The 72,089-nt window shown below is 45.1% G+C and overlaps 1 protein-coding gene and 1 long non-coding RNA gene across 3 annotated transcripts; both read right to left on the bottom strand.

The window, feature by feature from the left end:
• Positions 1-8,031: 8,031 nt before the first annotated feature.
• Positions 8,032-15,317, bottom strand: LOC129388234 (uncharacterized). Its single transcript, XM_055078372.1, has 2 exons — positions 15,241-15,317; positions 8,032-9,701 (listed from the first exon to the last, which is right to left on the bottom strand). The coding sequence occupies exons 1-2, from the start codon at positions 15,277-15,279 to the stop codon at positions 9,399-9,401; spliced, it is 342 nt and encodes a 113-aa protein (XP_054934347.1). The 5' UTR covers positions 15,280-15,317; the 3' UTR covers positions 8,032-9,398.
• Positions 15,318-18,084: 2,767 nt separating this feature from the next.
• On the bottom strand, positions 18,085-30,567 carry LOC126545958 (uncharacterized). Of its 2 annotated transcripts, none has more exons than XR_011893440.1 (3): positions 30,482-30,567; positions 27,840-28,270; positions 18,085-18,286 (listed from the first exon to the last, which is right to left on the bottom strand). It is a non-coding gene; the product is annotated as an uncharacterized lncRNA (long non-coding RNA). The 2 variants fall into 2 exon arrangements; XR_008608766.1 differs by lacking the exon at positions 30,482-30,567 and adding an exon at positions 30,395-30,481.
• Positions 30,568-72,089: the final 41,522 nt, after the last annotated feature.

A 72,089-nucleotide genomic window follows, 5' to 3' on the forward strand; every position in this document is an offset into this window, starting at 1 on the left:
TTGCCACAGAATGTGCAAAGAACGCTTTTTATTCTCACAAGTTGGGTGTATAGGACATACAGAAACTTGAGTAAATTACAGCATGTTCTGCTAAGTAACATAAAAATACAGAATTTTATTTATGCTCGAATTAAGGCGCTTATATCAGCGGCTGTTGGTCAATTATGTCCCAGGGTATAATTGATGAATCACCAAGAAGTAATTGCTTTGTCTCTACTGCATTTTTTAGAAAGGAAATATAAGTTAGAACACGTGGTATGCTATACACTTGCGTGTCTCCCTCAAACAGTTTACCTTGCGCTATTCAAGATGCTTCAATGAAGATAATTACATAAATTTTACATTCTTAGAGAAGGAAGGTGGAAAGACGCAGGTATAGCTGCCTCTTTTCCAATTACTCATGGGAAAAGTGTTGAGGGAGTGACAGAGAGTGCGAAGACCGCAGTTCAGATCAATAAGGCGAACCAGAAAAGGCACAGCCTGTATACAGCCGGGCTCTCGAGTCTGTTGCCGCCAGGTACCTTAGAAGTGCTTGTGACTTTCTGGGCTGATGAGCTGTGAGACCAGGCCCCCAGGACATTTGCTTCGGTCGAACTCCCTTTTAAGTCTTATTACTCTGGGATCCTCGTGTATTCTGGCAACAATCTCATCATCATCATCATCATCATCATCATCATCATCATCATATTGTCTATTTATTTATTTATTTATTTATTTATTTATTTATTTATTCATTGTCATACTCTCAAGCCCCGGGGGCATTACAGAGAGGAGTGGTAATTATAACAAATAAATTCGTTGACAATATTCTTGAAGTTTTTGGCGTCAGAAATGGCGGTGATGGAGCCAGGAAGGTGGTACCAGTCATTCGTCGTTCTTGGCAAAAAAGAATCAAAATAAACGTTGGAGCGACAAGTTGGAACTTCAACCTTAAAACGATTATCCGTGCGTGACGATATGTATGATGGCGGGGAGACTAGTTCACCCTTAAGTGTTTCGTTAGTGTAATAAATCTTATGAAAAAGGCATAGGAGAAAGTATTTACGACGTAACTCTATACGTTAGGCAAGCCAAGGGTTAGTTTCATTGACGAGACACTTGCATGACGAGAATAATTCGAAATAAAGCGATTAGCTGGAATTTCAATGGATTCGATGGTATTTTTTAGCTTTAGAGTAGAAGAGTCGAAAATGGAGCATGCATATTCAAGTTTAGGCCTCACTAAGGATTGGTACAGAAGTAACTTGACGTCTGCAGTTGCCGACGAAAATTACGCCATAGAAACCCAAGCATGCGATTAGCGTTACCGTAACCGTAACCATGGCTGCACAAGAGTCTGCAGCGTGGGGCTCGCTGCAGCGTGAGCAAGCTCTCGTGTTCTCGCACACGGCGCTCACGTGTCCCAGCCTCATACAATTGCGGCATTGCAGTGGCCTTGGGATGAATGGTCGCACAGGGTGTCTAAGGTGGCCCAACCAGATCTCACTGGCCTTGTTACACACAATCCATGTTTAGATGGATGTTTCGGTCTCGGGAAGTTCAACCCTTGTTGTCCTATCTTAGTTGGTTGCAATTAACTTTATTACTTCACATAACACCACTGGGCATCCACGGAATCCGGACTCGCCTCTTGCCTCGTGGATGTGGAATATATCGTAAAATAAACACTTTGCAAATGGGCGATATCGTCTGATCCTAAAGATACGTGTACACTGGTTCATCCGGCTTCTAGAGCGACGCGAAATCTAGTTAGGTGATGGCGATATCCGCCCAAGAGGCTCTAGCCTCGCCGATCGGTTCCAGACCAATTTTTGTTACCACTGCCGCCAAAATTTTCGCCCTCGTACCAATAAGAAAGCGAGTCAGATAGTAGAGCAGACAGAATCCAGCGCCACTGCTGTCGTCGTCTCTTCTTTGGCAAATACCTCTTCTACTCTTAATGCGTCGCAAAAAAAATTTACTTGCCAGGATGCCCAGAAGTATCGCTTCTTCCTAATGACATTTTCTGCGATTAACGCGAAAGAAAAACACGCGAACTCTACGGGCGCGATGAAAGCGTCCTGCTTGCGGGAACACCCCTGTGCGTGAGGGTGGCGCATACTCCGCATATGGCCTACTATCAAAATATAGTGAAGTGTCTTGTTGTTGCTTTGTTTTTGCCGGTATTTCAAGAGTTCCGCGGGCACAGTGGGCAAGTAATGGGAACGACGCGGAATTTCGGCGGCAGGGATTTTCCGGTCGCTGTAGACGCCGAATGACCTAGTGTTAACATGGCAAGGCAGGCGTTCAAAGCCTGTGAAGTTTACGTCACTGTAATTATGGTCATTTGGTGTCCCAAATCGACGAATTTTGCAATTTCACTGCTCATTGAGGACATGATAGGAACTTTTCTTGCCTCTCGGATGATTTGGAATTTTACTGCACCCGGCCGTAGTTTTAGCGGCTCCGGCCACGGTGGCCGCATTTCGATGGGGGTTAAATGCAAAATTCCCGTGCGCCGTGTGTATGGTGCACGCTAAAGAAGTCCAAGTGGTCAAAATTAATCCGGACTCACTCACTATGGCGTGCCTCATAATCAGATTGTGGTTTTTGCACGTAAAACCCCAGAATTTTGTTCTACTGCTCCCGCTGAGTGCGGGTCTCGTCCACTAGCCCGGCCGTGGCTACAAATGGCTGTCCGCGCGGCGGAGCGTCTACGCCGCCCGCACCCTAATTTGGAGGTAATATAGAGTTTTAGAATACGGGCCCCAAACGTTTTGGGGCTCCGAAGAAATAGCGTCGAAGCCACTGCGCATGCGCGAGACGCAACCTGCGTTTGGGTTTTGCGTTGGGCACGCTAATTCACTGATTTACCGGGATCCCCAAAAGTTGCCCCAAAAGGTTGGCGTTAACAAACATGGCGGCAGCCATCGAAGCGACGACTCTAACCTAGCACCAAACTCGGTTCGATTTGAGGTAACCCGGGAAGTTCGCGAGCTAGGAGAAGAGACGGTGGTTATCGCTTTTTCTCAACTAGCGTGTGTTATGAAGATGGAGTCATTTTACTCCGCTGATTCCGAATTCTATTGTGGATTTTATGGCTCGTAGGTCTAACGCGGCTTAGCTTGGCTGGCTAAGGCACCTAAAGTTGGTTACTCAAAACTAAGCGCAACTAATTGTTTGCTGCTTACAGAATAACCTCTAATTGTAATTGAACGCGAATACACGAAAGTCAAAATTAATATTCTTATCATATAATGGTACATATTGTTTAATTATTTCTAATAGGTTTTCTTTGACGCCGAACTGGCGCTGTCAGCGAAAGACGCTATCCGCAAACGCAAAGCCCTATTCTAAAGCTCTTCACTCCTGGATGCCCCAACTCTAACACCCACAAAGCTCTTTGGGGCCCCAAACTATTGGGGCCCCTATTCTAAAACTATCTGATCTCCAGTGGACGCAAAGTTTGAGCGACTCGGTACGGCTGGCGGCTGCGTGTTCGCTGTCTTTCCGCGTGCCTATAGTGCCGGAGGTCGTGTAAATTTTCTCAGATGCGTTTAAGCGAGAGGCAGCAGAAGCGGTTGCTCCTCTACGTTTGCTTTATACATCATGCCAGCTTCCTTTCAGCGAGTATTCCCGGCCATCGAGTGAAATATATTCGTATTTGTTAGTGCGCGTCTGACTCCATGCTTCGTAATTTAATTAGTAAGCGAATGTTTACTGCAATTCTTATACGGCTGATAAAACCGCAAACCCTAATTCGTGTAGTTGTCTAATGCTTGTCATTGCTATCAATGCTTCGTCTTCCGGGCTAAATTGCAACATTTAGAGCGACGCTTTCTTTGCTTCTTCCTTCGATATTTAGGCTACTACTACTACCGTTGCTGCTGCTGCTGCTTCGCGAATGCCGTGTCGGGAAGTGGTTGAGAGCACGTGGCAGGAGCGCAGGAGAAGAGATTAGTGACGTCAAAGTGCAGGCCTCGTTTGCGAAGGAATGTAGCCGCAATGCCCTGTGGAGCTCCTTCGGAGTCGCCACAATGCCTTCTCCCCGCAAAAGCGTTGCAGCAGCTGCAACGCTTGCTTTTGTGCTCATGAGCAACAGTGCAGAAAGGGAGTAGAGAGAGGAGGCAGAGAATGGGCAGAACCGGATGCCCTACCAATTCAGTTACTGACACGGTCACGAAACGAGCGACCTTACCACTCTTCGTTGGTAGGAGCTCGCCTACACGGCGTGGGAGGAGCAATGCGACGTCAAAAAGCTTGGGTCTTTTGAGGTCTCTTTAATAATGGAAGGACTACTACTGCACTTGGCAACAGCTGAAAAAGTGGATAAATGTAAATTCAAGGTACAGTACATTTCCGCTATTTATGAAAACAAATATTCTACAAATTTTTCCTGCGGAGAACTGACGCAGAGCAGGCAGAGGCGAACTCGCAGCACCGCAGCCCCCTGGCGACACTACGCAAGCGGCGGTCAAGCCAACAACGCTTGTTTACCCAGCGTGGCACCTTAGTGGATATGGCGTTGCTTGAAGTCGTGGGTTCAATCCCTACCACGGCGCGCCAATTTCGATGGGGGTGAAATATAAAAATGCATGTGCACTTAGATTCAGGTGCCTGTTAAAGGACTTCAGATGGTCACAATTAATCCGGAGTTCCCCACTATGACATGCCTGATAACCAGGTTATGGTTTTGGCGCATAAAACACCATACTTCAATACAGTTTAACATGTTTACTACGATGTGATGCGCCGTGTGAGACAATGACGGTTCTAACCATCTCGTAGGCTATGAAATTCCCCACAACAACACCTCAAGCAGACACATGTCGGTATGTGTTCTGTGTAATACGTGGGTAAACCGAAGTAATTTACGCAACGGGGAGATCACTTCACCAGTTTAGCATTTCATGTCATATAATTACGGGTAGAAAGCCTTGAGGCATTACGTAAGAGATGGTTTCCTTCCATATGTCAACACCAAAAATTGAAAGAGAGAGAAAGAAAACAATCGAGGGGGGGGGGGGGGGCAAAAGGGGAAACATTGGGTCGGTAAGTTAATGTAGGAGTAGGGGAAGAGTGTGATCCGGTGATTAGGCAAGATGGGGGTCATTTAACATTTCGCGGTATGATTTGCGGTCAGTGGCTGCGACTGTTTTCTGGGAGGCTGTTCCGATGGGTTATTGCATCAGGGAAGACTGGCGTGTATATGGAAGATGTCCGAGTGATAATGTGTGCTATGACACATCTGTGGTTTAAGCAGAAAGATGTACGTAAATTAACTTAACAGGGCATGTCTGAAGTGCGGGTGGTAATAAAATGTGTGAAGCAAGCAGAGACGAGAGATGACCCGGGGTAGGCAAAGCGATGGTAGTTCAATCGTGCGTTTTCGTACGGTTATGGTGATTTCCGAAGCGTATTGAGAAGTTTAAACCCAGCAGGGTGATGTTGTACTGCGTCTATGTCGTCGGTAAGAAATGAATGAGAAGGCTGCCAGACAGATGACGCATATTTTAGCGTCGGACGGATGAATATTACATATGCTAGCTTTTTTTGTTTCAGAATAAGCGGTTTTCAGGTTACGTTACGGATATACAAGAATACGTTACCCACCGTGGTGGTGTAGTGGCTTTGACGTTGCGTACTAAGCCCGAAAGCGCGGGATCGAATCCAGGCCTCGGCGGCTGCATTTCGATGAGGGCGAAATTCAAGAACGTCCGTGTACCGTGCATTGGGCTCACGTTAAGGGACCCCAGGCAGTCAAAATTATTCCGCAATCCAACACTAAGGCGTGTCTCATAATTATATCATAGGGTTGGCACGTAAAACGCCAGATTTTAATTATTTCTTCATCCAAGGGTAGATGAAGCATTAGAGCAGATGGTGTCAATATGTGTTGACAATGATAGTGTCGATTTCATGGGAACGCCCAGGTAATTGAGCGACAAGACATGATTGATAGGATCCTTGCGCCATAAAACCCCATATATCATCATCATCGTAATAGTGATTGATAGGAGCAGAATTAATTGCACAGCTGTGGTTTGTTAAGCAGAGGTTGAGTGTGAATGACAGAACTTTGCCCTCAATCAGGTTTAGCGGCATGAACCATTTTTCAGACCATACTTCCATCGATTCAAGATCCCGTCGGAGGGCGGTGATGTCGTTACAGCCTTTAATAGACAAATATACGAAGCAGTCATCCGCGAAAAGACTTAATTTATTGTTTATGTCAGCAGGTAAGCGATTGATGTAGATGAGAAAAAGTAGTTGCGATAATCCAGCACGTTGTCGCACACCCGATGATACGCTGCAAAGGGATCGATTATAGTTTTTGCAGAGGTGAACTGGTGTACGCCTCTTAAGAAGTGTACAATCAGGCAAGAAAACTATGTAGGATGCCGATATATGCAAGTTTATAAAGTAGGTGATTATGGGAAACGCGTTTAAATGTTTTTGAGCCATCCAAAAAATGGCATCAATCTGCAGACGAAGATTCAGGAGTTGTAAAGTGTCATGAGTGAACTCAGCGAGTTGGGTCTCGCATGAAACGATGTATGAAGCTGTGTTGATGACGGTAAAATGAGCTGATAGATTCCAGGGGAATCACTAGGTTGTTTGAGTTTATACAAGGTGTTTCATTTAAGCCAAACTTGAAGAGAGAGAGAAAAAAATACAGAGAAAGGGGCAGGTAGGTTAACCAGAGGTAGTTCCGGTTGGCTACCCTGCACGGGGGGAAGGGTACGGGGGATAAAAAGAGAAAGAGAGTGGAAGGAGGAGAAAGAGAGAAAGAGAGACTATGCGAATGCTACGTAGCTGAACAGAACCAAAGTAATGTTGATTGTCGTCGCTTGGAGATACTCAGATTCTTTTTTTGCATTCCCCCTAATTGCATAATTAGTTTTAATTAATTAATCAACTTCTCCAATGTTAAACTTAGACTGAAAGTGGAAATGAGAATGTTGTAGAGCGACACGAAAAACTCCAGATACTGCTTTCTGTAGCTACAAATTCCTGCCATTTCCTCCTTGACCCGCTTCACCGAATTATAACAATCGAGAAGTCGAATAATTAATTAACACTCATTATATAATTAGGAAGAATGAAACAAATAATCTGAGTATCTCCAAGCGACAGCAAACACCCTTACCTTGGTTTGGTCCAGCTACGTGGCATTTGTACATTTTTAAAATTTGGCTTAAGTTACATGGGGCACTCTGTGCGTTCTCGTAGTTTGGAAGGAAAGCTAGTCATAGAAATTGGGCGCTAGTTTGTAGCCCCATAATGATCAGCAGTCTTAAAAATTGACGCGACATTGGCCTTTTCCCAGAAGTTGGGTGAGTGCCCTGCGTCTAAAGATTGCGTAAATATTAGGTGCAGTGCCTGGCTAGAAATACTACACGTGTTATGAAGTACTTTAGCGTCAATGTAATCACAGAGAGCAGAGGCGGTTAGTTTTTTAAGTGAATTGACGCTACAATATGCCATCAGTCTTAATCTTGATGGTTAATCGGTTTTATGGCACAAGGGCCAGGGAAGGCCAAAGAGCATCAGAGTGTTAATCTTGTTATCGTACATTGATTTCACGAATAGTTATGCTATTGGTTCAATGGAAAAGTCATTGGTGCCAGAATAAACCGAGGTGAAGTTGAACCAAGCTCTCAACAACTTAAACATCCGACGTCAACAACACCGCCAATTTACCGTCAATTTTAATTAACTTAAACTCTACATTGGCTTACACCTATTCCCACAGTGCGTGGGACGTTCACAACTTTTTTTTCTGCCACGTTGCCACGTTGCGCGGTAAGCTTTACTGAAAAACGACGAATATGTCAAGTGTACCCACCTTCAGGTTTTGCTCAGCTGGCTCGGTAGCGAAGCGAACGCAGCGTTCTGTTTTTGATTGCTGGCATGAGCATTATGCGCAAGCGCAGTGTAATAGTTCCCGCTGAACAGGACCCTGTTAGGATACGCGTAGCCAAATATAAACGCTCAGCTAAAGCTGTCTACAGTTACGCCGCCTAGGTGTGGAGCGCGCTACAGTACACATTATGCGCTTCATAATCAAATTTATTTGCAAAAGCTGAGGCAATACATCAAAACACACACAAAAAAATTTATTGCACATTTTTCACTAACAGCAATTGAGACTCTGCCTGGCTATTATGTTCTATCAAAGAACTCCCTTTGGCTTGTTCATACGCCTTTCTTGCGCTAAACAGGGCATGTAGTTTATCGTCTTGCTACCATGAACGACAGCATTACGATTACTACTAGCAGGAGCGCGGAGGAAGTTTCCATGCGAACAGCAGCCACTGGGACAATTCTAATTTTGGATCGTGTTAAATAAAGCTCTAACTCACCTTTTGATTTTATCTGGGTCGGAGCATATTTGTGCCCGAATTAGCAGAATTCACGACGAGAGCTCTTCCCCCCCCCAAAAAAAAAAAAAAAAATATGTGACAACGGAGTACATGGAGAATCCTTTGCTTATCCAAAAAGAATAAAAAAAGAAACAAGGAAAAGAGAGGAATATGGCACGGCACGATTGTGTTATTCTGACCAAGTAAAGTAGGCGCGGAATGTGATGCTCCAGATCCGATCAAACGCTATTAGAACTGCGATAAGAAAGGCACAACGAAAAAACGCAAATATTTCAGTCAGCGACAGTTGTTGCCAATCGCCTTTATTGAGTGCTCATATATCACGCTCACTCGTTACTTGGCTTTCAGTGACCGGCCCCAAGAGCATGAACTTACTAGTGCACTGAGATCGCCAGCTTTGGAAGGTGGACACACTAGAAAGCAAATTTTGTCGTTCTGGCGTCAGTTTCCACAAGTACATTCAAATATATTTCAGAACTCTTATTTGTTTTCATTTTGCATTGATTAGAACAGATATGCACAACAACATATGAAGTGGTATTGTAAACCTATAGCCGGCTCGATTTGAAATGTGGCGGAAGAGCGACCGTCCGCGTGCTGTAGATAAGTATGAGAAAAGGTGTAATGGAAAATCTATTTGCAAAGTATTAGGAATGGGGGCACGGCAGTGCAGTTGAATATGTGTGATGCGTAGCGACTGAGTGACGTGCCGAAATAACACTGACTGAATGCTAAATGCTAAATGGAGACGCGAGTGTTTACTGCATGTGGGTAAATGGCATATCTGGTGAGGTTGACTGCCTGAATAATTTATCTTACTTGCAATTTTTGAATCTTAGAGAACAAAGAAAATTCGCAACAAACGTCACTGCATGAAGAGGCACACAAGCGGAGATCGCACGTGGTTACTTCTTCTTGTAGGTGCACATGAATGTTGACAAGTGTTCTTTCACTCTTCCATTCACGACGACAAATGTGACCAGCAGGAACGCATGTGGTGCTGGCAGCTGCTTTCTGCGGATCGAAGTAGAACTACCACCAGGGCTTCCAGGGTCCAACTTGACCCAGGACGTGTCCGCCATGGCCAACCTTGCTCACGCGATGTATTGTATTGACTACGTAGGAAGGACCCGACACATATGTGTCTCCGTGGCCACCACCGAAGCCACCGCCGAAGCCACCGCCGAAACCGCCGCCGAAGCCGCCACCGAAGCCACCACCAAAGCCGCCTCCATGGCCACCTCCCGTGGTCAGGATAATGAGGCCACCACCTCCGCCACCATGGAAGCCGCCCCGGCAGGAGTGGAGCAGCGTGAAGATCAGAGCAAGGGTTGCCTGCACGCAAACTGCGGCATCCTTATGCGACACACACACATGCCGCCACTTAAAGTGTACGTGGCAACGCTCAAGAGCTAAACACGCAAACTCTATCGAGAGACACTAGCATAGCAGGTTTCCATCAAGCAATATTAGGTTACTTGCAACATCATAAGCCTTAGCGAAATTGGAACCTTTGGGTTATAATGCGTATGTATTCTGTTAGAAAGACTATTCTAATATTGAGCGAATACGCAGTAGGATTTTTAATACATAATTACGTCGCAGCAAACGTATCTGAATTCTATAGCCTTAATATATGAAGTTGTAGTTATGTAGGGTCTTATGACGCAAAATCACATTAACAGATGAGTAGCATTCATTTTAATAAAACTAAATAACGGGTACAAATTAAAGGTAGTACACGTCTGTCTGTCAATGTCGAGTCATGAAGATGACTAAAGTAGATACAAATTCTCTGAGGACGTTGAATTGGCAACGAGAAAGGTAAGACATAGTATACAGTAGACATGGGCGGCCATGATGCGTATATGAGAAAAACGCATATTGCAGAACAGATATCTGGTAGGAAGGTAGGGTTAATTGGGGGATCAGATTTTGACGGAGTAGCAGAAGTGTAGTAGCAGACGCACTTCCTCCCTGCTACGGCATTCTGCATTTATAGGGATGAATGGGCTTAGAGTAGGGAAGGTTGTTTCAAACTATAACATAAAATTGAAAAAGAACGAAGGTACTTGAGGAGAAGGGAAAACAATAAAACAGGAACAAATAGTGCAGGAGCCAAAGTCACACTTAAGCACGAGGAAAAGAAATAGTTAAAGTCATATAGGCATGCACTAGGGGAACTATAGCACTGATACTAGAAATAGTAGAGCAAATTTGTTGGTAGAGTTCCGAAAAAGGAATAGATTGCGGATAATAAATGTCATTTCTGACAGCACAGTATAAGAAACTGGACATAGAAATACTCAAACGGCGAAGCAAGAAATTACAACTTCATTCTTCGTACCGATCCCAGCAATGTTGAGGATTCTGTATCAGGAGCGATTTCAACGGCTGACTTTGGCACAGTGGGCCAGTTGGAGACAATCGAGCACTATGTGCAGAATAATCGCGGTACCCCGCATTGTTCTGATACCAACCATTCGCAAATTTCGCAGCGACAACAAGCATGCGAGCTAAAAAAGCTACTTGTTCTCGCTGCAAAGAAAATTTTTACGTGACTCACGAATAAATAATAAGCTTGAGCCCATGCCTCCTTTCGAATTCACCATCACAACGAACAAATCAACCAAATTGCGACTCAGCGATACAGCAGATATCCCCGCTGAGCGAATCATCGTCGACGCACAATAGGCTGATACCTGCCTCCTCTATACACATGCTGTTGCCCCACGAGATGGCGGGAAGAAATCATTTCTTAGCCCTACACATAACTTTATCAGTGGTCACCAGCGTTACATATCTACTGTAGCCAGTGCTCTAATAATGGAAATTCGAGCCATGCACGAAGCTTTGCTCTACGCTATACATTTAAGCTGCCTGCTCTCAAGCACTTGGAGAAATCCACTCATTCCCTAGTGGCTGTTCAAGAACTGAAGAATGTTCACAAGGCAACGGAAATCTGTCAGACGATACACTTCCTGAGTCACAATACAGGTACCTGCGTCAGTGTACGCTGGGTTCAAGATCATGCTGCGAACCCTCCCAACATTGCTCTGACCAGCAGGCACACAGCCCTGCTAATCAAGACCTTCCGTCAATTACCCTGCCCTCACAACCCCTCACGTCACTCCGCGTCCGCAAGGATTCCTCTCCGGTGGTACACTCGCCCCCTTTTCCTACCGTGTCTGCGGAGGATGTTTCGGACCAGGGTGGCCCTTACACCGGCTGTCACATCTACGTGGAATTGGCCGCACTTTCCGCTGGACGCAAGGTGTCGATACAGTCCCCTTCCAGTGACGGAAGCAAATGTCTACGAGCCACTGCGCACTTGTTCCGGCTTTCAAGTGTAAGGCTCGCGTCCCCTACTGCAAGCTGCCCTACGCTACAATGCCACGACCAACTATGATCGCTGGATACACGACTACAGGTGCCACAAAATACTGCTTGAGTTCATATGCAACACAGGTCTCACAGCGCATATATAGTACCCACAATGCATTACGCCTTAAGCGAATTGTCTTAATCGCAATAACAAAAAGCATGATTCCGTGTTGTGAATGGGTAAAGGGCGGTGATTGTAAGCAAGCAAAGTCCTATTTTGTCCTCGATCGAAAGAGAGAAATAGAAAACTATTCAAGAACAGCAGAGCAACGCAGCGGCCACAGTCTAGGCAGAGCACGGACTCAGAGTGCGAGCGGCATTCACGAGCAAAACTGCTGAAGAAGACGACCTACTAGAAACCGCTGGAGAGGACGGCCCACTATATTGTTGCAACCCTTCTCTACACAGAGAACAATCTGGCTCTACAAAACGATACTAGAAGTCTATCCCATCCACGCTACTGATAATTGAACATTTTGTGAAGTATAAGCATCCTCTCTGTATGATCTTCATACATAACAGAAAGGAGTTCTATTGAGTAGAAATACAAGCCGTCATAGTGAAATTGTGCAGTCAAAAAGTAGAAGAATAGGTGTATAATATAGAAAATATCTGCAGCAATTCCTCAGCTGGCACACTTCTTCCCCAAAAATGCGAAGATTTTTCTGGCTGAGAAGTGTATCAGTGAAGGAATCACTGCATACTTGCAAGAAATATTCAAGGTGGTAGATCAGAAAGCATAGCTCGACGGACATTATATCAGCAACGTGCGATTTGCAGTTGACGTTGGGCTGTTCAGCTGCGCTAGAGATAACTTACAACAAAAGATTGGGAACATAAACCGGCGAATGCTAAATGCTAACTAAAACGGCGCCATGACACTCTTGTATTGTCAAAATTGTAATAAACTTCAAACTTCAAACTTCAAATGCTACACGAAGACTTGTCGTGTTCTGTAAACTGTCAAGGAAAGAGTTATGAATTCATAATTCGTAGTAAGCTCATTGAAGCAGCGCGGGAATGTATTTTTCTTTTTTCAGGCTAATTAGTCACAGGGGACAGAGATCATCAGAAGGAAAGCTGCAGTGGAAAAAAAAGCGTTGAAGAAAATAAAGCAAGTGCTCTGAAATCATGAACGATAAACTACTGATAATCTTGAAAAGAAAATTTAGTGATTGTATTCGGCCAGTCTTCATCTATGGGGTCGACACTTAAAGGCCATCGAAGAAACTGGAGTAGCTAAGGAATGTGCAAGGACCGGGGAAAGGGGGTCAGGTTGGGACTGATAATGTTGGTGTAACGCTAAAACATAAATAAGAGGTTAATCTGTATTATGTAACAAACGCGGGTGACTGATAAAGTTGAAGGAATGGAGTTAGTCAGATGACGTAATACGTAGAGCAAACTGGTAGTCTATCAGAGCAGCAGAGTTGGCGCTCTTTGGACATACCTGGCCCTTTGAATGAATGAATGTTTGATTAAACATCAAAAATTCCTTCATTCAAAGCAGCATAGGGCGAAAGGGGCGGGGGGGCAAGAAAGAACGCCGTTGGGGAGGACAAATTATTTGAAGATGTGATGCTATTTAAAATGTTGGAAGTGTAGGAAAAAATAGATAAACACAACGCAGAGGTAACTGAAGATCACTGAGGGAATCCTTTGTCTCGCAGTGCCCGTAACTGATGATAATAATGGTGATGACAGAGGCTCCCTGATAAATATAATATGACACAAAAGAAACGTCGATTACTATTCTTTTCCCTAGTATGCCAAAGTCAAACTTTGGATGGCGCAGTCGTTTGTTCTCCGGCTATTTTCTGCGTAACTTAATGCAAATACTCTAATTACCGCAGTAAGAAACGAACTGTACCACTGACTATGAAGAGCTGTTGGTTCACAAAAAAACCCGGCCAGAGATAAACTAGACACGTTACACCTAGCACAGCAAGTGATGTTGATGATGCTGAAAAGGGCAAAACGATAGCACTACGGTCACTCTTCTTGGTAGTACTTGTCTTTGAAATCGTGCTGTAAAGTTTTTGTGTTATGTATTGCAGGAATGATTGCTGCCTTTGGTAGCATGATTGCATTTTTCTAATATTTTGTTATTATATCGGAAGCGTGCACTGTTCATCTATTGCTAGAAGTGGTGATCCTGCGTTTTTCTTGTTCATTTCGTTTCGGGCGGCGATTGTAGTACTTCTGTATAATATGAGCCGGTAAATTGTTAAATTTTGGCAATTTCAATCAGAGAGCCTCTGGTGTGGGCAGAAATAAGGGATGACAAACAAAGTGCACTGCAAAACCATCGTGATGAAGTTAATAGAAGCAACAACAAATCATTGAATTTTATATGTCAATACAACGCTGAAGTGTGGGACTATAGAATAATCTTGATGACCTGAGGTTGTTTAACGTGCACTTAAATTGAAGTAAACAGGCGTTTCAGCACTTGGCCTAATCTAAATGCGGCCACCGCAGCGGGGAATGGAACACAAGCGAACGTTTGCGGTGGTGAGTTTTGAACTTACGGCCCCAGGCTCAGAAGCAGAGTGCCTTACCCACTGGGCTAAACCGGCGCCTCCTAGGTAACAGGACTCTGCAATCTGCTTTATGACATCATGCTACTTCGACCGAAATTTACATTGCCAAACACGGCGTGATGAAAGCGGTGACGTCAAAATCACGGCACCGCGGCTTACTCTGGAGCGTCCCCATTGGTTTCTATGGCAGTCGGGCAAGCTAGCATACGTCACGGATCGAAGTGCACCGGCCTTGCGCTATATAGGAGGCGTTGGTCAAGCGTCTCAATGCGCTCTTTTGCTTGCGAGAAGTTCATAACTAGAAGGATCCCTCACCGGTGTTTAATTGGACATTATATGCTTCCGAATTCCCAACCCATAAGAAGTGCTTAGATATCCTCAGATTTTTTTTTTTCGGCAGGACTTACAAAGCAAAAATTCAATAATGTGGTGGATTGTTCGATATGACGCTGTATTTTGATCGTCATTCAGCGCAGCATACAGAAAGGACAGAGACAGCGCTTGTCTTTCTCTCTTCTTGTGTGCCGCACTAATTTGTACCTTTAATGGAGAGATGTGCTTCTCGGGTACTTTTTATTTCGGTATACTTTGTAAGTAAGAAATATGAAAAGAAAGTGTTTGATTACGGAGAAGTAGAAAAGCTGGCTACCTGACGTCAACCTAACGTCAGAAAAACGGAACCATTACTGAATTTAAAAGGCGCATTCGAGCTATGCATGCGCACACTTGTCCATGGATCATCTTCATAGTCGTGCGTGTATATGTGTGCGGGGTTCAAAGCTACACGCATGCTACGCCAGGGCACGCACGTAAGTTTCCAGGTACCGAATGTGAACCGTGTCGTAACTTGAATAATGGCAGGCAAGGCCCATGAAGCCAATTAATGCACTTTAGGTCCGAGATGTCTTCAGTCGGGACTCACGCTAGCGACAGCGATCAGTACTTACCCAGAACAACGTTTTTCCTTGCCTGTCTACGATGGGCATCGCTGGTCGCGTATCCAGGGGATCCACTGAACCTCCATTTAAGCTCCCCGTCGTCTTTTATACGGCGCCCTTGCGATGCGCGCTCTCATTTCTTACTTGGCCTGTGCAGGAAGTGCACTTTCACACGCTCTCACTAGCTCCCTCTCATGTCCAGCCAGAGATCAGAAAAAGTGAAACGTTGCACAGCAGTACAACCAACGTAATGATATGCGTGATCGCCTTTCACTCCTCGCTATGGCTTACCACGTGCACCACTTCCGGCTCAACAAGTGATGTATTGCGTGCACTTCCTGCTTCCGCCGGTCGTCGAACCACGAACGCCTTGAGCGCGACGCTGTTTGTGCGCTTCTGCAAAACTCTTCAGCGATTGTTCCTTGCGATGAAGATGACGGGCCGGAGAGTTTTCTCCGCCGTGACTCTCTCAAAGTCACCCAAGCATCACGCTTATCGAACCGGGCGGCCCGTGGTCGCAATACGACACCGCTGAACGGGGAGCTTATCTTGTTAATTTTGTGCGCATCACTTAACAAGAAAGCAGAACTTACCTGTCGTCACGGGGCGCTGCTTTAACAAAGGTGCTCGCTGGACGCGCAATGAGGCCGTTCCGAAAAGAGGACAGCTGCGACGCGCATAACCTATGAACTTGCGCTAAACTGGCTGGACGACTGAAGCCAACTGAGAGCGCTAGGTTTCCAAGGACCGTAAATAGTTTCAGAGACACGAAAGCGGTGCAGAGATAGCACTGGATAACAATACAGGACACACTCACAGCTTTCGCTTCCAGGTCTTCTTATTTGTATTGATTCTTTTTCTTAGCAACTACCATGTGTCGTGGTGTCGTGCTTGTATTTTTCTTTATTTTCTTTTTGTCTTCTTCTATTTATTTTTTTGGGCTCTCACTCTTTGCTGTAGTTACTATTATAAGTTAGGTTCACACGAGGGACGGTGTATATGGAGTAGGCCATGGCTCAGACACATCTAACTATACCGTGCGTAGAGCTGGTGCTATTCAACAGCGATTCGCGACCTCTCGTCGAGCCACATAACGTTACTGAGTCCATAGTCTGAACCTACCCGCCAGAGTAGGAAAGCTAGAAGTTGCGGTCACTGTAGTGTGAACCCCGCATAGTCTTTCGACCACAACAGTCCGTGCGCAAGAATATAGCCAATTTCTCCTTTCTGACTACACCTATCTACCAATAAAAAACAAGGAGTTCAAGCTACAATGCCATGCTGGCTCGCAAATGTGCAATAGTGCTCTACTCTTTTATTTGTTTTCTTTTTTTAAACTGACTTAAGAAGCTGGTTTTGTTAAAGTGCTACGAGAATGACAGAAACCACATTTTCCAGATAATTTACCTGCTGAGGAGGATAACGATATTAAAGTGAATACCGGAAATCATTTCATTAATCACCGAACGTCCGGCCATTTTTGCAATATAGCACATATACCGCTGGAACGAAAGCAGTCAAATCTTTCAAAGGGAGCTCGCAAATCTATCCGGTACACTACTGTCAAAAAAAAAATATAAACATCAGCGCTTAACTTTTGTTTGCTTGCACCTGGTCAGAAAAGAGCTAATCATATCCCCCGCCAAAAATGCTTCTTTTCAAAAGTCGCTTTTTGTTATTTTCAATAAATATTCTATTACCACTACAAGTTTAATTTTAGCATGTTTTTTATTTATTTTGGTATTTTATATAAGAACACGGCAAGACGTTTATTCCTGTGATTGCTTTCATTCCCCTTTGGCACTAGTTGCTCCTAACAGGAGACATATTGATATAACTCAGTTTCATTTATCTCCTCCAAACGTCCTTTCAAACTTCTTTTCAATTATCGCTCGCTTATCAACTTTCTAAAGCCCGTCTCTTCTCATTTCTTGTTTATTAGGAAAGTTCAGATTGACAATGGCTGCAATTGCACACGAAGATTCTCTTCCATTTTGTCCGTCCTACTTCTTCGAAGAACCAACAACCATCCCTCCCTCCCCCAATTAGTTTAGCACCCCTTATTCTCCTCCCCCTATGTAACTTGGAAAGAGTAAGCCGTGAAACGCGGCCAATAAGAAAAGCAGTTATTGCCCAGACGTAAACAAATCCCCTCGTCGAAACGTTGTTTCTGGCAGCATCCCTTGTTCGACCACAGTTGATCATTTAAAGTCGCCAGTTGCCGGTGATTTTCTGTCTTAGCACACATATTACGTATACACACAAAAGAAAAGTGAATACCCTCAATAATATTTTATTCGCAAAATGGTGCCGAAGAAACACTGAACACTGTCTTCAAATAAACGCTAAAAAAACGTGCTGTATTTCTAAAAAAAAAAAAAAAAAACGTTATACCAGCATGAGGGCGTACGTGGCTCGAAAGAAGGTTATATTCCGACACGCAATCACATCGAGGACGGAACTGCATATTTATTGTATAATGAGACCATATTGATTTGAGAAGCATTCCAGCTTTCATTATGAATTAGCCGCTTTGTAGCCTCCTGTTTTTACCCTTTATTTTTCATCCACTGCAACCAACTAGAACAAATTGACTTCCCCAGGCAAACCTGCCAATTCACCAGGTGAGCTGCTATTTACCCATAAGAAAGTTAAGTAGAATGGCTGCGCTAAGAAAGCAGATTCTTGACATTGATGGTTATTCCGCCCAGCCTATAATAAAGGCACGATAGGAATTACTATTTTACTGTGGTGGCATGCGTTACACTTGTCGTACATTAACGCGGTGTAAAAGCTAGACTCAGGTATAACTAAATCTTTTCTAAATATTACAAGAAAAGTCAGGCAAGAATATCGCATATACTTGAACTTTTATTTACATAATATGTACAAGCACAAGAGCCGAGCTCCCGCTCAGCACTGGGAAGGAACATTAGTGGCACGCCAACATTTCAAGCAGGCCTCAATATTTCCACACTAATTCATCTTTAAGTACAGAAACTTCAGCAGCATAATGACAGCATCCCCATTTCTAGCGCAGCTTGCTAAAAGGCATCTGAAAGAATGAAAACAAGAAAGGTAATAAATAGGTGCTTGTAAGTTGCCTCGCATACATTCATTGGCGTAAACCTAAACGTATAATGACATTCTAGCTACTAGTCATTGGTAAAACTAAATGCTTATTAAAGGAAAGTTATTGGGACACTCTGGCGTCAAAATAATCAAACCGCCATTGCATCGCTGCGTCGAATCATGACGAATAAGACTGTAGTTCATGGGCCGTCAAGTCCTCCTACATTCCCTAGAAGGGAAGAACACAAGCTCGTTACGTCCAACGTAAGAAAAATTTTGTTAGAACTGCCCACCTGATCCATTACTATGCTAAAATAACAGAACGCATGATAGGCTCTTTGTGGATCCATAATACATCATACGCTAGGATATCTGGCAACGCTACAGAAAATTTGCAGTTTATTAAGGGTCAGGATATACCAAGAATAAATATTTTGTTACAGCAATAAGACATGCTAATACAGTAACATCTACATATCAACACATCTCATAGCATAACGGATCAGTGCGCATCTCGCCATTGAACGCTTTTTTGCTACAAAAGAAGCACAAGCAATAAGCAGCATACTCCTTAATACAGTAGAAAGGAAAAAACAAAATCACTTAATACTTTGCTCACGAAAAAGTTATAGATATGGCTTGCGAATCAATTTCAGGTAAAAAGCTTCGCTTCTTGATTTCTACAGTTTTCCGTATGGCTGCATAGTTCCTAGTGAGATTTCCTGCCAAATTGTTGCTTCTGTATCTCTTGGTCCCTGCTAGCTGTGTTTTTAAAAACAATTATAAACCTTCCCTGCTAACAACAGAAAATAATTTCTAACATTGAAATACGATCAACTCGCTAGAGTGACGGGTGAGCATTATTACAAGAGTCAGTTTTTCGGAGTGTTTCCATGTCCTGGTATAAACAATGTCAAGTAACCACTTGTGCGCCCTTTCCGTGAGAGTCATTAACAGTCATTGTTTTCTACTTCAGAGTGTGCTTGTATGATATTAGCAATATATGCTTATTTAAAAGGAAGGTGGGAGGCTTATTCAGCCTTTAATGATCATCTGAACAAAGGTGGCATACTCTACCCTTTTTTCTACATCTGCAATATTCAACTTTCTTCCTATTGTACTAGACTCACGTTGGTAAAGTATTTAGACTGTTTACGCATTCTCCTAATGTCTGACTCCAGACTATTTGCAATATGTATCGCGTACGGAATTGTGGATGTATTTGTCAGCTTCCACACTCACTCTTTTGCACATGTGCTGAGAATTAATGGCGTATAGAGGGACTAATAGCTGATTAAATAGCCTTGCAGCATCGCTACTACGGCAATAAATGCGCAAATAAGACATCGGGGGAAGCCTGAAATTCCTAGAAAAACGTGTGCCTGGACACATGGTCCAACGAAGAAATAAAGACGCCGGCAGTCCTGTACTGGAAGAGCCAAAGACAACATGCAAGTCCTTTCGGAGACTGCTCAGAGCATACGGCTGCGAAATCAGCTGGAATTAAAAGCGAATTTTTTCACGATTGACCCATGCTACTAACAGTAATAGTGGTAACCTCAATTTTTGTGTTCGCCCAAAGAGAAATATGCAGCGTCAATTGGCTGACTGAGTTTTTATGTACACTATACCTCGGAGCGGAGATGCCATGCAGAGGCACCTCACAATCGAGTATCGTAAAAGAGACGCAAATGTGTCATCTTCATCATTGACCATCATCATGCGACATCCCCATCTCTGATTTTATCACGTCGCTCGGGTCGTGCGGCATGTGCGAACAGAAGAGGTCTTCATCCTCCACCGGAATGGATGCCGTATAGCCGCTGATGGGTTTGCTTTCAATAAATGCAAGTGATCACGGTGTGCTGCGTCGGCCACCGTCTCATCATTACGACGGATATACTACGTCTTTATGCAACGTGGAATCAGGCTATTAAAATCGCGTAAATTGTTTTAGCTTCCCACGGCGTCCAACTGCAATGTTAACATTGCTTTAAGCATACTCTTACCTAAAGTGTTATTCAACCAAATTTAGTTATTTAATAAACAGACTGTGACGCCTAGACGCCCATCGAGCGTCCACCGCATTGAAGAGACGAATGTAGTGAAGAAACAATTGTTGTAGGCGGTCTAATGATTACCTAAACACTTCTTACTGTTAAAATATTACACTATATCAGCTTTCTTATTATTGCAAATTGAAGTTATGGTAGCTACAGTGTTACATGTCAGTTCGCATCAGACCAGAAGATATTGAGATGCCTTCGTTCTTTTGGCAGCTTAAAGAATGCTTCGCAATAACGTTCTCCTTTAACGCATTACTATTTAGTACAGCATTTTACTCACTGTTGGTTAGCGAATATAAGGTCCAGATGTTGAATTTTGCTTGCTTATTAATTATTCTTTTCATTTGTGTAAATAAGCAACACATCAAAGGCCTTGCAAATGTTATTCTGAACGAGCTGTGGCATTCACTAAGTGGCAAGACCTTTCAGCTGTGGCCTCCGAAGCGCCTGTAAATATAGGCACAGCAGTCTAAATGAGTGGTTTCATCGATCTCACTGACGCTACGAAAGTAAATTATAGTACTCATCTGAAGGCTCAAGGACAAAAATACAATCTTGAACTTTATGCATTCGCATTTATAGTTTGTTACTTGAATCTCCTGCTAAGCGTATATCAGAGCCACTTTGAGGCTTTTTGAAAAATTAGTGCAGACTTCTATTTGGCTGAAAATTGCCAAATTTGGGGGAAATGCATCTGCTGAGTCAGGTTAAAGGGTCGCGCATCGTCCACTTGGCCAAATTTGGGCACATTGGGCCTGCCAAAATTAGGCCAAGTGGACGATGCGCGACCCTTTAACCTGACTCAGCAGATGCATTTCCCCCTTGCACGGGCCCTACGCTAAAGAACAGTGACCTTAATTTTTCTCGCAAATGTGCCACAATGCCAGAGCTTCCATGAACACTTTGACAGCGAGGTCGCAGGTGCGATTCCAATTACAGCTATCAACACTCTTCCTCCGTAGTTCTCGATGTAAGTTTACCAGTACTATTTAGTCCCTGTGTACCATATGTATGGCAAACTGGTGAATAAAGCGAATAGATTCACAACGCTTGCTTCGCACTACTTCATTTAAATTGGCGCAAAAGTCCGACGGCTGACCGGAAGGAACACATGCTACTCATCGGAAGCATGCGTGCGAAAGCGCCGCGAGTGATGAAAAATATCACGAAAAAGATTAGGTTCGCCCATAAAGCGAAGCAGTGACGCAAAACCTGGCGAAGCACGTATGATGCGCACTAAGGTTTATCATGTTTCGTACGGTGTTTGTTGGGGTTAACATTTGCAGGCGGGAGCGAGCGATCTTTTTTCGGAAAGCAGGAGATGTGTGAGCTGTATTTGTTTGCGGAAGTTGTGCACCCCGGAGATGAAGTGTAAAGAGCCGGTTTGTCTTCCTCCTATGACCTATCTAGTTAGCCATTGGTCTCGAGTAAAACAACTGTTTGGCTTCGTAGTGCTGGATTTATTGAGGTTTTCTCAAAGTTATATTTGGCCTACCCCATTATTACGCTTCACGCTATCCTTAAAGAAAGCGGGGCGATGTCAGCGAGCGAGGCCAACCAGTGAACGTGAGAAGCCTAAGGCTAGAAAAAAATACTAAGGAAGGCAAAGGAGACGCGCTCAATCATCGTCATTACACGTAAAGGAAAAAAAAATTAGGACCGCCTACGCAAGTGCGAGAAACATGCACTCATAGATAGCGCTAACGTCAGCTCTATCCAGCACACAGATGTTGAGCAAGCGTTAGGCAATCATGGCAGCTGCTTGCGCGATGGTTCTCTCCAGGATCAGTATTCTCCATTTCTGTACCATCGGCAAAGTGCTTGAGAAGTAGAATCCGGCACTGCCAATCTGTTGGGCGTAAGGTCGAATCCAGGGGTTTTGTGACAGTTTCTTTTTCATTGTAATTTACTGTAAAAAATTCTGGGGTTGCAGCAATGGCTCCAGCGGTCATCAGAACGATCAGAGCCCAAACATCTATGACTCTAAAAGCCTAACATTCATGGGCACACACACTGTTTGTGAAGGCGAAACGAATGCACAAAGCTAGAGAGGCTGATATGCTAAAAAGAAGTAACTGTATGGGGGTTTCGTTCTTAGTATGAGACTTTCTCTGCGGGAAGCTTTTTATTAACTGACGGTGTTATATCATGAAGTTTTGAACTGGCCGTAGTTAATAAATAATTGCTTAGCGTTCTTCTACTCAGCCCAAGTTCGCACGCTTGATTTCCGGTCGTGGCGACTGTAATTTCTGAACACGTTTAAAGGCCCTGATTGTTAAATTTTATGCTGAGTCGTTCATTGCAGCACCTTTCATCCTCCGGGTCGCCACCCGAGACGCCCCACCACTCGTAAATAGTGCTTCTTGGAAAGGAGGAGGAGGAGGAGGAGGAGGAGGAGGAGTCTGAAACACTTCGCAGTACAACCAACAACACCAAGTTCTAAAAACAAGTAGCGCTTTGCGCACCAGACCATCAGCAGCTCCGTCGCCTGCTACGCCGATATTCTAGGGCAGCCACTGGAACAAGATGGTAAATCGGACTTTAATTTTTTCACAGCATGTAGTGCACGCTGAATCCACTTGTCGATGGGAAACCCGCGCAGTAATAGTTGCGGCGCATCCTTGCTGCCTGAAAAGAGACCTACAGGCTGAGGCTGATAGGCATTCAGTTTCTGTAAGGCTGCTACAATGGCGAAACTTTCACAAGCCGTAGAAGACACGATATGGTCAAGCCTGGAGGCCCATGTGACATTGAGTGCTGCTATCACGTACACCGCTCCACCAGCTCCATTTTCTTTATCAACTCAGCCGTTGGTGTAGAGCTGCAGGTAACTCTCATACATTCTGTGTAGGTGTTCTACCACCAAAAATTCTGCCTCTGCTATAGGTGCAGGGAGAGAGAGAGCAAATGACAAATGAAAGGCAAGGAGGTTAACCAGGACTGAGCCCGTTTTGCTACCCTACACTGGGGAAAGGTATAGGTGTAAGTCGCTTGGTAGAATATGGGAAATCGTAAGTTGACATTCCACACTCTCATATGGCCGCCATGGTTGCTGATGGTCTAATTTTTTTAGTAAATTGTAGGCCAAGTACACGAAGTGTGTTGAGGGGCACAAAGACGAGCGATTCCTTCCGCCTCTTAAGTCTCTGGAGAAACACTCTTCCTGCCTTAGTCTCATTGAGGCGGCACACTCGCAAATGCAGACGTTGAGACGCAAAGAGAGGGAGAGAGGGTGACTGCGACATGTGCAAAACCTTGTTGCTAGTATCTGTCTTTCGCGCACCAAGAACAGTCCTGAGATATTCCCGAAGTAGAGACTCTAATCGATCGTACTGCAACTTTGATGGTAATATTAATAGCAACTGGAAGAGCACGTGATTCACCACCAGTGCCGAGTGTAATTTCAACATCGAAGAAGGATAATTGCCCCAGTGTGCACCGGCCATCCTTCACACCACATTCAAGAGCGGTTCAAGGCAAGAAACGATGGTGTCTGCAGTGTGTCTCCATTATATCTTAGAATCAAGTACTACGCAAGAAATCGTACGCAATTTGCTTCATGAATTGACGTGCTTCCGAGGCTAATCTTTATCCGCGTTATACTTCGCCGCACACCTTGTTCTTGGAAAAGAAACGATTGAATTACGGTACTTAACCTTCAGTACTCAAATCGTTATCGCATTACGTCATGCGTATTGCTTAGTGTAAAACAGCGCCAAACGCTATCACCGCACTGTTGTCCTGAGGAGAATCTAATATTGTTGTGTACAGTGGGGTACCACCTTGGGAGTCTGACGTAAAGGTAAATTGCCCCACTCCTGAAACACTTCGTGCAAGGGGCTATTTCTGACTCTGCGTATTCGGACAGTGTGTGTTGGTTTCGACAGTTCACTATGTGTATGTGAGTTGTTACAGCACTAATAGCACACTCCCGTTCATTTATGACATCTGCTATTGCAGCCTCAAGAAAAGTAATCTTTTCACCTCGTGCGTCAGTAAACATTTCCAGACACCTAAATTGAGGTGCCCTGCAAGGTAAGGTTTTCCGAAGTATTTCCAGGACGATATACTGGTTGTCCCAACTGAATGTCGCCAAGAATTAAAAAAATAATGGAGGGCATTACGCGAGCGGCGATCACTGCATGTTGATGTGTGTTGTTCATGCTAGTCTTGAGCATGAGCGCTATAAGGTAAAGCTATTCCAAATTTTCCTATTCCAATACTACAATCAGCGCTCCGCGACTGGTCAAAAAATTTTTGGACAGCCCCCACGTCGCCTGTCTGTCATGTGACGTCACGAAAACCGCGATAGCTCCCCATTTGATAGGATATGTATACACTGATTATGCATGATTTTACCGATCGAAAGAAAAATAGCTATATCAGATTCGACGCCTTTTCGCCATTAGCCCTCGGATATTGGTCAAGAGTTTTCGGGCTGCACTCACTTCACCTGCCTGTCACGTGACGTCACGAAACTGCAAAAACTCATCGCGTCAAAGTGATGTGTACGGGTTAAAGATGCATTAATATGCCGAATTAAACTGAATTTTCTTCTGAATAGCCGCAGGCTGCCCCTTCCGAAAGGAATAAAAGATGGCTGGCGCCGATTGCTCAGGTATTGGGTACTCGCACCTGCCGGAGAGCGTGGGTTTATTTGCGTATATTAAACCTTCTTGCGTGGTCGTGTGACGTTATCGAGCACTTTCGGCACGTTTACGACCTCGGTCTGCCAATTATTGTTAGCTGAGGATCCGTTTTAGCGTCATTGTTAAGCTTCATTTGCATGCCGCCGCGATTTTCGATCAGCCACCGCAAGCTAAGCAAAATAAATGGGACCAATCGCTGACGCTGGCCCCACCCTCTTTATCGGTTTATCGATTTTCAGTGCAGTGGCTCGGCCCCATCGAATTCCTCTCCACTTGAGCGTGCTCCTCGCCTCTTGTCAGCCAATTAGATAGAACAAGCCGCTCAGTGTAGGCAAGGTTATTCGTTTTTCAAGGAAACAAAAATGACCTCCTATGAACGAGTTGAACGTCTGATTGGTCTGTTGAGAAAACCCTGTGGGTGACTGCCCGATGCTTGCGCCGGTGGTTGCGCAAATTTGACGTCAGGAGATCGGAATAAAAACACATTGTAATAGTTTTACGTTGTAGGGCCCCATGTTTGTTTTTCTGATTTGGAACACATGATTATTTAATTAAGTTCAATTGGCACCATTTAATTTATCTAATCAATAAGCGTCAATGCAGATGTGGTTGATTTAGAATAATGACCAACAACTGTAGTCAAAGCAACGTATGTTTGGTTTGTGCCCACGACATTATAGAAATTCCCGTGCCGGCTCGTCCGCGAGGCGGGGAGCGTCAAAATGGATCAAACTTGTCGCACTGGGAACACGCAGCCGCCCTCTTTGCCCGGCACATCAGCAGGTTTTGTCTTGCATATTCGGTCCTTATTAAACGCGAAAGCCTGGCTTTGAACGTGGTAAGATTCACAGCGTATTGTGCGCCTTAATTACGTACCTCTACAACATTGAACACTTGCGGAGGGTGTCTAGAATGCAATTGAAGGTTAGGTCATTAAACTTAACTGAACAGTTATTTCGCAAAATGAAAAAAAAAGAAAAGAATGATAATAACGACTAGCGTGAATCACGCCAATCAGTACACCGCGGGCTCCATTCACGTCATTCCACTCCGTTCGCTCGATACCAGAGCCGTTCAAGCGACGATGCCCTCCTCCTTGTTTTTCTATTTTCTCCTCCTTCTTTATTTTGCTGCGCGGTCCATTACCAGTAGTGGCATTGCACGTTCCGCATTGGATAAATAACCGAAGTGACGTGCCACGGTCGGTGACGTTGTAAGCAGTGCGTCTTGCGTAGAGGCACTCGGGCCTGTGGCATTGACCCTTTCGCTCGGAGTGTGGCTCCCTCAAAAGGGAGGGCGCGCGGCCTGCTGTTTGAGACTTCAAGCGCTTTCGTGCCACGCAACCATTTCATAACCTGCAGATACAAACGCCACCGCGAGATCTGCGCGTCGCACTTGTTTGTTTGCAATGACCGTACCTGATAAGGCACCCTTTATGAGGAAGCTTTAGCTCCAGGCCAACCCCGATTTCCCCATTCAAATACAGGTAAAACGCAGAAATTAATTATGGGCACATTTTATAAGTCACTATTGCGCAATCGATATGAAACGGGCCTGCATGCTTATATTTAGTTTCGTACTGACGTTATGCCGCGTGGCAACCGAAGCAAAAAAATAATTTAAAACGCCGAAATGCTCTTATGAGAAAACAGCTTGAGCGACATGAATGCAATTTGTTGCATTTGAGCGAGACAGTTAAATTCTAGTGACACAAGAATGCATAATTTTGATTTGTGGCTCGAACTTTTTTTAAAAACGTTGCCGAAAATCGCTAAGGTTCAAAAAACAGACGCACAAAGATTACAGATCCGTAACTCAGCCCCAAAAACAGATATGGCAGTTTTATAAGCTCTATCCAGCAGAGCATCTATTAGCGGAAAAATTTTATGTGTGAATTCACAGCTTACGTGAATTTGTTACAATGTTTAAAAGTGCTTTCCATAAGTACTACTCAAATATTAGTGATACACTTAAGAGTTGTGTGCAATACAATAATTTTTCCTACTTTGAAACTATTATTAATTGCAATTTACATAAAGGTGATGTGCTTTTTATTGCCCAGTTGCAGAGCTGTAGAAATGATAGTTTCTTTTTTTAATGTTTTGATTTTCAACAATCTTTTTTGGGACATCCACAGCTTCAATTAAAAATTCGCTTTTACATTCACTGGACTTGAGTTTTTTTTTTTTTTTATATGTAACAAACCTCGTCCAATTCGGTGCAGTAGTTTCCAGGAAGGACAATTTCTCTGTTTTAGTGTACTTAGAAATAGTTCCCGATTTTCCGATTAAAGGGTGCTTATTCTCTAATTGTCTCATCTTCAATGCTGCTAACAGTTTTTTTTTTTCATTTTCTCATTGGCTTGAAGCCTGGTTTAGCTACGCTGGGTCCGTATTTGGTAGCAATGCCTTCTGGTTGATTCTATGCGTCTTATAATCCAGAGCTCAGGGACAGTTGCCGCTGGTAAGTCCCGAATAGTGCATAAATACATTATCATCGGAAAGACACCGCTACAAAATCGCGGCCCTGGTGCCACAATAAAAAAAAAAAAAATGAGCAAACTCTACGTCATGTACAATGCAAGCCATCTGCAACGAGCGTCTCGTAACCATCTCACATTTTAGTTTTGTTCTTAATATTACTAGGCTTGTGAGTGTGCTGTGCATTTATTTCTAAGATAACCTGCCTATGGTCACTGATTAAATTTTTTGCAACCAGGGCAAGTGCGTTCCCAAATAATTACGATGGTCTGAAATGGAGCACATAGCGAGCAGAGGTTTCGCGGGGTCTCTTTAAGAGTCTCCAGAGGAAAAGTGCGTACCTTTGGTATACGAGAGGCGCTTTGACAAAGTGGTATGGGCGTCACCACCAGCTGTCGTAGCCGCCATGGCCCCCGCCAAGTCTGTGGCTGTAACCATGTCCGTGGCCATGATCAAGGCCGTGTCCGCTCTTGATGATGAGAACTTTGCCGTATCCTCCGTGCCCTCCGCCATGTCCATGGCCATGTTTACCGTAGCTGTAGTGACCCAGGTAGCCGCCTCCAGGATGAATTTTTTTGATATGGTGAACAGTCTTCACGACGAACGTAGGGCCCTTGATCGCATGGATCTTGTAGTCGTGACCATGGTCGTGCCCATAACCACCATGGATTGTCTTGTACGCAACAACTTCATCGCCTCCGTGTCCTCCGTGACCGTAGTGGCCATATCCAGCCGCCGAGAGCCCCAACGTGCGTGAGAACGCAACGATGACCTACGTAGAAGTGATTGCAGGGCACGCGATAAAATTGGTAGCCGTACACAGAAATCGAAGGAATGAGACTTGGCATCAGCTGGACCCTTCTACTTCTATATGAAACCTTCCGAAGTGTAAGAACTTCTTGCCAGAAAGATAGCTGGGTAGCTTTTACGAAAACATGCACCTTTTGGCCTCTATATATAGACGACTCTTACGCCTCTGATGACTGTGTACGCGAGGTAATTAGCAACAGTACTTATCGCCACTACACACGCTGTATCGTACATAATATCATCCAAGATCGTAAATTCAACCCGTCGTGGTTGCTTAGTGGCTTTGGCGTAGCGCTGCTAAACACGAGGTCGCGGGATCAAGTTGTAGCTGCCGCATTTCGATGGGGACGAAATGCAAGACATGCACGTGAATTGGGTGCACGTTAAAGAACCCCAGGTGGTAGAAATTCATCTGGAGTCCGCCACGGGACTCCGGAGATCGGGATTTCGGCACGTAGAACCGCAGAATTAAATTAATTTTAATCGTGAATTCAGCCAACTGTACAACTCTTGCATCAGAATATTGCAATGTAGGTGCCTCGCGAGCTGTTGTGCCAGAAGCCAACGAAGGTAATGCTGTCGTTTTTTTTTTTAAATCTAACCTGGCCTATGCAGACCCGCATACTGAGTTCACTCTATGCGTGCGTGGGTGCGTGCATAAGTTTCTGCTTCTTACTTCTTTTTCCCTACCTTACCCCATAGAGCTAACTGGACATTTAATACTGTCTACCTCGCCATCCTTCTCTGATAATATAACAGTCTTACACTTGTAGAGTCAGTTACGGTAGGAGCGAGGTTCTTTAGTTAGAAACAAGTGTACCTCTGATAATGTGTGCATATTTTTCGTTCTTTTTCTTCTTCCTTTTTTTCTTTTTTGTTGCGAGGTGCGATAGATGGTGGAGAGATAGAGCAGAACGCCAGAGCCACTGAGCCACCGCAGCAGGCAGAACGTTCACGCGATGGGCAGTCCGCTGCGCTTCCGCAATGCGCGACCACAAGGGCCACGTGCGCATGGCAGATCCACTGCATGCGCACATGGCACGTTGCAGGCGCAGATCGGGGTAGCATATACCCCGCATTCGTGCTAAATAGAGGGAACTGCGCAGACTTTTGTCTGTTTCGCTTTACAATAAAGCGACACAATGCAGCTACGGCTTTGCGGACCGCGCTATTTCCCAGCCCTGACACTGTCTTCAAACAATGATAACAGGATATATGGTGGCCATTGATAATTGCTATCGGACAAATCAGGGTAGCATTCCAATATGAAGGACACACATCTGTCGTAAAATGTTATTAGGTAAACAAGATCTATAGCACTTGTGCTGACATTCCTAGAAGTAATTTACTTGGATATTGTGTATACCAGTATTTAAAGCTCTTCTCAGACACATAAATAGTAGCACATGAGTTTTTTTCTAATTACCACTACGTGGTAAATACAGTTGATAAGAAGCCAAAAATGACACAGTGCTATTCCAATAGAAGATTACTATGCGGTTTAAGCTGAACAAGATAGCTTGGACATTTCTACGCCTAACTAGACCTGTATGTACCATTTTCATTCCAGAACACAGAAATAACGTAAAGAGGGCATGACGTTATAAGATCAGATTCTATTAAAGAAATAGGTTAAGGCTTGCTGCGACCCGCCGTGGTTGCTCAGTGGCTATGGTGTTGGGCTGCTGAGCACGAAGTCGCGGGATCGAATCCCGGCCACGGCGGCCGCGTTTCGATGGGGGCGAAATGCGAAAACACCCGTGTACTTAGATTTAGGTGCATGGTAAAGATCCCTAGGTAGTCGAAATTTCCGGAGTCCTCCACTACGGCGTGCCTCATAATCAGAAAGTTGTTTTGGCACGTTATACCCCATAATTTTTTAAGGCTTGGTGCGGCCACTCCTCTTCATCATATAAGTATCTCGCGTGTGAAAATCGTCTCCTAGTACTTTCATATTGGGTAAAATAATGTCTCGTAAGCGTCTTCTGTGGGGACGCCATATGAGTACTGAGCGTATGCTTCCAACGACGACACAACTGAGTACGTTCACAACGCAAGTGAACAATAAGCAGTAAAGCACCTTTACCTTAGTGTTCACTTGACGCACTGTCTGGTAAAAACTGCATTAAAAGCGTTATAAACGAACAGGCAAACTTATTTTATAACACCTTACCAGAATACAGCCTGACGTAGACATTCCGTTGTCTCCGCTCAGCCGCTGGCCTTGAACAACCTGCGCAGTCGGCTTATATACCAAAGCCAAAGGCTGCAGGTTTATCTCAGCGGTGAGGGGAACTCTTTTTACATGTTCAAAGAGGGAGAGTGCGCGTACTACTCGTACGTCGACGGGTAACATCGGCGACTGGTATAAGAGCCGCCGAACTCTCCGAAGCCGTGCCCGGAAAACAACAATATGAAGAGCGTGCTCTTTTCTTTTGCACGTGCCTTTTCGGTGCCAGCTAGCGGTTGAGAACGGTAGATAAAAAAAGATGCCGAAGGCGGCTTCTCTCACGGTTTTCCGTCCGTTAAAGAAAAAAAAGCAGCGGTCCCTTTGGACCATGCAGCAGCGACGTGCCGCGCCAGTGACTGCTCCACTTTTCCCGCCGGTGGCACGGGTGCCGCGGGCAGACTTCGACGAAAGCGAGTGTGTGGCAGGGGGAGGCTGGAATGAGTCAAGAGTCTGAGAGCGCGCAGCCAGGATGAGACACTAGCAAATCTGGCGCGTAATTATTGAAACCAAGCGCACCCTCGCTGATGGCTGTATAGCGAGGTACTCCTCCCCCCCCCCATACTTCGCTTGCATTTATGGACCCTTTCTGCTTGAGCGAGCCTCCATCACAGGCTACGCGCTCTTCGCAAGTGCTTCCATTTGTGTTGAGCTAAAAATAAAAAAATAGAGCGAAAATACGGGCCCCCCTGATTCACGCTATCGCGACGCTTGCAGCTCTGGCACGATAAGAGGACGTTGGCAGTGATGTCAGGGGCACTCATCTTTTCCTTAAAAACTAAAAAAAAATCAGACAGTACGCCAATGTATTATCGCACAGAATCGCGCTGCGTCCATCGTTGTGTATCACGAGGCCACTTATTACGCGCTCCACCCACGAAATAATTTAAAATGAAAACTATGCGGTGCCCAGCGGCGTATCTCGCAGATAGTGCTCCGCCTCTAGGGTTCATCGCGAGAGATTTATGTGGCTTCATCTGGTAAGATAAGCGCCTGACAAGAATTTGTTATTTTCCTTTTTTTCTTCGTAGTTTCGAGTCTTTCATTCAGGCATCAGTTCTATGTGTGCTGCAATATAAGTGCACCACGACTGTATTTAGTTAGCTGCAGTTCATCTCCCCAAGCAAAGTCTTATACTTAGGAATTTGACCGCAACTTGCCCAAATAACCTCCAAGTGCACAATGATGGGTTCGTGAAAGCAAACGCGGACCGTAGAGGAGCTGCGTTCTTTGTACCCTCTCAGAGTTACTTAGGCTGGCCGGCTAGAGTATCTGGTCACGTCGATGGCTGTCGACGGAGGAGCGAAAACGGCTCTCTCCACACAAACTAAACGCTCCGCCTGTACTGGGCGCCCCTTGCGGGCTCGACGCCTGCGTTGCAAAAAAAATGGTCGTGGTGTACTGCCCAGTAAGTTTCCGCACAAGTCGCTAACATTGATTATAGGTTTCAATAAAGAAGGCTTCACACGGAACATTCACTGGATTCCCTCTTACATTCGTATTCATGAAAATCACAAAGCTGATGCTCTTTCATACGCAGCACTTTTGCATCCTGGAAATGCAAACGTCTCAAAGAGTAATCAGGTTACGAAGCCAGGTGTCCTTGCTCACTTTCGGCGACTTTGAATTCTGATATATGCGGTCTGCATAACCAAGTGGTTTCGTCGAGAGGAATGCATCGGCTAATACTGACCGAATCAGCCTAAAATACATTTCAAGGTGGGGCGTGCCTGTGCTCTGCTCTGTCATACAACGAGACAAGACATGGAACACTTTCTGTGGCAGTATCCAAGCTACCTTGATAAAAGGGAGGCTTTGTTCAAAAATCTACAGAAGAAAAGTGTTCCGCATGCGTGCCTGCTGCTCTATGCGCTCTCAGAAGTGTCCGTTATAGACCGCAAGAAAGTTTCACATCTGCTTGCATTAGGAACACTGATCGGCTGGACGTGTACTAACATATCGCAATGGCAACGCAATTGACCCGCAGGCGAAGAAATTGCGTGCTTCGATCCCCAGGATCTACCATTATGTAGCAACACTCGGCCAACCACCCATTGGACCACCAAAGTCCTGTAGATGCCCAACAGATGACATTTAAACGTCCCTAGTACATACGTTAAAATCCTGTGGAACATTTTTCGATTTCCATGAGATCGTCCTACGAACGCGAGTTGAAGTTCGTAGAAACGTCCCACGAACTTCACAATGGGATATTGGGACGTCCAAGATATGTTTAAATAGGGATTATTCTTATTGCGTCATCCAGAGTACGCCCTAAGGACATTTTTGTCAAGGATGTAGGAGGCTTCTGGGACATTTTGTGTTACCAATCGTCCATGTTGTTGGGCATTTAGTTGTGGATTTAGGATATCCCCAAGGCATCCATATTGATTATAAATTAATAGGGACCTTCCTCAGAATGTGCCCTAGGAGTGGAGCAGGCCTGTTGCATTTCACATACAATTAAAAAGGTAAGCGTGGCCTGGTTTTGTATTGGCTTGTAAGGCAATGATTAAAAAGGAATGGTGTGGTGGCTCTTGAAGGTCCATCCCAGCAGTCCAATAAGGCGACGAAACATTTTTGTCATGTAAAGGATGAAGTACCAGGAGACAGGCCAGGAATACAGCCCATCGCATTTCAAAGCATGCTAAAGAAGGCTGCAATGCAGCCTTATTTAGCCTGCCTTCTGTAATGCAGCTAAGCAGTGCACATAATCCCCTGCTACGGTAATACACTACATGAAACTTCATGAAGATGCATTAAATCAAAACATATAGCTAAACTTCAATCAGTCAGGAGATGCGAACTATACTTTTTTGTGCTAACAAGGAACGAAGCTACAGAACTGTGTTCTGCATGCTTCTGAATCATTTCACAATCTCATTAAATATACAGCATTTATTTCAATAAAACAGTTGCAGGAAGATGACAAGTTCAACTCTCAAATGCACTCAGTAGTTTTCAGTAAAGCCCATCAATGCAAACAAACAAGACTCAATAATTTCATCATACAAGCTCGGCCATTAGAGGTTATGACGCACCATGACCAGTAAAAGTGTGCAGTAATTAAACTGTTTACAAGTGCACTTTGGGCAGTAAGAAAATTTGACTCGCAGTAGGGCCGCTACGGAAGTTATGAGGCTTCCTGGGGGCTTACTTCCGCGGTCGCAAGCACATCAAGGAAAAATTTGCTGGAAAGTTCAGACGTGTCAGCCACTATATGGAACTTACAAGAGCATTTCTGCTGGCTGTCTTCAGTAGAGACATACACTAACACAAGTTATGCCTAAAATGTCACAACTACATTAGGCATTAACGAAGTTACTTGATACTAATGCAGCAGTCGTAGACACAGACAGCTGCTTGCTCTATGGTCACCCATTTATAGTGCAAATGCACTCGGCACCCATGGCACATTTTGGTTAAGGTCACCAAAGCAGTCATTTTCGAGTAATGATGTGACCATTTCAGCTGAGATAATGTTTTGCAGGTGCACCTCCCCCAATAACAAAATGTAATATCCTTTTGTAAAGGTGGCGCACAAAGTACGTTGGTAGGAGACCTACTGCGGGCTGGCTCACTTCAGCAGTTGCAAGCACATAAACGCAAATTTAGCTAAAAATCATTCTTCGAGCGCGTCACAGAAAGAGTCAACTCAAACTTTCTTAATAAAAAGTAAGACAACGACCGAGATAATCAATGCAAACGTTTCGAGCGTTACAGAGCTGAGACGTGAAGTTGACCTTGATTCCATTCAAGCATGCACCCGTTCGTGTGTAAGCAGAAGTCTAACAAGCCGCCCAAAGGTTTCTTTATTCCGACAAAGTGCACGGTACTGCTTGACAAAAACAAATACAAGCCCTTAAGACACGCGGGGGGTAAATTCAGCAGCGCGACCGGCCATCACGTGCAGCAAGTTCTCCGATTGCGATATAAACGCCATCAAAAGTTCTGTTGCTCCAAACGTATGCAGTTTTACGATTACATTCGTAAACGCGGTTACCCAAACAAAGCGCGAACAGCATAGGTACGAAGTTTAGGCGACACGGCTACCATTACGGGCATGTGACAGAAACATTCAACTGAGAAAAACTTTCAATGTTACGTACTAAAAAGATACGACCACGTGCGAACGAGCGATTGAGTCAGCGCCAACGTTTCTAAACTCAGGTACAGATGAGGAGTAAACTTCACTTGATGTCCCGTCCATACTAGCATCCGATCATGTGTAAGGAAGCAGAAGTCTGGCAAGTCGCCCAGAAGTTTCGTTATTCCAAGAACCGGGCACAGCACTGTTTGGCAAGAGCAATATACGAGCTGTAAAGCCACACGTGGTAAAATTCAGCAGCGCGGCAGGCCATAATGTTCAGCAAGTGCTCCGACCGTGATACAAACGCATACAAAAGTTCAGTTATTTCAACCTTACGCAGTTATACAATTGCTATCGCAATCGCGGTTGCGCAAACATAATGCGAACGAAGCTCAAACGAGGCTATACCGGAAAGTGCGTTTCGCGAATTATTATTATTTTATTATTACTCGCCACTGTTCACTATAGACACAACGAGAACTCTCGCGGACCCATCCTGGGGGCTACATGGTAGTTAGCGATTCTAAAATTCCGTATTCGGAATGTATTTTTTCGGTGCATCTCAGCGCTGCACAGAAACAATATAGCACGGAGTAAGCTGGCAAGTTTGCAGAAAAGCTGCAAGATTCGACCGAACTCAGTATTGCGGGAGCACGACGGATGGTCAATCGCCAATTAATGTTACCGCGGCCGCAAACCATAGGGACGTACAGTGGCCGGCACTCGATTACGCGCAGACACGATGACACGCTAGTCGAAAAGGTGTCAGGGCTGCTAATAGAAAAACACTAACTTCAGGAACTATCAATTACCTCATGATAAGCGCAAGACGTACAGGCACCGCGGAAATGCAGCTCGAAAGCGCACGACGAAAACGTTTCCCGGAAGAGACAAACGTTCACGCTGCAACTGATGAGCACATGACACAACCACCACGTTCAGAGAAAACGCGCACACTGAACGCGGAACGCACCAAACATGACACATGACCACAAGAAGGGAGAAGAGATCAAATAAAATGGCGGCCGTCATGGACGTCAAGTCATGTGACCGACTACGCGCAAATCAGCGCAAAGCGTGCATGCAACACAGAGTGCCGATTCGACTGGGTAAAGGTAGTCACTGCTGTCTTCTAGGCAGGGGTTGCAGCCGTTGCAGTATACTCGTTTCTCGACATGTTCGGAGACCGTAAGACACGATTGATTACGCTACGCCTTGCGGTAAGTGGTAATGCGCAGATGCTCCGGTGCTCAGCCTACCGCTTTCTGACATTGCCTCCCGATATGCTTGTGCAGTTTCGGCCGTTCATTGCAACTTCTCCATTTATCGTCTTCATTGGAAGATTAATCCTGAGTGTGGCAGCTTCATGTTGCTGGCTGACATATTGTCTTTTTGGAAAAGTGCACGCTGAAGGCAGCCGTGGAAGAAATTTAACATGCCGCGATATGATCATATAGTACGTGTTGGCTTGTTTGTGTTGGTCCCACATATGTCCGCTATGGGACATCCCCTTGAAAACGTCCTTCAGACATTTATAGGACTACAGTTTTAGAATTTCTTTAGACCCCAGAAGTTCAATGCTGTGTATGTCCGAAGGATGTCTAAAATAGCACGTCCTGAAATTAATTTTCTCATATTATCCACTGGATGTACTAACCGTGACTTGGACGTTCGGATCTAATCGGGATGTCCAAAGGATATTCGTGGTCCAATGGGCACCACTACAAGCCTATTTTCTTAGCAGCAACTGCTTCCACTCGAGCGTCGAAAGTCTCGCTCAAAACAGTCTGGTTTTCTTTGCTTTTTTATCTAGGCTAGAAGGTAAGACATTATGAGAACAAAGAAAAACTGCGCAAAAAAGAACAAGACAGAGAAAGAACCACACGACACGGGCGCAGTGTTAGCTTGGGCATCAAAACTAGACTGAACCTTATGAGGGCAGGACTTCACTAACGAAGCCCTGAGGCACGTTGACGCAATCCCCCTCTTGACCAGCTTCGAATGGCTCGAGTTGAAGGGTAGAAGTGATTTTTTCGACCTAGGCATGTCTCTGTCTTGTTCTTTTTTGCGCAGTTTTTCTTTGTTCTCATAATGTCATACCAACTAGCCCCTCACCGTACGCTTCTAGAAGGTAAGCGCAGTTATTAGAAGCGAATACCTCTCTATAATTGACTACTTCGCCATAGTGGTTTCTCATTGTACTCGGCATTGCTTCCTTTTTTTAAAGTTCGCACCCGTAGTATTCTGCCTTAGGTGACTGGGGAACCACATCCTAGCGTAGTATTCAGGGAAGTTAATGACCCGATAAGAGCACGCTGAGTCAAACGTTCTCTTTTTCTCTCTCTCTCTCTCTTTCTCATTTTGTCTTGGCCCCATTCTCCCGGGTCTGTCTGTGAAAATGAGAAAAAGTGCAATGCATGATAATTGAGCGAAACTGCCAGTTTGCATGCCGTTTATTTTTGCATAATAAAAGGGAGATGCAGCATGAATTCGTAATTGGTACTGGGACCGCACAATTAGGGCGAATATGTGAATGACGACGTCTATTAAAGAATGAACAGTATGAATGTGATATTATGGGTGATGTTAGTTACTCTTGGTGCAGATCAGCGGAGATAGATCAATATGTATTGTCTTTTCTTCTTTATAGTACTACATATAATAGTAATAAATGATTATAGTTACCGACGTAGCAGGTAACACCCTGTGACAAATATTGAATTCAACATCAGTGTGTTCCTACAGTGGTGTTTATGTTGTTTAATGTGGCAAATTTTGTCCATTTGATAGTACCCATTACATCTGAGTAGGGATGTTATGACACTTATAGATTATTTCAATTGCGCGAATAAAGAGGCTTTTCATTAAAAATATTCACATAAGATTATTTTACATACATTTTATATCACCGAAATAAAATGTTCCTCGAACTTTTTCTTTTCACTTCGTTTATTCTAGGACACTTCACGCACTGCTGGATTGCGGCATTCAAAGGTGACAAACAACTGAGAGTGGGTGAAATACAAACCCCTCTTATTAGACTGTACGAAATTTTACCATATTCCCAGTTTTACTCATTCCGAGACACCTGGTATGCGACACGGGTCCTGAGGCGCCGCGTTGCATGTTCCTGTTTCATGCAGGTAGTTTTTCATCCGGCTGTCCACGAGAGCATTATCTGGCAAATATCGAATTTTTTGCTTCATCATTATCATCGCAAAAATCATCAGCCTAACTAAGCCTCCTGCAGGTTGTTCGGTGAGGTGTCCGGAATGACCTCCAATTACCCTGCTCAGCGCCAGCTATCTCCGAACACCCTAATCTAACCACGCCATGTGTTCCTTCGCCATCCTTTACCGTGTATCTCTTCCTTCGGTAAGCATTTTGTTACTCTAATAGACCCATAGTTTTCTGCACTACCCATTACACGAGTTGCCCAACTGCCTTTTTGCCTGTTAATCTCAATTACAATATCCCAGCTCCCATTTGATCTCAAATCTAAACCGCAGTCTTTGTATCTCTTTAACGCTAAACGCCTATCAATTTTCAATTTCATTCCTCGTAGCGCGGTATTTATCTTCTCCAGTTTCTCCGTTGACTTATAAGTTTCATCCCAGGTTGCTAGTGGATGGATGGATGCAAAACTTTAATAAGGTCCTGAGGTACGCGACTCGGCGCGCTGCGGGCCGCTCCCACGTTGGGACATTCAGGCCTTGCCCGACCGCCGCATCGTGGGCTAGTAGCAAAATTATTTTAACATATGGTTGTTTTCCAGGATATCGGTATGCTGCCATTGGTTACTTCCGGAATGCCCGCTGTACGCATTCCAACCAATTTTTATTCAACTGGAGTTTTTTTTTTTTTTTTTTCTAGTGATCCTAATCCATCCGGGCCTCTTTGGCCTAGATTACTGCATATTTGCGCAAATTCAAGTGGTTGACTACCTGCTGTTTCCTGTTTAGGCCATTAAACATTAGCTTTATGTTTTGTATGCCCTTCGAATATGCGATTTAAGGTACTCAGTCGTTTGTTGTGAGCCACCTCAAGCGTCTCTGAACATGTCAGTATCGTCTACAAATGGCAGGTTTCTGAGGTATTCACGTTTTGTTCTTAAACCGGATCATTCCTATATAGTTCTAACCTTTTAATGCTTCTTCCAAGTAATAGCGTTGAAGAGATTGTTTTCTTGCCCGGCACCCTTCCTAACTGATTTTTTTTTCTTTTTTGCGGAAGAATTATTCGGTAATGTCTGTTGACCTTGAAATAAATAAGCGTATAAATAAATAAATAAATAAATAAATAAATAATAGTAGTTCTGTTAAATACTGTAGATGGTTTCAAAGATTATCGCGCGTGCTTAACTCTACTTTGTGTCGTGCCTTTTGGGTATGTATGAAAGGCATTTATGGTTGGTTGGCTATAGAAGCTATGATTGGTTGTATTCCGCACACTTCCAAGTTACCAGATAGATCGAATAGATGTCATCTATGTTTCAATATTTCTTTCTACAGTCAGCCTGTTCTTTCAGTTTACTGAAATGTACTGTTGCCCTGATTGTATTCAAATTTGTACACTATACAGAAAGCAAGCTAATTGAACGATAATTATTCTTTGATTTTTCCTTTCTTACATAATAATATGGTATTGGTATTTTTTCGAGTCTCTAGTACACCTGAAGTAATGAAGAATTACGGAACCAAGATCGAATGCTTTTCGAATACGATCCCCCCCCCCAACACTTCTTTCTTTTTTTTTTTTTTGAAAGACTGCAATTCCTTCTGCTGCTTTTCCTTTACTTTGGAAATTTTAACCCCGGTTACACAGGGAAGCTCTATTTGTTCTCTCAAAGAGAGAGAGAGAGAGAGAGAGAGATAAAATGAAGGCAGGGATGTTAACTAGTCGAGAGGCCGGGGTTCTCTCCAAATACTGTAATTGTGGCTACGAGGCTATCCTCTCCGAAATGCCGAAATCTTCTCCTGACCTTACTATACGATACAATTTGCTGATGGCATTGTCTTACTTATCTTTGACTGTATACACCTTACTTTTGCATGTGCCAGTCCTCCTGTGAATTTAATGCTTCACCCATTTTTAATGCTTTCTCAAAAAATGTTTTCGGTACTGTAATTTTGTTTGTGACATATTTTCCTCTTGCTGATCAGTTTTGTCTGTTTCACAGTGAGATACAACCTATAATGATAACTTTCGGAGTGAGACAGTTTCTCATACTATTGAAAATGTTTTCACGGGGCCTCTTTAATATTCATGCCTATAACTGTCGCTTAAGCAGATGCCCAGAGCGAAACTTTGAAACAGTTAAAGTGAATTCTTCGTAAAGGCACAACATCTTTCGTGTCCCCACGCTCTATTGAGAGCATACAAAGTAGCAATAAATCTTACTCAAATAAAGCTTAGCATTATGGTTTCAAGGCGCTTTGCACATCTGAGGCTATTTCTTTTTATTGCAGCTCATAAGTTATGTAGTTCAAGTAAATTACCAATATAATTTCTTCAGTTTTCGGCTATATCTAAACAAGAACAACATATAGATCGTCGATAACGCCCACTTTATTTGTTTGTACCGCGTAACGCTTCCCGTAGTGATTTTCTGTGCTAAATAGAAAGCACCGGAAAAGAACATCCGCCCTAAAACAAATGAACGAACTCTGCTCTCTTTTTGATCCGGCGTTAATGCGCTATAGTTGCGCTCTAGAGGGGCGCATGCTACCTCGCAAGGTATACTATAGAAAAATCTATGGCACCTGCAGTCGTTGGACCGGCATGGGAATTATGGGCAACATACGAATTTTTCGAAGATTTGACGTTTATTTGTTGAAGAAGCATAATGTAGGTTCCTTTATTGTATCGTACGATTCAGCTGTGTCTCGTGCCAACCGCACAACGTTTCTTCAGCTTGTTTAGTGCTTCGCTTTTATAATCAAAGAGTTGAGGTATGTCCTCACTTGCGGAAATTAGCGCGCCGCGAACGGCGCTTTCGCGGCAAGAATTCTCTGCCACGTGAGAACGGGTCCCGAGCCCATTTTTTCGCGGCGCCGCGTTTGCGCAAACCGGAGCGAGCCAATCACGGCGTTGAAGTCGTCACGTAGGCGGTGAGGTCAATGCTCTCGCCAACGAGCCCGACCGGCGCGCGTGCCGTATTTTCTCGGTGGGAAGGAACGACTGAAACGTACGGGAATTCTCGCTGGCTCCCGAGGCATCTCGAGAGAGGGCGAGAACTCTCGCCAGCCCGCCGCTCTCCGCGAACGCGCAGTAGTGTGGCTACGTGGCCTTCGGAACGCGGCGCGCGTTTTTAAGCGTACCGCCTGGCGCGCGCCTATTTCCGCAAGTGAGGACGTACCATTACGTAACTCATTGGATTGGAAAAACTTTAATAAATCTCCTGCAAGACGCACGTCAGCGCGCAGTGGTCGTCTCCCACGCAGGGACCGACAGGGAGTACCTGGCGGCCGCTGCGCGAGCCTGCTGGACGGCCCAGAAGCAGGCTTCGTATAGTCTTCTCCCACTTGTGGGAGGTCGAGTCGGGCGGAGCGTTTCTGCAGTCCCAGAGCACATGTGCGAGTGTCGCAGTGACCCCGCACGAGGGGCACGCATCGTCGGGGTAAACGTCCGGGTAGATGATGTGGCTCATTCTACCGCGTAATTTTCAGCGGCCCATAAATATCTTGCGACACTTTCCATTCTTCGTGTTGCTATACGCGTATCTAGATGGCATTTACGAAGTAGCACAGACCTAGCGCTGTAGAAGGTTGCCGTTTTTTTTTTTCGTGCATTTATATGCTGTAACAGTTGCGGCAGAATGACGACACTCATAGAAAGCAGAATAGCATTAAAGAAGCCGCGGTAATGCGCACTGTGTGAAGGAGAAAGCAAGGAAGGCGCAAAGGCTCGTGAGACTGCAGTATCAGGAGCAAAAATTACGGAGGCGCCCGATGCACAGGCGCAGCCTCTCCGCCGCTTACCCGGACAAGCCTGGCCTTCACCGTCGGTGCACCATCGGAGGAAAGTATTGTCTACAGTCTGTCTTAGCCGAAAAAGTGCAGGACTTAGCGGCCAACTGGGTGTAGCCAAGTAGCGAAATCACTGAACTTCGGTATTCTTCCCGAGAAAGACCCTTCAGCCTCTCCCCTTTTACCCTATTTTTTGCTCAATGAGCTCAGCTTTCGGAGACACTGTCGCTGTTTGTATGCGTGTAACAGTGCGTGTTGGGCACTACCGGGCAGTATCGGGCACGTAGCCACCGCCATTTTCTGCTCCCGTGATGTATCCAGTGTTCTGCTTCGCGACCGAGCCCGTGCTACACTCAGTATGCTTTCTACATTGGTTGCCTGAAAAGGTTATGTAATGAATTATCCGTGGCGTTCTCATGTAATTGAGGCTACATATCGTGAACCTTCGGCTGAAAGCCATAGCCAATAAAGAAAAAGAAAGAAACGAGACAAATGTTGCATCAGTACGCCTTTAAGGTTTCTTTTTCTGTGTTGTCAGTTTAGAACTGCCTTTCATCATATCTTTACCATATATGTCTGGCAGCATATGAGTGATAGGTAGGTTCAGAGATTACAGTACGTGCAAATTAAAAATAAATTAAGAGTTACGAAGGACGAGGTAACTAACGCAGACAACATTACTAAAGCGTGCTGTGAGCGCACGCATTACACCCGTTCCGGAGTAGTCTGCTTGTGGTGGTTAGAGGCCCCGCCCTTCACCCTCAAGCTTTTACCACAATCAACTAGAAAAAGGTAACACAACCAGGAAGCAGGGACTTTAACAACCAGCTTCTGTTTTTCTTTTTCAATCCCATTCTTCGCGCTGTTTGCTTTCGAAGTCATCTACCAACTAGTTCACCAAGGCGCCTTATTTCAACCAGTGTTCCTAGCGGCCGCGCGCTGAATCATGCGAGGTGTCTGTGGGAAAGCGCTATTTCTCGAGAATAACTTGTCCCATAGGTTACTGTTCAAGAATGTCGAGAAAGAACAGACACTACGCACCTAGCAGCGCATTCCACAGGAGCGGTACTATTTCTCGCAAACGGAACCAAATTGTAGGTGAGGTTTCTAGTATGGAAGCCCATGAAAACCGTCGGAACTAGGGGGCGTTTACCTGCAGTGAAACAAAAATGCGATTTTCCAAGCAACTACCATGTTCATTAAATTATTCCAAAAAATTTACCGACTGCACAGACCCTGCTACCAGCTCGTCATAACAGCGCGTTGTAAGACAATCAAAAGGTTATATTCGTGTGTATGTGTCACTATAGCACAGCGAAATTATATAATCCAGCTGGTGAGATTTCGTGAGCGTGGAATGCAAACATGATAAGATTACCTTGAGGCCTCTGGTTCTATTCTGGCTCGCGGTAAATGCTTCTTCAATTTATTTATAAGCCGCACGTGGTGCTATATGTGGCTTCTTGCGTATTCACGTGAATTTCTAGTATTACAGCTCACTGGTGGAGCGGCCGAGTTTAAACTCCTATCTCCATGATTTCTGATTTATGTGCACTGCCAGAATTGGTGTTAGGTAGTTAACAAATTCGTTCCGTGATATCTATAAGCTGGATTGTTCCTGCTTTATTATACGGGATGATAATTTTTAAGTTCTGTGGAATTTCTTAAAACCCCCTATAGTAGATAACACAACTCTAGTCCTTGAGTTGGATTGTTCGGAGAGGTGAACGTTACATATGCGAGAAATCAAAACACACAAATAACTCATTAACCAAAATTCCCTACTTACCTTAGTTAATTACTGTATGGCAAATATCGCAATTTACGAATTGCAGCCGGTGAGTTAGCAAATGTATCCGATTGGAGTGATTTTCCTGATTTATATATATATATATATATATATATATCTATATATATATATATATACATTACTGCTTCAATGCCTAAACCTGCGGCTTAATTAATTGTTACAGCGTCAATAGAACGCCAATGCATTTCGTCGGGCACATTGAAATTTAATATCTTGGAACTAGGGCTGTCCATAGGATTTGTTCCAAGCGAATACGCCTTGCGAACTCACCGGCTATAATTCGCAGATTGAAATATGTGGCGTAAAGTCATTAATAAAAATTTAATTAGCGTAATTACGTTCATTATTCAATTAAACATTTTGGTTTCTCGTAGAAGTAAGGGCCGCCTCATCGAGTAATTTACATCAAGGGTTAGATTTGTGCTATCTGCCATAGGCAATCTTAAAAATTTGGTGCACCTAAATACAAACACCCTCTATATGACTTCAAGGTAGAGGTATCCATGGTTGCCGCAAGGTTATAATTAAACAGTTTATGCACTTTTTGAAAAACAACAGTTTATTGTGAGAACGTTTCGGCCGGAGACTGACCTTTCTCAAGACACAGTTCCGTCTCAGCCGAAACGTCAAAGCAGTAAACAGTTGCTCTTTTTTAAGAAGTGCATTAACTTTTCAATTATAACCTTGCGGAAACCATAGATACGTCTACCTTGAAGACAACCCTAACCTAAAGCACAAAAAAAAAAGCAAATGCACAAAACAGGCTGACCACTAATGCTAATAAACACATGCAAGCTCACAAAACCTGCTGTGCATATTTGTGAATGATCGCATTGGAGAACAGCTATTTAATTTTGCATAGCGAAGCCGTTTACCTTTAGCCCCCGTATGCAGCTATGCACGCGTTCCCAAGGGGGTACCCTGCATGGTCGGCTTACATCCGTTCACGGCGCGTGGGCAGGAATGCTTGGACCGATCGCGGAGATAGTGCAATACCGGGCCGACAACGGCTGAGGTGTAGCAGGCTTCAAGCACTCCGCCAACTTCCAGAAATAAGTTTAATTTCTTCTGTCCAAATAGAACCGCATAAATTCGGCATGGTAAGATAAACATTATATATTATATAAGAAAGTGCTCTAAGTGTAGCAAGTTGGTCATCATGCGCTTTATTCGTTTTAAATCCGGTTTGACGAAGAATGAGAGGAGAAAAGAGTGTGGCGACGGCGCCTGTGTACGTGGCTGGCGTACACACGCGCGTCGGAGGTGATGGGGTGGCTGCAGCAGCGATTGCGCCAGATGCATGGGAAGTGTGGTGACCGCAGCGGTGCTTGTGTTGGCGTAGTTTGGTGCCGTATGAAAAAAAAAATGTATGATTTCATAATGTATGCAGCCCATGTCTGTAGCCTAAACAGCTTCGCTGGTGATCCGTTCCCACGTGAATATTGCGGCCCCACGAATTTTAGGCAAGAAATCAACATGGAACTTATACATTCAAAGTGTGCGCGTTGAACATTGGCCGCTTCAGCAACTTACTGTATTGATAATCGCTTTCACTAACTAAATCTACAGTTATCGAAATGTGGGCTACACACACTTTCCTTGCAGTAACTGGAAATTTGCCTTTGGCTCCCCTTAAATGCTACAGAACATTTACGCCGATTTTCGTGGAGGCATCACTTTCTTTGCCCTATACTGACACGCTGCCGCACGAGAAGAGCACTGTACGAACAGCGCCCTCAGCACACTCGGCTAATCTTAAACTGTAGAATGCCTGTGACGGCTAAACTTAAATATAACAGCGAAGCTGTTAGCTTCTAGTTGGCCGGCATTTTTGGTGTCGGTGTCCGCCAGCTAATATGTGAGCCGATCCCGGCGTTGTGCAGGGCCAGGGGCAGTGGCTCGTAACCCCTTAAGAGGGAGCTTTAGCTCGGGTGCTCCTATCCAAATACATGAAAAAGGAGAATTCGTTTTTCTCGGCAACCAATGCGTGAAATTCGGCGAAGTATGTTGCATTTAAAACGAAGCCTTAAAATCTAGTGACTGTTTGTTTCAAATTTTTGATTGAGGCCGTCAATTTTTTAATAAAAAATGGCGAAAATCAAAAATTTTCAGAAAACGAAATTGTCAAGTTTACAACCCTGTAACTCGGCAATGGAAAATGATATACCAATTCCGTGAATTGCATCTAATAGTACATCTAAAGCGAACAAAAGTGATATGTCACACATGGGTGTCAAAAAATTTATTAATGTGGCAATACAGCTTTTCCAGAACCCTTGTACACGACGTAACAAATTCACGTAAGATATAAAATTACACATCCAATTTGTACGCTTTTAATTATCTAATGGGTGCCGTTTACAGAACCGCGATATCTGTTCTTGATGCAGAGCTATTAATTTGTAAACTTCATGCTTCTATGATTCTCAAGCTTGCGAATTTTTGAAAATCTTTTTAACAAAATTCAGGCCCTAAATCGAAATTCTGCTTCCAAGAGTCACTAGAATTTAAGTTTTTCTCTCAAATGCAACAAACTTCATTAAAATCAGTCCAGGGGTTATCTAAAAAAAACGTTTTTGCATTTTACATGTATTTGAATAGGCCGCGTCGGAGTTGGGCCCAAGCTAAAGCTTCCTTTTAAGGCAGTGGTTTTAAGCACTCAGCAAAATGAAGTGAACAGTAGATACATTTTTTCGGAATCACGCATACAACATACAGAACAGCATGTGTTTATAAAGAAAAAGCACAAAACAAGCATCGAAAGCACATAATGGATTATGAGGCACTCCTCATAACAATGAAAAGCTTGTAGCGCTCTCCGCATACGTTTCCCAGTAAAGGGAGGAAGGAAGGAAGCAAAACAAGCGGTGAAAGGCATGATTCTGGTTCCTAATCGGGTTAAGCAGATTAAGTATCCGGTTGGCTACTCTGCACAGGGGTATGGGGTACGGGGAAAAATGAAAGGAAAACAAGATGAGATTCAAATAAAGGAAAGCCTCTGTTTGCACATTCTTCAGTTTTTCAATGAGTCCTGTTTCCTTTAAAAAACATACCAGCGCGCTTAAAGCAGTTGGTGCCGACGACGGCTGGGACCAGGGCCCAAGAATTCTAGGAATGCAGATTTTTGGGCTAGTTGTTCGTTGCATCAATTGAAGTCATAGCACTGGATTGACAGAGACATGAAAGACGACAAAACGTGCGCTATTGACGTGCGTTAGCGCACGCCCTGTCGTCTTTCATGTCCCTGTCAATCCATCTTTATGACTTCAATTGATCCAAAAATTCTGTCTTCCATAAGGGGATGGTTGTCAATCCTGTCGAGCGTGGTGCTGACGACTTGTCTTTGTGCACTGAAACGACGAAAATCACCCAGATAATGCGCTATCGTCTCTTTGCACTTGCAAAGTTCACAATTTGGACTTGCGGCCATTCCGATGAGGTAAGAGTGCTCACTGGTAAAAGCTACTCCAAGCTATATGCGACAGATGAGAGTTACCTCCCGTCGTGGTAAGCCATCTGGAAGGCGGAGCTTCAGGTCATAATCCAGGCAACAAAGGCGCTGGTTTTTAAAGTCTGCCGAATTCCATTTGTCCAAGGTAAACTCGCGAGCCAGCGCACGGAGCTATCCCGCTGTGACTGCTCTTGACAGTGCGATTGTAGAGCACTCGACACTGTTATATGAAGATCGAGCGGCTTCCTAGCTCGTTCCTAAGAATGCCACAATGACTTGACAACCATTGAAATGCAATGTCATGTCCTGTCTCAACTGTCCGATGGTAAATTTCGATTGTGTCTGCAACAAGTCGCTCGTGGGGTCCACCGTGTAATGCAGAGAGCAAACTTTGGAGGGCGACCTTGTAATCAGAGAAGATGGACAATTTCTGGGGCGTTTCCTGTTGGATCAAGTGAATTACTGCACGCAGAGCTGCAAGTTCGACAGCTATCGTTGATGTCAAGTGCGATGTTCTGAATTTTGTCACTGAAGATTTTGCTGAAAGAAATACTGCAGCTGCTGAACTGGAGTGCATGACCAACGCATAGGTGTAAACATGTAAGCGGTCACTGTGAACCTCATGTAATAGCAATAATTCTGCCTGCTTCGATGTTGATGACGCCACTTGTGCCTTCTTCTTGGTGCCTGCAATGGTACGGCATACTCTAGGTGAATGCGGAGACCACAGTAGCAGTGAAGGCCATGCTGCTGGGGCGTAATTCGATGGTAGGGATGCTCCGTGAGCAGTGACAAGACGGCTGAAACTCGTATGCTGCCTAGTTGTTCGCAGGTAAGCAAGATGGTGAAATGGCGCCCTTGTAACATGTCCAATGTGCACTCTTAGAGCGTCGACTGCCATGTATGTTATGGGGTGGTCACGCGCTATGGCAATTGTGGCTGCTGTGGATGCACACTTTAGGAGGCCGAGGGCTGTCCGTAGAACTTGGGTTTGCATACTCTGGAGTGTGCGCAGGTTCCTTTTACTGGTTTGCTTCAGCATGGGCAGGCTGTATCTTAGGAAGCCCATAAAGAATGCATGGTACAGCTGCAGCATCGATTGCACAAATGCGCCCCAAGATTTTCGGTGACAAATTTGAATACATGGGCTATAGCAGTCAATCTGTTTTTCTTTTATGTGACGTCGAAAACAAATGGCGGTTGATGATTACGCCATGAAAACGGTGCTTTTTTTTATAAGCAATTACTCGTCCATTTACGCGTATAACATCTGGAGTCATTGTTTTGCGTGTAAGTGCGACTAATCGGCACTTTTCTGAGGAGAGTTCTATGCCTTTCGTATGTAGGTAAGAAGATGTCTGTGTGAGCGCCTTCTGCAGCCTCGCTGGTATCTGCATAGGTGTCACGCCGCGCGCCCAGATGCAGATATCTGCGTACATGGACACTGCACCGTCCTTGGCACTGATCCAACAAGGCCCAAAAGTGTTACTTTGAAAAGCGTGAGGCTTTACATTCCGCCTTGCGGACCACACTTGCTGGTTAGATGGTTAGATGTCATGCCATCCTCTGTAAGCACGGAGGTCCAAATAGCTGTCAATCCAGCGAAGTGCACGACCACTAATGCCCACATCATTCAAAGCATCGATGATTGCTTGGTGTGCTACATTATCATATGTGCCTTTGAAATCAAGAAACATCGCCACCGTTAATCGTTTCATGCTGTTTTGATGTTGAATGAATGTTACTAAATCAAGCACGTTATCGATGGATGACCCCGCCGGAAGCCGGCCATTGCATTCGCATATACCTCATTATGCTCTAAGTACCATTCAAGGCGTGTCAAGACTATCCTTTCCATTAGTTTCCGAACGCAACAGGCAAGAGCGATGGGATGGTACGATGCCAAGTCTAATGGAGATTTAGAACTTCTAAGTAAAGGTAATAGGTGGCTCACCCTCTACTGAGAAGGAATCAATCCTTCACGCCAGGATTCGTTTTATCTCTTCGAGAGTACACTGAGGGCTTTTTGGCCAAGGTTTCCATGTGCTTTGTATGTGATCCCGTCGGGCCCAGGCGATGATGACTTCCTACAAGTCGCCAGCCAAGCTTCTAGCTCCTTTATAGAGAACATGAAGTCCATGCGGGAGTCAGATGCCGAAGGACTGCGTGATGTTGATACAGGCAGCGACGGCAAGCCAGCAATTCATACGCAGTAGTCCTCAGCCACATTTATCTCACGTCGTCCTTGATGCAGGAAAAGACTTAAAATGGCGGCGCTGTAGCGGAGACTATCGTAGGCCACGCAGAGTTCTTCCTATGTGGGACAGAGGCTTACGAGGATCCAGACTCGCAAAAGGATTTCCATTTTTGAGATTGCAACGTATCGATGCGGCGCTGGATTTTCTTTTGGATACGCCTCGTCTCCCTAAGATTGTGAATACATTTGGTGCGCCTGTATCTTGTTTCTGCTCGATGGCGAATCGCTCGAAACCTTTCCAATTCCCCTTCGTATTCTGTATACATTCGAGAAGGCCTAAAAGTCAATATAGTCTCTTGCAGTGCCTTTCGAATCTGATTCTCAAGGAATGACGGGTGGCCTTCTTGACATTTATAGTCTATAAGCGACCTGAACTTCATCCAATCTGTTCTACGGAGGGCAGTACATAGAGACTTGGCTACTCCCTTGATATCCATATAGGTAAGAGTGTGATCACCTCCATGAGTTTGTATGTCTGAGAACCACTTTACACTGCTTCGAAGACACCGAGAGACCGAAGCCAAGTCCAGACAGCTGCTGTAGGTAAGTCCCCATAAATACGTTGGGCTGCCGTCATTGAGACATCAAAGCTCTTGGTCCGAGGCAAATGCTACTAGTTTTCTTCCCTTGGAGTCCATCTTCAAACTCACCCAGAGCGGATGGTGTGCGTTAAGACCTCCACTAAGATTCCTAGGGCCAGGTGTTGCGGATAACAAAACACCCAGTCGTTGCTTGTCAAAATGACTGGTTGGAGAAATATATGCAGCGACAAGAGTGAATGTAAGTTTCTTTGTATTCACTGTTAAACACACGTATTGGTCGTCGTCCTAAGGCAAAATTCAATGTAGCACGTAAGTGAGTTTACACCGAACATAAATGACGACCTTGCTGAGGACACTACAAGTTGTGGATAAGAAAGCCTCATATTCCGACAGCCAGATTGTAGTTTGAAGGTTTGGTTCGCAGACGACGATGACAGGAAATTTCTTCGAAAAAATGAAAGCGCGAAAATCCGAAATTCTTGATCTGAGGCCTCGAGCATTCCACTGACAAAGAGATGCTTCCTTGACAACTTTACGGCGCGACAGCGGTGAATGAGCCATGTCGCTATTCAATACTGGCAAGTACAGGATTCATCACGTCTAGTACCTATAGTGTGCTGCGAGCATTCGGGGCGCTGAAGTTCTTTAGTAATGTACGCGTAACACTCATGACTTAGGTCAGCATGGGGAGCACTTGCAAGTTCTGGCCTTCTGCGCGGGCTGCTACAGGGCCTGCTGTAATGCCATTCGTATTTGGTGGACGAGTCGTGTCTCGTAGTTCTGCAAGTTGGCATGGCTTCGGTAGAGGTGGCTATGCTTCACTTGAAACAGCGATGGTGGGTGTCCTTCTCTCATCTGCGCTGGTAATGCATGACGTCAGTGATTGACAACCAGTGTTTGCCGGATCAGGCACTTCCTTATAACTATCAGTGTGTTTTATTGACTTGCGGGGCCAGGAACGTTGGCGTCTCACTTTATTTGCGGCTTCTTTCTTTGTCGAACGGTCTCTTACCAATTGCCTCAAGATCCTCTGTTGATTTTTCGGGAACAGGTAATCTTTCTAACTCGCATCGGGTGCAACCTTGCAGTTGGTGCACTTGAAGTCGGCTGCTGTGCGACAAGTGTCATATCTATGCGACTCAGAACAACGTGATCATATGCCTGGTTTCCTACCGACAGCACACACATGTCCAATTCTCTGACATTTGCGGCACTGTAGGGGTTTGGGCAAGAAAGGCTGCACAGTATGACGAAAATGGCTGACCTTCACGTGCGACGGTAGGCAATTACCTCTGAAGAGGTCCTTCACGCAGGTTGATTGGCCAATACGACGAGCTTGTATTATGGTAATGCTGTCTGTCGTTGTTTTGATCGAAATTGGCAGAACACTGCCACTGATGCAGGCATCGATGTTGTAAACCACACCAGCAGTAGTTTCCAAGCTCTGTGGAATGTGGCAGCGCACTTTGATGTCATCTAGCTGCGTAATTTTCATCAACGGATTTAAGGCACTTCGGTTAGTAACATCGATAGCGAGGACATTCATGCGGTTATTAATTTTGACGTCTTTTATGTCGCCTGGAGCGAGAGCCTCCAGATAAACAGAGATGGCCTGTCTATTCAGTCGGTAGAGAGTGTCCGTAACCGTCTCTGGAACAAAGAAAATGGTATGCTCCGGAACTCTTGCTGTAGGAGTCACAGTCGACTTAGTTGATGCGGAGCACCCGCTGACATTTCGTCCCTTCGCTTTTCGGCGTGTGCAGACCTCGAATCCTTCATCGTCCCAAGTGCCGTCGCTCAAGGGAGAGTACAGCTCCTCTTCCCTGAGGCAGTCCCTCTTCCTTGGAGTAGCTCCCGCGGACGCTGGCTGGTCTGCACGGTTCACGACCCGATTCCACTTCCATCGCCGAAAAAGGCAGCGGCGTCTTCCAGCAGAAACCAGTGAAAATCTATAATATTCCAGAGAGACCAAAACAGTGATCTGTACAACAACCACTTCTTCGTCTTCCTACTGTTGGGCAAGCTGCCGCGCCGACGGCAGATTTCGACGTGGGGAGGGACGACCTTAGCCTTTCGTGTATAAAAGAACCAGCCTAGCAACTCATTTCGACGTTGTTTCAGCAACGCTAAGGGCGGCGGAGTGGTGTCAAGATTACTTGTACTCCCATTACTACCATTACTCTAAAGCAGTAAAGCACTACATACCGCCCTCAGCAATTATAGTGGTCGTTTTGATTACCTTCGCCGGATATACACTTTTGCAGGACCGGGATGGCGAGTGAATTTATTTTTTCACCGATCGACAACATAACTTTCTCACCAGCTCTTTTGTCAAGCTCTTTTTGTAAGATTAAGCGAAGCTCCATGCAGATACGGAAAGACCGCCAACTTTACTTGAACCAATGCTGCTTGATGTTCTTGCCCACAATCCTTTTCATGCTCCTTCGTCTTGTTCTGAAGTGCTTTGCGCACTGCATTTAGCTCATCGTAAAGATGCCTATATATATAGCGGCTTCACAGCCACCGTAGTCCTCCATAAAGAAAGCAACAAAATCCCAATAAAGAAAGGCGTCAGGCAGGGAGATACAATCTCTCCAATGCTATTCACAGCGTGTTTACAGGAGGTATTCAGAGACCTGGATTGGGAAGAATTGGGGATAAGAGTTAATGAAGAATACCTTAGTAACTTGCAATTCACTGATGATATTGCCTTGCTTAGTAACTCAGGGCACCAACTGCAATGCATGCTCACTGACCTGGAGAGGCAAAGCCGAAGGGTGAGTCTAAAAATTAATCTGCAGAAAACTAAAGTAATGTTTAACAGTCTCGTAAGAGAACAGCAGTTTACGATCGGTAGTGAGGCACTGGAAGTGGTAAGGCAATACATCTGCTTAGGACAAGTAGTGACTGCGGATCCGGATCATGAGACTGAAATAATCAGAAGAATAAGAATGGGCTGGGGTGCGTTTGGCAGGCATTCTCAGATCATGAACAGCAGGTTGCCATTATCCCTCAAGAGGAAAGTATATAACAGCTGTGTCTTACCAGTACTCACGTACGGGGCAGACACCTGGAGGCTTACGAAAAGGGTTCTACTTAAATTGAGGACGACGCAACGAGCTATGGAAAGAAGAATGATAGGTGTAACGTTATGGGATAAGAAAAGAGCAGATAGGGTGAGGGAACAAACACGAGTTAATGATATCTTAGTTGAAATCAAGAAAAAGAAATAGCCATGGGCAGGGCATGTAATGAGGAGGGAAGATAACCGATGGACATTAGGGTTACGGACTGGATTCCAAGGGAAGGGAAGCGTAGCAGAGGGCGGCAGAAAGTTAGTTGGGCGGATGAGATTAAGAAGTTTGCAGAGACAACATGGCCACAATTAGTACATGACCAGGGTTGTTGGAGAAGTATGGGAGAGGCCTTTGCCTTGCAGTGGGCGTAACCAGGCTGATGATGATGATGATGATGATGATGATGATGATGATGATGATGATGATGAAAGGTGCCCTGCCAAGAACAACTGCTACACGTGTCTATTAATGTTCGCTATCTTGAAATGCTTAGATGATATTTTCAAATTTATACAGGCGCATAGTTGCAATTTCTTAGATTGCAGCTCGTAGGCGCCCTTTCCTGCGGTGAGCGTCGGCGTCGGCCTCGGTTTCGGCGTAACCGAGCGAAATAGCATAGCGAAAGATGAAAGGGAACGCGGAGCGCAGCGGGGGGATGAAAGATGCGAGGAGAAAAGCTCAGAGAAGGGTGCAGCGCAACCAGGAAGCGTAAAGCTGATGAGGGTATGGAGAAAAGGGCGAGGTGGAAAGCGGAGTGCCGGCCCCTACGCACCCTCTGCCCTTGGGACCCTGTGCGCATTCGCAACTTCGTCGGCCACACTTTCTTTCTGAATAATGATGCTTCATCTGCCTCTGCTGCTAAACGAGCTGCCCGAGCAGAGGCTCACCGTCACCGCCGAGAGCACGTTGTTAATCAGAATCGAATTCTTTGCCATAATGTATCGCGAATTCAAAACACCTGAACAGCTGCGCTCGCAATTAGCATTAAGGAGCATCGTAATCGTCGCTGAATTTTTTTTCTCAACTAAATGAATGGCTGCCGAACGGAAGGAAACGAGCGGGTTAATGCTGCGGTCACCCGTAAATATTACGGTGACTCATAAATCTACAGATTGAGCTTCAGGTCAAGAAATATAATAAGGTTGTTTTCAATATGTCTTCATGCATGTTGCTGAATAGCGGGGTGTGTTTACTGGCAGAGAACTTCATAACGTAATGTAAAAAACGACTGCAAGCACAGAAATAGGATACCTTTGGTGACTCGAAAGCAGTGTCATTACGTCTCTATGCTTTCGTTGGCCCTTCTTTAGCTGCGCTGCATCTCTCCTTCAGCAATGTTGCATTAGTTTGTCCAAGGGAGTATTATACATGACGAATTGTCGAAGCGATCCTGTTCCTTCTAGGAATTTGAATGTAAGCTTGACACGGCTTTTCTTGTTCGTCGCCTCTGTAGAAGGGGATCGGGGCGATAATGAACACTAGGATTTGTCTGTACTTGCATTAGATTTAAACTTGTATCAGCGTAATTTTAGTAGATGGTTTATTCTATGCATTTGTTTTTGTGCTTTTGAGCGCGTGTGGATACCATTTTGTCTTTCCATTGTCCTGGCATGTATATATTTGCGTACCCACCATGGCAGCGCATTGGCTATGACGTTGCGTTTCTGAGCTCGAGGTTGCGTGTTCAATCTTGGCCGCGGCGGTCGCAATTCTTTGGGGATAAAATGCCAAAATGCCCGCGTACTTGAATTTAGGCGTACGTTAAAGAACGTCAGGTGGTGGAAATTAATCCAGAGTCTTCCACTAGGTTGTGCCTAATAATCATATCGTGGTTTTGGCACGTAAGACACCTGAACTTTTGTATACATTTGTGTTGAGCACTAATTAAATACCGCAGTTAGAAATTAGCGCTCGTGCTGTCATATTAGGTTGGTTCTGTGTATAAAGTAGGCCCAACACATACATTATTTAAACTCCTTTATCAAGTAGTGCGCCACTGCACTCGCGCGGTGACTTTCACTCATAACGTACATTTGTCAGCGCAGCAATACCGTAAGCGGCTGTCTCAACAGCCTCGTCAAAATTGTTCTCAAAGTGCTTAAGCTTTCGTTTCTTGCCTAGAATACTCCTTTCCGTGATGCTTGATTGGCTTATGGGCCCTCTGTGGCCCGACCAGTTGTAGCTGTACAATAAAAAATACAAATGGCTACGCAGCAGGGGTATAATTGAGCAATAAAAGATACAAGCATTTTCATTGGTAAATATACAAACTTTTTATTTACAATTTATTTACAGCATGGTTTGTGAGCCTCTGGCCCTTTTGCGGACCATACCAAGCTGAAGATCTTATACACTTCAGTCCTTCCGGCGGCTTACAGCTTCATTTCCGCACCTGCAGAAGGACGGTAAATAACGCGCATATAAGAGCTGGGCTTCAATTGCGTTTATTGACACATCAGTGCTAAATTTGTTGCCGCAGTTAACATATGTGTGTTACTGGCCGCACTAAAAGTGACTTTCAAGCACTGTCGGTGTTGTTTCCGTTATCTGAATGAAGTCAGCGCAGTTTACAGTTTATATAGCATGGAGCACAGTGCCTGTGGCGCAGGAATAATCAGTAACTCAGTGAATACAATGACTGCAGACCGCTACCAGCGCCACTGTTTACTGGCTTTGCATTTGTTCGTTTCTTTCCAGTTTGTGTTCCGCAGTCTATCACATTCATCCTCACCCTGCACGAAGCAACCATTGGCTCTTTTCTCTGGCGCTGCTATCTTTTGGTCAATGGTGTTTGACTGAAAGTAATGTTTGTTCTTGCCTATAGGTCAGGTCACTGTAAGTGGTCGCTGTTACAAGTCCTAAATGACAAGGGGACAACATAATTCAAACCATGTGCAAGCTACTTACTCGTTAGTATCAGTGATATCCATGGCCGTATCCGCCCTTGAGCAGAAATACGCCACCGTGTCCTCCACCGTATCCTCCTCCGTAGCCGTGGTGGGCTTGACCAAAGAGGGTGCCTCCTTGGTGAAGCTTGTGCACGTGATGGACGGTCTTGACGAGGAAGCTAGGGCCTGGAACTGTCTTATGGTAGCCATGACCACCACCGTGGCCAAAGCCGCCACCGTGGCCGTAGAAGCCGGCCAAGGCGACCCCCATAAGGGCGCAAAGAACAGCGACGACAACCTGCGAACGCCAATGTGTGCTGTTACACAGAACCTAATATAACCTAACCTAACCTAACAAATTTCCGAAGCCTTCCTCTCAGCCGTAAACTAAGCCCGTGTTGCCATTTCCACGGGCCGGCAAGCGAGTTCAAACCATGTGTCTGACGGAAAGTAAATGGCGATAAGAACGTAAAAAGGAGCAATTTTCTCCTGACTTCGGCAAGGCATCGGCTTATTAAAATATGCAACGTTTACTCTTCCATGGATTTACTAGTATACTAAATACTGAACTCCACAATAAAGAAAAAGGTGCGTGCAGCTTCCTTTTTCTATTGATTAAGAACATGGTAGGGAAAACTTCAAAAAAGACGTTCCCTACTAAAGTACCTAGCTGCCGGACGTGTAGCTTTATGATAATCATGAGAAAGAGATGCAGAAGACAGGATGAGCGAGACAAATGCATGTGCTCCGCTTGTTTCTCTTGTCCCATCATGTGTTGCTTTGGCTACGTTGAAAGCGTTCTATCTTATTTCTTCTCAACGGGAACGCGTTGCCTGGATTGCATTCGCTTCGCTACTTGCCTTCCAATGACTATTCAAATTTAATGCCGAAGCAAGTTTGCACACTATCGAACATTACCATTTCACTTTCCCGTCTTGGTTTTTATCTTCAAAACAATATTATACGCACAATCTCGCCACTTTTCTCCCATGATGGTGGCGCCATCTGCGGAGTTGGTCAAACTCCTCTCAGATGGTGCCAATCTCGGTAACATTCCCAATTCAGCGAAATTTCACTCAATGGAGCGACAAGCTACAACATTTCTTATTCTGAAGGTAATGAGCTCGCAAGACTATAATCATAATTATGTTGCCGAAGCAATTGACAGAACCTATACTTGATGTACCTTTTTTTCTCGCCAGATCGGCAAAGGGAAAATTGAGCTCATTTTTGACAGTTTTGAATTCTCAGAAGTCATTGCAGTTCTATACATCTGCGTGCAGCTCACTCACGAGGAAATTGCAAGACTTTGGCACACTTCTAGGACAACAGTTCTGATGGTCATCGTCAACTAGATCAATGCTGCGATATCGCTCCTTGACACTTGCCTCAGATCAAACCTTCGCTATTGCCGAAAGCAGAGCAAATAATGCCTAACAGAGAGAAAGAGAGAGAGAGAGAGATATGCAAATGAGAGAAAGACAGGGAGGTTAAGCGGGGTTAAAGCCTCCGGTTAGCTAACCTGCACTAGGGGAAGAGAAAGGGGAAGTAAAGACGGAAAGTAGAGCGGCGACAAAAAGAAAGGCCTAGCAGGGAGCTTATTTGGGTTACGGATCCATACATGATGTGAATGCATATGTGAACATATGTGAAAAACGCGAGAAGCTTGCATATTATCTTTCTGTGCTCGGAGCTTTCCCTTTGTCCTTTTTCCGTTCCCTTTCCATCTTGGTTTTCTCTCTCTCTCACTCTCGCTATCTCTGATTTTTCTTACTTTCATTCTTTGCCGGTAATCTAAACAATGTGCATCACTGTCACTCCAGCTTTTTCCATCTCCCGAACCGGGATGCAAGTATCTTACGCCTTTTTCAAAACGTATTTTGCTCGTGTCTCATGTGCAATACTGCATAATCTTTTTTTAAATTGATTGCTAAAACTGAGTAGTTCGGGTGTATTCTTATTTACCCATAGGGCCATCATGTGACCAAGTGAACGAATGGAAGCTTTTTAATTGTAGGATATAATTTACACGTTTGGCACCCAGAAATGTCTGTACCTAAGGATAAATAGAATTACCTTCAGCTAAAAGATCGAAGATCCTTTCGTTAGCATTGTGGACTCGTTCAAGTAAGAAGCAAGATATTCAAAAAAACACTTATGAATCCAACATAAGAGCACTGTCGAGGTAAAGGTGACATTTAAGTACCTCTACATCGACTTTCTATATTATCTCTACATCTTTGCATATTAGATCGGCGTACTGCGCGACCGACCTATCTTTACGAGTACATATGCGTCAGGTACCTACCAGGGCCCGCATAGTCCAAAGTGCTCGATGGGCTTCAAGCGAGTGATGGTTTCAGCGTGGCCAGAGCGGGCCTTATATACACTGGCATAGAAGCCAGAATTTGCAACGACTGTAGTGGCGGCGCCCCAAACAGCGGAATTGAGAGGGGGAAACGCTTTCTGACGTTGCGCTGGTCACCCAATGGTAACACAGCCTTTCCTATTCATCTGAGCCGCCATTCGCTGATAGTCGTTTTTACTATTGCTTCATTCCCGGTGCTCTCTTTTAGTGGATATATATTCTTTTTCTTTTCATTACGGGCTTTCCCGAATAGGCCCGGGCTCTTTTCTTCATCGCCGTAACAAGCGTTCCATGCAACGCTGGGAGGAGGAGGAAGAGAAGGCGGCGGCACCTGCCTCGTGATTCCCGCAACGGCAGGTGCTTCGTTTTCTCCGTGTTCTCATCGGAGGCGAGAGAAACTGCGCACCCCCTCCCAAAAATAGGATCCATACACTTTAGTCGACACGCGCTCGGCGAGTGGTTAGAGGAGAAAGCGCAACATGTCAGTGGCCGAAAGCGCTCGCTCGGATAAACAATAAAGACAAGGCCGGCACGACCACACCTGGAATGGATCAGATACGGCGGTCAGCGGCAGCAGCGGCCGAAGCCGAAATACCACGCCCTTCCAGTTGCTTTTCTCACGCCTCTCAAAAAAGAAACCAGCGGCGTTCGCGACCGGGCTCCCGCCGCCGCTTTCCTGTCTCGCCGCGTGCAGGAAAGGCTGATGCGGCCCTCGGGCGAGACGTGTGACCATCGCGGGCGCGTTTAGCGCAGCAGCTCGCTGCGCCGGCTTCATCGGAGCTTTCGCCGCTCGGATTGTCGGCGAGCCCCGAAATACACGCGTGGCCGTCATACGGAAGGCGCCGGGCGACCAGGGTGGGGGAGTGGTCCTTGCACAGCGCCCGCGCACGCACAGCGAAACCGGGCGCACGCACCGACCAAATAATTACCCGCAATGGCGAAGACCCATTCTTAGCTTGACGGTCGGAACGTCATCAAATCTACGTTGACTTCATTTTATCTTGTTTTCGCTTACCTTTTTGCGTACATGTCGAACACAGGCACGTGTACCCGTTCTTTTTGCGTACAATGTTCATTCGTCTTTCTACGGAAGAACTGAATGACTGAAAGTGAAAGGAGGCTGTGGGATTCGAGATCTCTGAAGCTCCATTACTGACAAAACATAACATCGGTAGCCTCAATTGTGAACGGGCCTGCTTCTCGAATCCATCGACATTCTCCGGATGTGATTTTCAGCCTGAGGTAAGAATGGAATTTGATGTGCGTTCTAGTTTTTGGTGTTGTAATAATAATAAGGGTATATAAATATTAATATCGCATACATTACTGCCAATTTTCTCTACAATACAACTGGCCAAGCGAAGCCTTCGTAGAGTCGTGAGGAACAAGAAATTTTAATCGACATGTATTATTTTTGGTCTGAATCTACCATTGTATATCTAGTGAGAAATCACAGATCAGCATGTTTGATAAGTGACCCTTTCGTTCCTCAAAGAGTGGTGTTCGACAATAGAGAACGCTTGAAGCTTCAGGGCTGTCAACTCATAACATCGCTTCCCCTGGCTATGCCTTGTCGACTAGATAGCGCACCGCTGGCGCCCTTCGGAAGGTAGCAGCTATCTTTACACACACTTTCCTTTAAGTTCTCTTTGATAGTATGTATATGAAGACAGATTTCCCCCTTCCCGAAATTTACGAAGCATAGTAACCACACAAAACAAGTTATTTCCCCTGTGATTCCCTGGACTTCATTCAGCTTAAATTACAAAGACTTCCCCAAATGTTGAGTTATTCTACTCCCTCATTATTCTCATGAAAGTTCAAATTATGTGTATATCGTGTTGTGAAAAGGAATAAGTGCACTAAGTTGAAGTCATCAAATTGTAGACCGGGTGTGAAAAACCATGGACGCTTGAAGTTGAATTTGGACTGTTGAAGTGAAAGTTAGGGGAATTTTGGGTGTCTGTGATGGCTTTTTTTCAAATCTGTATACAAAAACGCATACTTCTAAAAGTGCTGTGAAGTCTGCTGAAGCATCAAGAGCAGGAAGAGGGAATACCAGCAAAAGTGTCCATCTCCAGTCATCCTAAACAGTTCCGGTTGCCTGGTTGTACAGATATAAAGCAGCAAGCCTCTGACCATTTCTTGATACTGAGAATAAAAAAGAATAATAGCTTACAATTTCTATTTCAAGCATTACAAAGAAATAATTCAGGGCACATTCACGATGATTCTCAACGCTATCGCTGGCTTCCATGGTTCTGCCAGGTTAAGAACTCTATCAACGTTCATTTATTGTAGCGTTTTTGAACACAGTGCGGTCGTCAAGTGCTAGCAGAAAGTTATTAGTCCAGTAAGTATTTTTTTTATGATAGTATAATGGAGTAGCCTATTACTATCGGGGTATTTTGAATTCCTTCTGAAGCTTTTTAACTTACTGATATTTAGTCCAATCGGACTAGCGGTGGGCGAATATTCGAAACATTGAATAACAAGTCAAATGGTGGCGTATTCGATTCGGTCTTCGAATCAAATAGTCACTACTCTTAAATGCGAATATTTTTCAAATACTTTTCGAATGTTTCTAAGCGTCTACTGCGCCTAATTAAACATAATATTGGAGAAAAAGTACTGCAATTTTCACCCCCGGGGGAATAGTATAAACATAAAACATCAGAATTTGCGTACTCGAGCCACCTACGTCGCGTAGGTAGCCATACTTTACAGGCTATAGAGCGATCGTTCGCACTCTCTGAAGAGTCCTGTGCATGTGAAGAAACTACTTTCTTCCTCCTAATGCTATATTTGTGCTTTTCATAAACAATACTTTATAACGTACATTGTAATGGCAGAAACTTGTGACTTTAAGAGGACTAGAATGTGAAGATAATTTTATTATAATGATGATAACGGCTATTCATTATTAGAAACATATTCTACATTCTATTCACTTCTGGCACTATTCGATTTGTATTCCCGATTCGGTCTCAAAAATCACTCTTCGCATTCCCCTATTGAAGTGGTTTCTTTCGAGGTTAGCGATACAGTGCTCACGGATGAGTGAATTTTTTTATTCTCGGAGAAAGCCGTGCATCACGAAGGGCCGGCAACGCAGGCAGTCCTTACGTAGCAGCGGTCCGTGAACTTGCCCACAAACGTTCACTCCATTTCTTAATATGCTAGTCGCTATTGTTGCAACGAACTACATTACACGTCTTCCCTCTACCGCTCCACATCTTGCCGCAAGAAAGGAGCACAGTGCCTTGAGCGGCCAGTCGCTCGGCAGTTTTGCGTGTATTCGGAGGCTTCTTTCACGCTCGTAAAAGGACTTTTATGTACGACGTACTGAACAACACAAAGCTGTATAGGTAGTTTTTCATGTTGCTCTACAATTGTCTCATTCACACTTTTCATCAAAATATAATATTTGAGAAGTAAATAATTATTTCATACTAATTACAAGTATGCAATTAGGCGTAATGCAAAAAACAATTGGAATCTTTCCAAGCGACGGCAAACAACATTACCTTGGTTCTGTCCAGCTACTTAGCATCTGCATATTTTTAACTCTTGATGCATGGTAGTTGGGACACCCTGTATATGCGCTATCGCAGAGGCAACGTGTGACGCACCGCCGAGAGCGCCATCTCCTTGCTCCGGAGCAAACTGCTCACCCAAAAGGGTCTAGGGGGGCCTGTCAGCTTCGCTGTGTTGCTCGGTGCTTACGTTATGCTAGCACATACGGCAATGCATACGGAGAAACCGCTGACCAAGACGTTTGCAGGGCTACAAGTAGCACAACTGACATTTTTGGTGTTCCTCCAGGCCCATATATGCATCGTCACGAGCCCTTCTGACGCAACCTCACGTATCTGCACGAGAGCTACGATGGTGAGTAGCTCTGAGCCCTGTGTCCATTTGTGCCATGTTGGCATCGCCTGCCGAGAAGGTACAAGGCACGAATTGGACAACAATATAGTCGGGTTTTAGGATCCCCGGAAACAGTGGCTTTTGCTGCACGCTTAATGTCAAATAGTATTAGAAATGCAAATGTTGGAAGTGCTCATGTTTATCCTGGCTCGTTATTGTAATAAGTTTTCCGACTGCCAGTTAATGAGCATAAACGATGTACAGAATTGTGGCAATACTCGTACCGCCCTCGGTTCGTTGCCCCCTACCTCAAATTTTTCTCTCCCGCTCTATATTGTTTATTTGTTAGTGTGTGTGTGTGTTTGTATGTATGTCTATGTGTGTGTGTGTGTGTGTGTGTGTGTGTGTGTGTGTGTGTGTGTGTGTGTGTGTGTGTGTGTGTGTGTGTGTGTGTGTGCGTGTGCGTGCGTGTGCGCGTGCGCGTGCGCGTGCGCGCGTGTGCGTGTGTGTGTGTGTGCGTGCGTTCGTATGTGTATTTGTGTGTGTGTGCCTGCGTGCGTGTGTGCGTGTGTGTGTGTGTGTGTGCGTGTGCGTGTGCGTGTGTGTGTGTGTGTGTGTGTGTGTGTGTGTTTGTGCACGTTCATGCGTGCGTGTGTCCACCCCTCTTGTATGTCTTGTTACTTCTTTCGTTACTGAAAGAGTATGAAAGCAGACTGAAATGTTATACATTTTTTGTGCGGGCGGGCATTGACCGGCACGTCGGCATAATAAGCATTTGTTAGGCGTACTGTATGCAGCCGCGTACTCAGTGTGGTTCCTCTGTCGGGCTTCCCTCTGGACAAGCATCTTGCGGCAGCTAAAGCACTCTATTGCAGCCGTCTCCTTCTGAGTTTGTACGAGCTTAGGCTCGCCTTAGCTAGGTCCCAAAACATGCCGAGCAATGGATGTCGCTGAGGCGAGAAACATCCTTTATTACAATACAGGTAATTGCGTCAAGGCAAACTGGATTAACGAGCACGCTTCGAGCCCTCACTAAATTTCAGCTGACCAGCAGGTGCACAACTAACCCGATTAAGATCCTCCCTTTATTTCTCTGACACCTCAATCTTCTGTCCTTTACACAGCACTCATAAAGATTGCCTTCGACAGGAGACGCATGCTCTTACCCTGCCGTGTGGCCGCTTCCTCTTCCGTTACTTTAATAGGACGGAGTAAACTGTTCTTAGGGCGCTGCAGGTCCCTGTGGATCTTTTGCCGGCTACCGCTGATACGTGGAACTGACCGCAGATTTTACTTGATGCAACATGTCCAAAGTGACCCCTTCCAGACCGGGAAGTAGATGGCCTCCACGTAATATAAATTTCTACAGCCTTACAACGGGAACGCTCCCGCCTCCGGCAAACCGGCATCCGCTACAGGGGCATATCTGTAGGTCTTATCGCTAAGGGGGAGGGAAAGAGATAAGTAGAAGGCAGGAAGGTTAACCAGAATAACGTCCGGTTGGCCACCCTACACCGGGGGAATGGGAAAGGGGAAACAAAGATAACAGGGAGAGAGAGAGAGGAAGGAAGGAAAGAAGGAAATTGCGGTGAATTCGCTGACGTGTGTGGTCCTACAGAAATTGCATTAATAGTCACAGATGGTCACACAAGCCCGTCGGCCTTAAGAAGCACAAGAGCGCCTTCACCGCTTTATGGGCCGACGGGCGATGGGGGCGGTGTTCTAGCAGCACCTGCACAGAAAGCGATCGACTGTCCAGTTTTTGGAAAGCTATGGCAAGTTCTTGTCTCTCTGGGGTGTATCGTGGACAGTGGCACAGCAGGTGGTTGATGTTTTCTTCGGTGCCGCAGACCTCGCATGCTGCATTGTCAGTCATTCCAATTAAAGTAGAGTATGCCTTTGTGAAAGCAACTCCTAACCAAAGGTGACAGAGACGCGTAGCTTCAAGTCGAGGAAGTCCGATTGAAGGTCGGAGTTGCAGGGAAGGGTTTAGTCGATGCAGTCGTGTAAGTCGTAAGTTTGGCAAGTTCCACTCAGTCAGTGTGAGACTGCGTGCCAGGTATCGAAGCTGCCTTGCGGCGTCTGTCCTCGAAAGCGGAATTGGAGCGCTGTGCTCTTCTTGATGTGCTGTGCGAGCAGCGTTATCGGCGGAATCATTGCCACTGATTCCACAATGGCCAGGTACGCATTGAAAAACGACCTCGTGACCTTTTTGTTGGACGTGATGGTAAAGTTTCGCGACTTCGTATGTCAATTGGTCATGGCATCCGTGTCGGAGAACGGACTGCGTGCACTGTCATGCCGGTTTTGAATCCCAGAACACAGCCGATTTTGTAGGTCTTTCAGAATCAATGAATTCCAGTGCTCGACGCAGGGCTGTTAGTTCTGCCGCCGTTGAGGTCGTCACATGCGATGTCTTGAACCGCAGTGTCATTACTCGCGTTGGTATAACCATGGCACCAGCAGAACTGCATGACGTAGTCGATCCATCGGCATAGATGTGCAGGTGGTTGCTGTACTTCTCATGCAAAAGAAGCAAGCGCAGCTGTTTTACAGCAGGAGTCGGTATATCTGTCTTCTTCTGTAGTCCTGGAATCATTATATGTACTTGTGGACGGCTCAAACACCATGGAGGAAACGCTGGCTTGGCCGCAGGTGCGTACCCTGAAGTAAACGACGCACGATGTGCGCTGGCAATACCGCTAAATGTCGAGCAGGGACTTGCAGCAGTGAGGCTCGCCAAGTGGTGGGAAGGGGTCCTAGCAGAATGCCTGAGATGCATACGCATTGTCTCAACGGTAATGTGCGTCGTGATTGGGTAATCCTGCGCAAGGGCAATGGTTTCAGCCGTTGATGCACTGCGTGGTAAGCCAAGACATATGTTAAGGGCTTGGGCTTAAATACTCTGAATCGTACGCAGGTTAGTCTAGCAGGTGTTGGATGTTGCAGGCAGGCTGTATCGCAGGAAACCAACGAACAACGCCATGTACAGCTGTAACATAGCGTGTATAGATACTCCCCAACTTTTTCCTGCAAGGAACCTGAACAGGTGACAGATAGCAGTCAGCCGCTTTTTCACGTAATTCACGTGCGGAGTCTAAGATAGGTCTCTGTCAATTACCACTCCCAAGAACCTGTGACTTCTGCTGTACGGTATAAGTTGCCCGTTAATAGATACGCCGTAAGCAGACATTCGCTTCCTTGTGAATGTCACCATTGCGCACTTCCCGCATGAAATTTCAAGTCCTTGTTCACGAAGGTAGCAAGATGTCATTGTCGCTGCATTCTGAAGCCGAGCGCGAAGCTGAAGTCGTGTCACACCTGATGCCTAAATGCGGATGTCGTCCGCAAAGATGGAAAGTCGTAAGGTGCTTGGCAGGTTGTCAACTAATCCACAGATGATGAAATTGAAAAGAGTAGGGCTAAGCACTCCGACTCGAGGGACTCCTCGGCTACCGTAATGCTCGGATGTCGGGCCATTTTCTGTGTGCACGTAGAATGGTCTCCTCTGTAAGTAGCTGCGCACCCACATATATATCTTACCACCAAGTCCGACGGCTTCTAACCTGCTAAGGATGGCTTCATGGGTGACATTATCATAAGCCCCTTTAACGTCTAGAAACAGAGAAGCAGATAGTCGCTTACAGGCCTTTTGGTGTTGCACAAATGTTATAAAGTCAACAAGGTTGTCTGTTGACGAACGGCCACGTCTGAATCCGGCCATAGCATCTGGGTAGATTTCATAGTACTCTAAGTACCATTCCAGACGTCTTAAAATCATTCTTTCCATTGTTTTTCCGACACAGCTGGCAAGAGCGATCGGACGGTATGAGGAAATGTCCAAAGGTGACTTGCAAGCTTTAAGAAGTGGAATAAGGCGTGTTGGCTTCCATACTTGCGGAACCGTACCCGTCTGCCAGGAGTCGTTGTGCAGGAGTAAGAGTGCCTTTCGAGCTTGGTCTCCTAGGTTACACAGGGCACTGTATGTAATGCCATCAGGTCCTGGCGCTGAAGAACGCCTGCACAAAGCCAGCGCAGCCTCTAGTTCTTCCATAGAATAAGGGCATTCCATGCGGGGATCGCGTGAGAACAGTGGGTGGTCGAGCGTTCCCGTACCCGTTCCATCGGAATTTGCTTTGCCAGCATTCTTTCTGCAGAAAGATTCAGCGACATCAATATCTCTATATTGTAGATGGAGTGCCAGAGATTTAAACGGGTGGCGCTGACCAGAGGTTGTGCGAAGGCCACGAACAGTCCTCCATATAAGCGACAAAGGTTTTCGCGGGTCTAGGGACTCGCAAAAAGATACCCCTTGTCGTGAAGCCAGCTTGTTCATGTGTCTCTGTATTTTCTTTTGTGTTCGTCTAGGCAATCTCAAATCATAATTGGACTTCGTGCGTGTATATCTTCGCTCTGCACGACGGCGAATTGCTCGAAGTTTTGCTAGTTCCATGTCGAAATCGGTGCGGGAAGAACTATTCGAAATCAAATGCGTGGTTGTTTGTATGGCATCCTTTATCGCTGCCTGTAGGTTATAGGAGGTGACGTCCCGACAACAGTCTTGGATTATTATTTTGTATTTAGGCCAATCGGTGCACTGGACGGTTCTGGAGTACTTGGAGCTAGTCAAACCTTCGATCTTCAAATAGGTTGGGAAGTGGTCGCTACCCCGTGTTTCTAAATCCGAAAACCAGTGCACTCTTCTCGAAAGCGAACGTGAAACGAAGGTAAGGTCCAAGCACCTACTATACACTGATCCACGCAGATAAGTAGGGCTTCCATCATTTGACAGGCAAAATTCGAATTCATGGGCAAAGGACACTAACGTTCTGCCTCTAGAGTTCACGTTGGAGCTTCCCCATAGGTAATGGTGGGCGTTAAAGTCACCAGTGAGCACCCATGGCTGTGGAGTCAATGTCAAAATTCCCCGTAGGCGCTCACAATCTAGACGGCTTGTTGTAGATAAATAGGCTCCAAGAATTGTTAACGTGAGCTTTTTCTTCTTCACTGTTAAGCAAACGTATTGATTTGCTTCGCCAGGAGGCACTAGGTGATGTACAGGCGCCGACAAAAGTGGTATACTCCATGCAGATTGTTACTGCAGCGGCGTCGCTCAGTATTTTGGCGAGCTGAAGCACGAAACATTGACACGGGTCAAGCGACATGCTTGCAGATAATAAAGCGCACCCATTAGCTCTCTCGATCCCAGAGGCTGCCTGTAGATGGCGTTGCGATGCAGTTTGCCGTTGCTCCGGCTCCCGCTGCGTGGAGTATACCACTTTTGTCGGCGCCTGTACATAAGTCAAATCACGGCGTATAAACACAACAACCTTGCTGCACTCTCCGTGGGTAGAGGACATAAAGCACTCATACCCGGACAGTGTGATAGGAGCTGACAGGTTGGGCTCGCAAATCACGATGATGGGAAATTGATGCGTAAAAACAAACTGTCTAAAGTCGGACATGCGTGACCTAAGCCCTCTGGCGTTCCACTGAAAGACAGATGCATTCTTGACCTCCTCTTGAAACGACGGCAATTCTCGGGTCGTAGTCCAGCACCTGCAGTGCGCTCTGTGCCGACGGGGTTTTCATGCCGTTCAGTAGAATGCGCATGGCGTCCATAAGTGACTTCAGCATCACTATGACTTGGCGATCCTCAGTCGTCGTCGCATCCGCGGTTCATGAGGTCATTGAGGGCGGCGCAATTTGATATGACTGCGATGCAGGTTGTGCTCGTGGAAGTGTAGGCCACTCTTCAAGAGGTACGTGACTTGCCCCTTTCTTCGTTTTCGCAGTGTCTGTCTTTGTGGAAGTCGGCGTTGATACGGTAGCCGCTTTGCCGGAAGATGGTGTATATCTTTCCGTAGATGTAACTCTTCGTGTTGCTCTTCGGTGGCGATGTCGTCGTCGCCTGAGAGTAGCGGCAGCCTCTCTGTGTGTTGAATGGTCCCGTACTATACGTTTGAGTACTGCTCGCTCGTTCCTCGCCCGCGGGAAATCATTGGACGAGGCCTCATGAGTACCATGGCAGTTAGGGCACTTTAACACAGTTGCGCGGCAGGCATCTGCTGAATGAGATTCAGCGCACCATGGGCACATGAGGTTATTCCTACAGACACCTTTTACGTGTCCCATCTTGCAGCATTTGTAGCATTGCAGGGGCTTCGGTACGTATGGCGGACTGGATGGCGGACGTGGCCAACTTTGACGTGTGAGGGAAGGCTGTCTTCCTCAAACCACAGCTTCAGGCAACGTGTGTTGCCAAGTCTTGTGATGTGCGTGATAAGAGTGCCTTCTGTAGTTGGCTTTATTAATATCGGTAAGTCGTCGGTTGGTATAGAAATATCGACATCATAAATGACGCCGACAGTGCCATTGCAGCCTGTAGGTATCATGGATCGCACTTGTACTTTGTCGATTTCCGTTACGTGCCGCAGGCTTTGCAGTGCACTACAGTGTAGAACATCTACTGCAAGGACATTCTTCCGTGCGTTTATTCTCACGTCCTTTATCTCGTTTGGCGCGATTCCCTCAAGAAACGCAAAAAGGACTTGCCTGTTTAGGAGTCGAAAATTGGACACTGGGTCCACAGGCATGAAGAGCATAGTGTACGGCCAGCGCTGTGGTTTTGTCTTCACGGTGGAGACACTTGGCGACGAAGACCTCCGTAGTAATCTTCTTTTTGTGGTTCGGCTCATGACAAGTGTGAAATCGTCGTCCGACGAGTCGACGCTGTCCGAGTACAACTCGGTTGCCTCGTTGTCCGTGTCACTTGACGCATTTTCACGTTTCCTGGACGCAACCCCACGTGATGACTTGGCTCCAGGAAGGTCTTCGAGGGCTTCTTCATCCATTGCCGCAACAAGGGAGCGGCTGCTCCCAGAGTTTGGAAAGAAAGAAAACGAGACAAAGGTACAAGCGTACTATGATAGAAACACTTCGTCCGTCTTATCGCCATGCGCACAACACGAGATACCACAAAACAAAATACTTGAATTAATACATAACAAAGATTTTGCACCCCACGTGGGTATAACACTGAGTAAGCATTATACGTTAACGAAAGCATTGATATAAAAAAAGAGTGCTGCCTCAGTAGATGGGTTCAGAGGCAGAGTAATTGCTGGTCTGTGTGATTTTATAATTTGTAATTTCTTTGTCTTTTCAGCGTTCAAAAGTAAATTTGCCAAACTTTCCTGTTTCCTATCGCCTTGTTTTCTTTTTATTTTATTTTTAATACGTCACGCGATGGCCCGCTCGTGTACCTTGGAAGCACTACGTTAAGTGCACAGCAAATTAAAGCCACTGTTTCTTGTTCATTTGTCCCGTCGCAGGAACGTAGCGTCGACCATGTTAGTGACCGGTCAGAAAAATCGACCTATTCGCTAAGTTTCACAGTTAGCAATTGCTTGAGATCTTGAGTAACAATATAGGAATGAAGAATGAGGGTACACTGTAGACTTGCGGTGTAACGCTAAGGTACCGGCGTGATAGCAATAAAATTTTGTCGACAGAAATAAATAACCCTCAGTCGTTTCGATTCAGCAACCGGGTCAGACCAAAAAGCGTATTCGTTATTCGCATAGCGTCCGATGCTTGGGAAACGCTTGGAACGGCACAGCCTGACGATTGCTATCGTACGCGCGCTTTCTTCGGAGCAGGGTAAAAGAATTACCGCTATAGGTAGTGCAGAGGCAAACAACTAAATTGCATGTTTTCTTCAAATGCCCACAAGTTCTAATGCGGAGAGAGATCAACCAAATTTTCTGTATAACGACTGTCTGTCTCTTTTCGTGGGCCGATCCCGAAGATAGTGCAGTTTAAGAATTAGGCCAGATTCCGAAGCTAGTGCAGTCTATAAATCGGAGCCGTTCCCATGCGTATGCACAACTGCGTATGTGCCCCTGTAGGCACGGGGTATGTGAAAATGGGTATGTTCTGCCCTTCAATGTACCTCATTGACGCCAATTTGGGTCACAATCACAACAGTAACAATTATCACCATGCGCTGCTCTCCACATCGCAACAGCATTAACCGTTCGCTGCAGAACAGTATATGAGTCATAACAATGATGCTTTACCAGACCAAGCGCACTTCGCATTACGTAGGTGTAAACTAAAGCTTAATTTAATTTCCTGTTTTTCTATAAAAACACAACAAAAACCCCACACTTCAAGGCGTTTGTTACCATAAATGAATTTAACAATTACTGGCCAACTGCAATGAATTTTCACTTTGGTTGAATACATTATTGAAGCAACCTTCGCAGAGGGGTAGTCCCGCTAATTGTCTTATTTTATTATTAGCAGCTTTTAAACAGCACGTAAGATGACGACGCATATACCTGATGGTTAACAGAGATATATGACGCATGTCCCAGCGCGTCCCCTCCTAGATTTTTCATCGCGCCGCGTGAGGCCGTGGGCGGCTGCCCAATCATGGAGGCCATGCCGAGAAGCTGTGTATTCTGCGTTGTGCGTTACTTTCTGCGAACCGTAATACCAATGTTTGTGAGTTTTGGCATCAGAAACGTCTGTTTTTGCGAGATTTTTGTGACGCATTCACTCGTACTACAAATGTAACATTTTTCACAGTGGCTGCTTTATGTGTGCATAACCTGAATCGAGTCTTCTTACACTGTTGAAGATATTGTTCCGGTTTGCTTTTAAGTACTTTGCCAAAAAAACATTTACTAAATCAAGGTAACTAGGAACACCGCCGCAATCGTTTAACCTGCTTACAGATTGCAGTATGGGCCATGTTCTGCGTCGTATACCTTCAAGAATACCACTTTAACCGGGTGCTTATTCCCTAAGCCTGAGGTGCGCAGAATTTCTCTTGCTTAGTTAGGCGTCACGCTGGACGCTACGTCGCGTAAAAGTGAAAATATTCCCTAAAGTGGTGATCAGTGATGAGTGCGGCCCATGTGGTCTCTACGTTTCTGGCTCGCTTCATGCTGAGCGCTGCTCAATAAATAGTTGCGCTTGCCTTTGTAATATAAATTGTGACAGCAAGCGTGTGTGTCGAGAAATGAGTGCGTTTAGTTAACTTCAGTTATCCCCTATAACACATACAAAATCACGCATTATTTCGTTCTCATCATAGGAATCGACCAGACAAAATTGTTGCAATTGAAATGTGGAATATATTTCCCGAAATGATTCTTTCAACAAACCCATGGCCCTCAGTCCCCAGCAGCTGCGGAGCATCTGACCAAGGCGGCGGTCGGACCTGTAATGCAGCAGAGCGTGCTAAGACTCTCTGGCTCCGGACAGGCCGCCAATGGAGACTGACCCTGTCAACCTTTAACGTCCGAACTTTGTCGAATGAGGCTAGCTTAGCAGGACTCTTTAAGGAACTATCAGATAACGTTTGGGAAATCATCGGCCTTAGTGGAATTCGAAGAACCGGTGAGGCTTATACACTGCTGAATAACGGCCATGTCCTCTGATATAGAGGTCTCCAACATAAGAAGCAATACGGGGTAGGATTCCTAATGCATAAGGACGTAGCGGGCAAGATTGACGAATTCTACAGCATTAATGAGAGGGTAGGAGTAGTTGTAATCAAACTTAATAAGAGCTATAGATTAAATGTAGTACAAGCCTACGCTACCACATCCCGTCACGATGATGATGAAGTAGATCAGTTTTATGAATACGTTGAATTAGCAATGAGAAAAGTGCAAACTCAGTATACTGTAGTAATGGGTGATTTCAATGCAAAAGTGGGGAAAAAGCAGGCTGGTGAACAAGCAATTGGCAACTACGGCGTCGATTCTAGGAACGCTAGCGTAAATTTGTCAGCTTTTACCCTTACTGCCTCTAGGTGGACCTGTTTCTTATTGACCAATTTTACTCTTTCTCTCTTCAAATTGAAGTGAATCCTAGCCCTCACTAACCTATGATCACTGCACTTTACCGTACCTATCACTTCTCCATCCTGCACTAAGCTGGGATCAGCAGAAGCTGCTGGTGGTGGTAGAATTTGCAGAAAGGAATAAACTTCGAAAAATGAAAAACTTTTTCAGGAAGCGTAGCAACCGAAAGTGGACCTGGAAAAGCCCTAATGGTGAAACAAGAAATGAAATTGACTTCATACTTTTTGCTGATCCCAGCTTAGTGCAGGATGTAGAAGTGATAGGTAGGGTAAAGTGCAGTGATCATAGGTTAGTGAGGGCTAGGATTCACCTCAATTTGAAGAGAGAAAGAGTAAAATTGGTCAAGAGGAAA

The sequence above is a fragment of the Dermacentor andersoni genome, chromosome 1 (assembly GCF_023375885.2).
Source record: "Dermacentor andersoni chromosome 1, qqDerAnde1_hic_scaffold, whole genome shotgun sequence".
Taxonomy (NCBI): Eukaryota; Metazoa; Arthropoda; class Arachnida; order Ixodida; family Ixodidae; genus Dermacentor; species Dermacentor andersoni.

Bases quoted from the DNA above. Each gene is read 5' to 3' on its own strand.
- LOC129388234 (XM_055078372.1), bottom strand. From the start codon at position 15,279: ATGCCCATCGTAGACAGGCAAGGAAAAACGTTGTTCTGG. The intron at 9,702-15,240 runs GTAAGTACTGAT...GTTTGCGTGCAG, and splicing joins AAGGAAAAACGTTGTTCTGG to GCAACCCTTGCTCTGATCTT.